Source organism: Mobula birostris, chromosome 26, assembly GCF_030028105.1.
Source record: "Mobula birostris isolate sMobBir1 chromosome 26, sMobBir1.hap1, whole genome shotgun sequence".
Classification (NCBI taxonomy): Eukaryota; Metazoa; Chordata; class Chondrichthyes; order Myliobatiformes; family Myliobatidae; genus Mobula; species Mobula birostris.
The window spans coordinates 24,746,070-24,818,158 of record NC_092395.1 but is presented as its reverse complement, the minus strand read 5'-3'; the positions used below and the strand labels follow the sequence as shown (position 1 = coordinate 24,818,158).

General features: G+C 45.1%; 1 protein-coding gene and 1 long non-coding RNA gene across 2 annotated transcripts; one reads left to right on the top strand and one right to left on the bottom strand.

Annotated features, from left to right (window-relative positions):
* Positions 1-25,479: 25,479 nt before the first annotated feature.
* On the bottom strand, positions 25,480-62,965 carry LOC140188083 (interleukin-31 receptor subunit alpha-like). Its single transcript, XM_072244033.1, has 16 exons — positions 62,885-62,965; positions 58,966-59,025; positions 51,568-51,685; positions 51,136-51,308; positions 48,698-48,840; positions 47,069-47,102; positions 46,414-46,521; positions 45,988-46,073; positions 44,344-44,545; positions 42,703-42,888; positions 41,273-41,416; positions 33,047-33,196; positions 31,286-31,426; positions 28,762-28,858; positions 27,854-27,938; positions 25,480-26,017 (listed from the first exon to the last, which is right to left on the bottom strand). Exons 1-16 carry the CDS (start codon positions 62,928-62,930, stop codon positions 25,610-25,612), a joined length of 2,181 nt encoding a protein of 726 aa, XP_072100134.1. The 5' UTR covers positions 62,931-62,965; the 3' UTR covers positions 25,480-25,609.
* On the top strand, positions 33,966-40,700 carry LOC140188084 (uncharacterized). Its single transcript, XR_011883218.1, has 3 exons — positions 33,966-34,252; positions 36,598-36,784; positions 38,324-40,700. It is a non-coding gene; the product is annotated as an uncharacterized lncRNA (long non-coding RNA).
* Positions 62,966-72,089: the final 9,124 nt, after the last annotated feature.

The following is a 72,089-nucleotide window of genomic DNA, read 5'->3' as shown; positions in this document are numbered from 1 at the left end:
CTGTCCAGGAGTCTCACATCTGGTCCTGTACCCAAGCCTCGAAGAACCCAAGCCTCATCCAGTCCTATAGCCACGTCATGTCCTCACCTAGTTCCAGGGGTCCGAGCCCGAGTCAAGACCCAGGTTCTGGGTCCTTGTCCAGTCTCTGGCTCGGAGTCCAAACCCAGACTGCTAGTTCCCAGTTCCTTGTCCTGGTCCAGCTTTCCCAGCTAAAGTCCTAGCCCAAGTCTGAGTTTCTGTCCCAGCTCCTAGTCTGTGTCCAGTCCTGTCCCTAACTCTAGTCCTGTCCAGTTCCCAGTACGTCAGTGTCTGTGTCTTGCATTTGGGTCCGCCACCAGAGCCCTCCTTATGACAATCACAGGACATAGAGCATTGTTCAACACCGGACACGCCCTTCAGCCCACAATGTTGTACCAATCTTGATGCCAATTTATACTAAATGTCCTCTTGTTTATCATCCACATCCCTCTGTTCCTTTCATATTTATGTGTCTATCTAAAAGCCTCTTGAACTCCATGGTGGCACGGTAGTGTTGTGGTCAGCACAAGGATCTAAAAGCCTCTTGAAATTCACGGCGACCGGGGTTCGATTCCCGCTGCTGTTTGTACGTTCTCCCTGAGACCACGTGTGTTTCCTCCAGGTGCTCCGGTTTCCTCCCACAGTCCGAAGACACAGCAGTTAGTGGATTAGTTGGTCATTGTAAATTGTCCCATGATCAGAGTTAAATCGGGGGTTGCTGGGTGGTGCGGCTCGAAGCTCCGGAAGGGCCAATTCCACGCTGTATCTCAATAAATAACCTGTCTGCTTCCACTACTACTTCTAGTAATCTGTTCCAGGCATTTACCACGCTCTACATAAAAACCTGCCGCACATGGTCCTTTAGATGCTTCCCCTCCCACCCCAGCTCCTTAGGTGTGTGACATTTCTACCCCATCTATGTCTCTCAAAATTTTAGAAACTTCTGTCAGGTTCCTCCTCTGCCTCTGACACTTTAGGAAGAACGACCCAAGTTTGTCCAACTTTTCCTGATAGCTTATAGCTCCTAAGCCAAGCAGCCTCCTGGTAACCTTTCTGCACCCTCTGTGCAGACTCCACATCCTTCCAATAGTGGATCAACCCGAACTACACACAATGCTCCAAGGGTGGTCTGACTGATCTCGAAGGTCCTACCTGCGCCAGGTGCCAGTCCAGGTAAGATGGAGGAGGTTAGAAGATTTAATGCGTGGGCTCGAATCCTTGTGTAGGTCAGAGGGGCATAGGTTAATGGGACATTGGGGCACCTTTTGAGGCTGATGGAGCCTGTACCCCCAGGGTGGGTTGCAGTTGAACCAGAGGGGCACTAGTGTACTGGGCAGGCATACGCTTCAGTAGTTGGGGGTGGGGGGAAGGGCGGAGACCTTAGAACGTGCCAGGCTCAACTGCTTAAACACCTTAGTGCAGAATATCATTACAGGACATAAACCAATTATAGGCTTCAAAAATATAAGAATGGGTCAGAAAAGGATGGAAAACATCAGTAATAGATGAAAGATGGCTTGTATAAACACAAGAAGTACTAAGAATCAAATAATCGAGCTGGAATTATATGCATGTTTTTATAAGAATGATATAATAGCAATAACTGAAATCTGGCTGACCTCAAAGAATGGTGATGAATATAGTATTAAAGGATGTATCTTACTTAGGAAAGACAGGCAAGATGGTAAAGGTGGATTGAATTGAATTGACTTTATTACTTACATCCTTCATATACATGAGGAGTAAAAATCTTTTTACACACCTGTCTTTGCAAATGTCCTGAAAAGGGGGAAGTTCACATCTACAGATGTGCTGGGCTGTCTGCACCACTCTCTGCAGAGTCCTGCGATTGAGGGAGGTACAGTTCCCATACCAGGCAGTGATACAGCCAATCAGGATGCTCTCAATCGTGCCCCTGCAGAAATTTTTAGGATTTGGGGGCCCATACCAAACTTCTTCAACCTTCTGAGGTGAAAGAGGTACTGTAAAGCAACACACATCAAAGTTGCTGGTGAATGCAGCAGGCCAGGCAGCATCTCTAGGAAGAGGTACAGTCGACGTTTCGGGCCGAGACCCTTCGTCAGGACTAACTGAAGGAAGAGCTAGTAAGAGATTTGGAAGTGGGAGGGGGAGGGGGAAATCCAAAATGATAGGAGAAGACAGGAGGGGGAGGGATGGAGCCAAGAGCTGGACAGGTGATTGGCAAAAAGGATATGAGAGGATCATGGGACAGGAGGCCCAGGGAGAAGGAAAGGTGGGGGCGGGGGAAACCCAGAGGATGGGCAAGGGGTATAGTCAGAGGGACAGAGGAGAAAAAGGAGAGAGAGAGAAAGAATGTGTGTATATAAATAAATCCTCGTGTTTACGAAAGGGGTGCTGTTGTGCTTTTTTCACCACATAGCCGGTATGTGCAGACCATGTGAGATCCTCGGTGATGTGTATGCCAATGAACTTAAAGCTGTTCACTCTCTTAACCCTAAATCCATTGATGTCCATAGGAGTTTAGTTTGTCTCCATTCCGCCTGTAGTCCACAACCAGCTCCTTTGCAGGAGTAGCCAGATACATAAGGGAGAATTTAAATCTGAGGCTGTTTACGATAGGAGATGAATCAAGACTGAGTGAAGGTATCTGAGTTGAAAATTGAAAGCTATAATGATAAAGGAATAACATTGAGTATATGTTATAGACCCCCTAATACTCATAGTGATTTTAATAACAACTCTATCAGAATATTTAAAAAAAACAAGTTCTGAGGGTAATGTTACAGTTATGGATGACTTTAATTTACCAAATATTGAGTGGGAGAACCCAGTGCTAATGGATTATAGGAAAGTAAGCTAATTGAATTATTGAATAGTTGTTTTTTGACCCAGTAACTTAATGCACTAACAAGAAGGGAGGTCAGTCTAGATTTGATATTCTCTAACAATCAAGACAGAATTTTGAGTACAGAAGTTGCTGAGCTCTTAGGAACAAGTGATCGTAATTATTAGTCTCAAAGTTTGGAAGAGTATATCAGTAAAAATCAAAGCCATTTAATTGAATTTCAGAAAGGCAAAGTTTGTGCAAATGGGGCAAAGACTTCAGAAGGTAAATTGGAAGGAACTGCTTGACGTTGAATCGGTTGAGGAACAATGGTGTTGATTTAAAGAGGTAATACACGCAGTGCAGGAAATGTTCATACCCAAGGTCAGGAGAAGCAAAAAAACAATAGATCAACTATATGGGATAAATAAACATATACATAAAAAAATTATTGAAGAGAAGACAGCTATACAGAAAAAATAGTAATGATGTAAACCCTAGGGCATATGAAGATATGAGAGCTATTGTCAAGAGGGAAATTCGGATTGCCGAAAGCCAAGTTGAGAAGGGTATTGCTGATAATGAGTTTGACTCTAAGAGATTTTCTCAACTTTTTAGCAGTAAAAAAAAAAGTCAAAAAGGAAATGAAGTGTATTAGGAATAATAGTAGGGTGTTAAATTATGCAGAGGACACCAGATACTCTGAACTCATATTTTGCTAAAAGTATTCACCTACAAAGATGTTAGGAGTATGCCAGTAAGTGTGGAGAAAAATAAGGTTGTTTTAAGTGACTTAGATCTTAGACAGCGAGGTGCTGTTTCAGCTGAAAAGTTTGTAAGTTAATAAATCTCCAGGGCCAGACAACATATATCCACGGGTACTTAAAAAGGTCTGTGATTATATACACAAACCCTTTAAATGTATTTTTTCAAAAGTCATTGAAGACTGGTGAATTCTCTAAGGACTGGAAGTGGGCTAGCATTGTTCTGGTATATAAGACCGACCACACTGACCCACGTAACAGCAGACTAGTAAGCTTAACATGCATTGCAGGTATTTGTAATGGAAACAGTAATAAAGAATGAGATGGAAAAGCAGCTGATAAGAACAGGCATGATAGCAGAAAGCCCACATGGGTTCAGAAAGGGGAAGACGTGTTTTACTAACATGCTGGAGTAGAAATATTAGATATAAATATGCAGTGGGGGGTATTGAGTTAGAAGGTGCACTGTATGAGAAGAATTTGGGCGTCCTGGTAGACTCATCACTGTCTACATCCAGACAATGCACAGAAGCGATTAGGAAGGCTAATAGAATGTTGGCTATATAATGCGCTCAGTGGAGTTCAAGTCTAGAGATGTTCTCCTTGAGTTGTATAATGTGCTTGTGAGGCCATACCATGAGTACTGTGTACAGTTTTGATCTCCATATTGTATGAAGGCACTGGAGAGAGGTTAGAGAAAGTCAACAAGACTCCTTCCTGGTCTGCAGGGTATGAGCTATGAAGAAAGATTGAAAGAATTAACGCATCTCCCCCATTTCACGTACTTCTGCTCTCACTCCATCCCCCCGCCACCCCACTAGGAATAGGGTTCCCCTAGTCCTCACCTACCACCCCACCAGCCTCCGGGTCCAACATATTATTCTCTGTAACTTCCGCCACCTCCAACGAGATCCCACCATTAAGCACATCTTTCCCTCCCCCCCAGCATTCCACAGGGATCGCTCCCTACATGACTCCCTTGTCCATTCGTCCCCCCCATCCCTCCCCATTGATCTCCCTCCTGGCACTTATCCGTGTAAGCAGAACAAGTGCTACACATGCCCTTACACTTCCTCCCTTACCACCATTCAGGGCCCCAAACAGTCTTTCCAGGTGAGGCGACACTTCACCTGTGAGTCGGCTGGGGTGATATACTGCATCTGGTGCTCCCGATGTGGCCTTTTATATATTGGCGAGACCCGACGCAGACTGGGAGACCGCTTTGCTGAACACCTACGCTCTGTCCGCCAGAGAAAGCAGGATCTCCCAGTGGCCACACATTTTAATTCCACATCCCATTCCCATTCTGACATGTCTATCCACGGCCTCCTCTACTGTAAAGATGAAGCCACACTCAGGTTGGAGGAACAACACCTTATATTCCATCTGGGTAGCCTCCAACCTAATGGTATGAACATCAACTTCTCTAACTTCCGCTAATACCCCACCTCCCCCTCGTACCCCATCTGTTACTTATTTTTATACACACGTTCTTTCTCTCACTCTCCTTTTTCTCCCTCTGTCCCTCTCACTATACCCCTTGCCCATCCTCTGGGTTCCCCCCCCGCCTTGTCTTTCTTCCTGGACCTCCTGTCCCATGATCCTCTCGTATCCCCTTTTGCCTATCACCTGTCCAGCTCTTGGCTCCATCCCTCCCCCTCCTGTCTTCTCCTATCATTTTGGATCTCCCCCTCCCCCTCCTACTTTCAAATCTCTTACTAACTCTTCCTTCAGTTAGTCCTGACGAAGGGTCTCGGCCTGAAATGTCGACTGCACCTCTTCCTAGAGATGCTGCCTGGCCTGCTGTGTTCACCAGCAACTTTTATGTGTGTTGCTTGAATTTCCAGCATCTGCAGAATTCCTGTTCTTTGAAAGAATTAAATCATTTTAGCCTAAGTAGGCGTAGAATGAGAGGAGACTTGATGGAAGTGTTCAAGATCATGAAGAGTATTAGTAAGGTGGATGGCAGCTGCTAATTCAAAATTAATCCATCATCAAGGACACAGGGCCATGGGTGGGGACTGGTTAAAGGGAGTTTTCAGACTAACATCAGGAAACATTCCCTTACACAGCGAGTTGTGGGCACATGGAACAAACTACATAGTGTGTAGTTGGGAGTAGTACCATAGAGACTTACAAATCTGAACTTGGTAGTTATTTCAACACACTATATGAATAGGAATTTGGCAAGCTTCGTTGGGCTGAATGGCCCGTTTTACTGTTCTACTGTTTTATATAGCTTCAGCATACCTTCATATTCTTGACTCCTACATTATTCTTTGATATTCATCTACACTGCCCACAGCTCCACCAATCTTGGTGTCACCTATGAATTGTTAATTCACCCATCTACATTTACATCCAAGTCACTGATATAAATCTCAAAATAACAGAGGTTTCAGCACTGAACCTTGCCGAACACCACTGTTCACAGACCTCCAGCCAGAACAATAGCCTTTTAAGTCTGCTCCCAGCTTTCTTTCTCCAGTCCTGCTGAAGGGTTTCAGCTCGAAACGTCGACTGTACTCTTTTCCATAGATGCTGCCTGGCCTGCTGAGTACCTCCAGCTTTTGTGTGTGTTGCTCAGATTTCCAGTATCTGCAGATTCTGTCTTGTTTGTGATTGGAGCCTCCCACCCCTACTCTCTGCCTTCTGTAGTCAAACCAGTTCTAACTCCCGACTTGTACTTCACACTGGATGCCATGCATCATTTCCTAATGAATCAACCTACCTTATCAAATACTTCATAAAAGTCCATATAGATAATGTCCGCTGCCTTACCCTCATCGTTCCTTTGTCACCTCCTCCAAAAACTCAATCAAGTTTGTCAGGCATGTTCTATCCCGCACAGAGCTATGCTGACTGTTCCTAAGCAGATCCTACCTTTCCAGATGTGTCTGTGTCTTACCCCTCGCCACCCGCTCCAATAGCACTAATGTGAGGCTCACTGACCTACGACTATCTAGATTAGCCCTATTTCCCTTCTGGAACAAAAGCACAACATTTGCCACTCTCATATCCTGTAGGATCTCATCTGTTGCCCGTGAAGATATAAAGGTCTCTGTCAAAGCCTTAGCAATCTCTTCGCTTGCTTCTTTCATTATTCTGGAATGTATGTCATCAAGCTTTAAACTTAACCACCTTAATGCTTTGTAAACCCAGCACTACCTCCTAGTGGTAAACCATATATATATATATATATATATATATATGTATGTGTATATGTATATATATATATATATGTTGTAACTGAGTTACCTGTCTGGACACGCCCCTCTGCTGTCTGCTCCTGTGGCTCCTCCCACAGACCCTGAATAAAGGCGATTGTGTCACTGCTCCTCCCTCAGTCCGGGGCAGATACTCAGCATGGTCGAGGTCACATTTTACTGTTAATAAAAGCCTTTCAGTATTTACTCTACTTCCAGTCTTTTGGAGTTATTGATTGTGCATCAATTTTATTAGCAGTAATTCTAAAGCATGGAACACGTCCTGAGACCCGACAAGTTAGACCTCGACCCGCAAACACCTGAAGCTGGAAAGGCTTTCGAACTCTGGCTGGCCTACTTCGAATCATACCTAGAGGAGATTAAGGTGACCGAGTCCACCGTGAAGCGCAGAGTTCTCCTCTTCAGGGTCAGTCCTGGTCTACTCGATCATCAGAGACCAGCCGAGCTACGACAGCGCGATGAGTGCCCTCAAAAGACAATACCTGCGGCCGGTAAACACCATCTATGCACAAAATCGTTTAGCGACGCAGTAGCAGCGGCCCGAAGAGTCGAGTGCTGAGTTTGTCCGGGCCCTACAGACACTCATGCGGACCTGCGATTGCCGAGGGCTGACAACCAGAGAGCATGCGGAGCTCCTAGTAAGAGATGCCTTCATCACGGGGACCAGGTCAGTGTATGTGCGCCAGCGGCTGCTGGAACACACCGATCTTTCCTTACGTTCGGCAATTGAGCTGGCCGACACGCTGGAGGCCACTCTGCACAACTCTGAGGCTCTCCAGACACGCGATCTCCCAACAGCCTTCTGGACGCCGCAGACCCCGCAACCTGCCGGCGAATCGACCACGGCTGCTACCAGTCGCGAATCCATGAAGTGCTACTTCTGCGGACTCGAGAAGCACCCCTGGAAACGCTGCCCAGCCCGAGAAGCTACCTGCTCCAGCTGCGGAAAGAAGGGCCACTTCGCCAAGGCCTGTAAGTCCAAACCGCAAGCGGGATCGAGCAGCGCTGCGTGCGAGGCATGGGGGTCGCCATCTTGCCTGCATGCCATCACCATGTGTGAGACATGGGGATGGCCATCTTGGTCGGCGCCACCTCGCACTGCCTATGACTCACGGGTCCTCACCAGGCACCCCACCGCGCCGGACCAAGACAGCGACTCAACTCTGGCCTCCGTGACCCTCGACCAAAGCGCTCCCCTCCAGCTCGCAAGGTCAATGATGGACATCCTGGTGGAGGGGCACAGGACAAGCTGCCTGTTTGACACAGGCAGCACGGAGAGTTTTATCCACCCGGACACAGTGCAGCATTGCGGACTCGCGTTATGGCCGATAAGTCAGAGGGTCGCCATGGCTTCCGGGTCGCATACAACAGACATCCCGGGGGGTTGTGTAGCAACGCTAGTGGTGCAGGGCACAGAATATCGAAACTTTACATTACTGGTCATACCTCAACTGTGTGCCCCTGTGCTATTGGGGCTCGACTTCCAGAGCCACCTGAAAAGCATGACAATGGAGTATGATGGGCCCCTCCCACCAATCACTGTTGTAAATCCTCAGTTTTGTAGGAATACGTCACATACCCCGTGACTGACCACACACACACACCGACCCGCACATCCCACCCAACACCAAGCCAACAGCCGCACTACGGGCACCACTTGTGGCCTCTCCACCCTCAGGATCCCTCCTCCACCGCTGTTCGCCGACCTGACCCCCGACTGTAAACCCGTGGCAACTAAAAGCAGGAGGTACAGCGCGGGGGACAGAGCTTTCATTAAGTCGGAGGTGCAGCGGCTGCTCAGGGAGGGGGTCATTGAGGCAAGCACAAGTCCTTGGAGGGCCCAGGTGGTCATTGTTAGGAACAGGGAGAAAAATAGAATGGCCGTGGACTATAGCCAGACCATCAATAGGTTCACGCAGCTCGATGCGTACCCTCTACCCCGCATCGCGGATACGGTCAATCAGATAGCACAGTACAAGGTGTACTCGATCATAGACCTAAAATCCGCTTACCACCAGCTCCCCATCCGCCGGGAGGACCGCCCTTACACCACCTTCGAGGCGGACGGCAGGCTTTATCACTTCCTGCGCGTCCCCTTCGGTGTCACAAATGGTGTATCTGTCTTCCAGAGGGCAATGGACCGGATGGTGGACCAGTGCCAACTCAAGGCCATGTTCCCATATCTGGATAACATCACCATCTGCGGTCACAACCAGCAGGATCACGACAACAACCTCCAAAAAATTTTTCCAAGCAGCCAAAGCTTTCAACCTCACCTATAACAAGGACAAGTGTGTGTTGGGAACCACCCGACTTGCTATCCCTGGGTGTGTCGTGGAGGACGGAGTCATTGGCCCTGACCCCGACCGTATGCGCCCTCTGTTGGAACTCCCTCTTCCCAACAGCCTCAGAGCCCCCAAGAGGTGCCTGGGCTTCTTTTCATATTACGCCCAATGGGTCTCTAACTACGCAGACAAGGCCCGTCCCCTGGTCAAGTCCACCACATTTCCCCTCCCAGCCGAGGCCCGCACGGCCTTCAGCTGCATTAAAGGGGACATTGCCAAAGCAGCAATGCATGCGGTGGATGAGGCCATTCCCTTCCAAGTAGAGAGTGATGCCTCCGACTTTGCGCTGGCTGCTACCCTCAACCAGGCAGGAAGACCAGTGGCGTTCTTCTCCAGTACCCTTCAAGGCCCTGAAATTCGGCACTCTGCGGTAGAGAAAGAGGCCCAGGCCATAGTGGAAGCTATTAGGCACTGGAGGCACTATCTCGCCGGCAAAAAGTTCACCCTGCTAACTGACCAGCGCTCAGTCGCATTCATGTTTAATAACCAACAGCAGGGCAAAATCAAAAATGATAAGATTCTGATGTGGAGAATCGAACTCTCCACCTTCAACTATGACATCATGTACAGGCCTGGGAAGCTCAACGAGCTCTCCGATGCCCTATTCTGGGGAACGTGCGCCAGCGCGCAGATTGACCGGCTATACGCCCTACATGTAGACCTTTGCCACCCGGGGGTCACCCGGCTTTTCCACTTCGTGAAAGCCCGGAAGCTGCCTTACTCCCTTGAGGAGATCAGGACGATGACCAGGGACTGCCAAGTCTGCGCAGAGTGCAAATTGCACTTCTACCGACCCAAAAAGGCACCACTCATCACGGCCACCCGCCCCTTTGAGCGACTGAGTGTTGACTTTAAGGGCCCCCTTCCCTCCACCGACCGCAATGTGTACTTTCTTAACTTTATCGACGAGTACTCGCGGTTCCCCTTCGCCATCCCTTGCCCTGACACCACTACCATGTCAGTTATAAAAGCCCTGCGCAAGCTCGTCACTCTGTTCGGATACCCATGCTATATCCACAGTGACAGAGGGTCCTCGTTTATGAGTGACGAGCTGTGCCAGTACCTGCTGGCTAGGGTATTGCAACTAGTAGGACCACGAGCTATAATCCCCGGGGGAATGGACAGGTGGAGAAGGAGAATGGCACGGTGTGGAAGGCCACACTCTTAGCCCTCAGGTCAAAGGGACTGCCAGTCTCTCGCTGGCAGGAGGTCCTTCCCGAGGCACTCCACTCCATTCGCTCCCTGTTATGCACGTCCACCAATGCCACCCCTCATGAGCGGCTCTTTTCTTTTCCCAGGAAGTCGACCACTGGGACCACCCTACCATCTTGGCTGACGTCCCCGGGGCCAGTGCTCCTCTGGAAACATGCGAGGAGCAATAAATACTCCCCGATGGTCGAGAGGGTTCACTTACTTCATGCGAACCCCCAGTATGCCTACGTGGTTTTACCTGATGGGTGGGAGGACACGGTCTCCATCCGCGACCTGGCGCCCGCAAGAGATTCGGGCCCCTACCCTGAACACTCCGTGGTGACTATTGATCCCGTACCCACCAATGTATGTACCTATGAGACACCGTGCACCCCAAACCCTACACAGACACCACACGACACTCCCATACCGGTCGTGACGCACACGCACGAGGGATTACCAATGCCTAACGTGCTGACACCTCAAGTCAGGCCGGAGCCAGCACAACCACCATCGCCGGTGCAATCACCACCGGTGCTACGTAGATCACAGCGACGGACTCGACCGCCTGATAGACTTGACCTGTAAGTATACTTGTTTTAAATACTGTCAGTCACTTCAGCCCACGAAACTCTTTTTTTAAAACGGAGGGGTGAATGTGGTAAACCATATATATATGTTGTAACTGGGTTACCTGTCTGGACTCGACCCTCTGCTGACTGCCCCTGTGGCTCTTCCCACAGACTCTGAATAAAGGTGACTGTGCCATTGCTCCTCCCTCAGTCCAGGGCAGATACTCAGCATGGTCGAGGTCACATTTTACTGCTAATAAAAGCCTTTCAGTATTGACTCTACTTCCAGTCTTTTGGACTAATTGATAGTGCATCAGCCAACACACATCAAAGTTGCTGGTGAACGCAGCAGGCCAGGCAGCATCTGTAGGAAGAGGTGCAGTCGACGTTTCAGGCTGAGACCCTTTGTCAGGACTAACTGAAGGAAGAGTGAGTAAGGGTCTCGGCCTGAAACGTCGACTGCACCTCTTCCTACAGATGCTGCCTGGCCTGCTGCGTTCACCAGCAACTTTGATGTGTGTTGCTTGAATTTCCAGCATCTGCAGAATTCCTGTTGTGTGCATCACTCCTCTTTGACCTCAAAGTGTACCAGCACACTATCAGGCCCTCATTGTGTTCTGCCTTCACTATACTCCAAATCTTTCCTCTCACTAAATACTGACACAAAGTACTCATTTAGTACCTCAGCTACTTGATCTGACTCCAAGCACAAATTCCCTCCTTTATCCTTGATTTGAACCTCCTCTCTCCTTAGTTATCCTCTTTTTCTAAATTTAAGTATAAAATGCCTTGGAATTCCCCTTGATTCTACTCTCCAGGTACATTCCTTGGCCACTTTTGACCTCCTTAATCATTTGCTTAAACTCTTTTCTGCTATCCTGATATTCTACGAGGGCACAGTCTGATTTTGGCTTCCAAAACCTTACACATGCTTCCTTTTCCTTCTTGACTAAATTTAGGACCTCTTGCGTCATCCACGGTTACCTTGCCTTACCATCCTTGTCCCTACTCCTTACTGGAACATGCTGATCCTGAACTCTGATCAACTGATCTTTAAGCAACTCTCATGTATCAAACGTGGACTTGCCTGACTGCAGCTGCTCTGAATCAACATTCCTTGGCTCCCGTTTCATCCTGTCATAATCAACCCTCCCCCAATTTGATAGCTTCCCGCAAGATTTGATTTTATCCTTACACATAGGGTGGTGTGGTGGCGTAGTAGTTAACACAACGTTCTGCAGAACCAGGGGCCTAGGTTCAATTCCCGTCGCTGTCTGTAAGGAGTTTGCATGGGTCGCCTCCCCAAGTCCAAGGACCTTCCGGTTGGTAAGTTAATTGGTCATTGTAAATCGTCCCGTGATTAGGGTTAAAACAGGGGTTGCTGGGTGGTGTGGCTCGAAGGGCCGGAAGAGAGCATTCCACAATGTATCTCAATAAATAAATAACCAAACAAATGAATGAATAAACTTAACTATCTTATAATGTAACGAGTTGTGATTGCTATTCCCAAAATTTTCATCAACTATCAGATGTGTCACCTGGCCAGGCTCATTTCCCAAAACCAGTTCCAGTATTTTTTGTCCTCTTATTGGACTCTGTACTATTTCAAGAACCCCCCTTGGATGCACTGAAGAAATCCCATCCCATCTAAACTCTTGTATTCAGGAACTTCCAATCCATACTGGGGAACTTAAAGTCACCCACTATGACAACACTGTTGTTCCTGCACCATTCCATAATCTATCTGCAAATCTGTTCTTCCCCATCTCGGTGGCTGTTGGGGGGTTTATACATTAATACCATCAAAGTAATTGCACCACTCTTATTTTGGAGCTTCATCCAAATTGCTTCTGTGGGCAAGCCCTCCAGTGTGTCAAATCTCCTGGTGACCGTCTTTGCACCGTGGAAATCAACCCCAATTCCTGCTGAAGGGTCTCGGCCCGAAACATCGACTGTACTCTTTTCCATAGATGCTGCCTGGCCTGCTGAGTTCCTCCAGCCCCTCCTGTCTCACCTTGTAGCTGTGAACCGTCCAACCCGGAACCATTCTATTTCATCTTTCCTGTGCCTCTGTGACCTTCTCATCCTTCTTAAAGGGTGGTGACCCAAATTGGACGCCACTCTCTAGTTGTGGTTTCATCAGTGTTTTGAGCAGGTTTAACATAACTTCTGCTTTTATATGTTACACGTCTGCTTATTAATCCTACAGTATTCTCCACTAATCATTCACTAAACCTGCTCTTCACTTTCGAGGATTTATGTAATGTTACTGGATCCCGTGTCCCTACACATGCTTTAAATATGAACCAATTAGTCGATTTTGTCTCAACTTACTTTTGGTCTGATTGTTATCACTTTACACTTTCCTGTGTCAGATTTCATCTGTGTCTGCCCATTCAGCCGACTGAACTATAATTTTGTGCAATCCTCCCTCATCGCATTTCCAAGCCTTGTGGCATTTACATTCCACGGGCTTTGATTCTTTCAACAAATGTATTGTGTTTGGTTTTAACAAGTACTTTTTGAAGCACTTTAATAGCAATACTTTGTCAGCTCTCTCTGATAAATCCTCAAAGTATTTAATCAAATTACTCAAGACATAATTTCCTTTCAATAGATTCAGTGCTGTTGGATAAGGATGTAGCATTACAATTTTTCTTGTCGTTTAACATTCCTATGCTTGTTTATAATCTTTTACATAATCACCTATATACATGTAATTCAGTGAATTTTCTAGTATAGTCATCCAATCGCAAACAAGAGAAAATCTGCAGATGCTGGAAGTCCGAGCAACACACACAAAGTGCTGGAGGAACTCAGCAGGCCAGGCAGCATCTATGGAAAAGAGTACAGTCGACGTTTCTGGCCGAAACCCTTCGGCAGTACTGAATTTTCTTGTAATGGTAGTATTGCTGATTCTATACTTTCTAGAGGCTTCTTTGTTTTTCTGCAATGGGTATCATGCCACATGAATCTGGCTATTTCATAGGTTACGTCTTATCAATGGAATGTGCTTATCTCTAGTCTGAGTGTGAGACAACCACAACTTTTTCTTTGTTCTTGTACAGTAGCACTTAATATAATGACAGTAAGCACCAAGTTTTATGTCTCATTCTTGACTTCCAAAGAACCTCTGGATCAAAATCACCACTTCCAACAGTGCCTTTTTTTCCTCTCATGATCTTGCAAGCACTGATTAATAAGTCTAGAAGTTCCCTGATGCTAAGTGTACCTGAGCTGTAACTGTGGAGTTTATTTCATTCCTTTAATTTTTTTGAACGGCTGACTATGTTTGAAACCTTCCATTTGCCTAACACCACACCTGTACCTAATAGTCACTGCAGACTGTGGCCAGAATCCGGCAGTATCCCAGCTCATATCCTGCAGATTACCCATGGAGTGATTGAACGGTGCAACGAGTCTCTGAGGCTTAATTGCTTGTACTCATGTACTAGATGATGGGCTGAATGGCCTGCTGTTGTTCTTCTGTCACAACTTTGGTAGGAACAGGAGTGGTCTTTATGGCCATTTGACACTATGGCAGTTTCTCAACACTGCATTCCCACACTCTGGTCATTCCCCTTGATGTCCTTTGCCTCAAGAAATGTATCCATCTCTTTCTTGACAGATTCAGTGTCTTGGCCTTCACAGCTCTCCGTGGTAGCAGTTTACACAAGTTCATCATCCATTCGGTAAATAGATTTCATGATGCCATGACCCCTTATTCCAAACCCCTCCACCAATCTGTCTAGCCCCTTTGGAACTTAGTAATTTTCCATTCTATGCCCCCTCTCACCTTCCTGAAGACGATGCAGACTTAGTCAATGTAGTCTCTCCCCATGTGTCGGTCCTGTGGTCCCATGTATATCCGGTGATTGAGGTGCTGAATGGCCTCCCGACATCCCCATTCAACAGGTTCAGGGTGTTGGCTGACTTCCTCCTGGTCGTGCTTAGCAGGTTCATGGGACTGAATGGCCTCCACCTGGTCCTGCCCAATGGACTTGTGTGTTTGTAAACTGCCTGACAAACCCGTAGACTGTGGTGTATGTGGCTGCCTCACTTGAGACATTGGCTGGCATCAGACCATGAGAATTTATTTCAAAGCAATGCTGTTCAGGATTCATGGTGCAACTATCTCACCCTTCCCGTGCATTTGTCCCGCAGTGATTAGCTGGTCCCAGGCAAAGTGCCAGCGGCAGAGCAGCCAGTCTCGTTCCAAAGCTCTGAAGTGGTTTCACTCTCAGGTGTTTAATGGAAGGTGATTGAGAATAACTCACTGAGAGTCTGCTCTGACAATGCAAGTCACCGTGAGTCTGCAGTGGAGCCTTCAAGCATTCCGTTAGGGCAGCTGTGTGCGAATGACGTGACTCAGGTTGTGCTTGCGTAAAGGAGGAACAATCGAACATTGGCTGCCACACAAAGCATTCAACTGTCAGGAACTGAAGGGTGTGCCCCACGGAATTATCTCACATACAAGCGTCAGAGATAGAGATAAAAACGGAAACAGCAAGATAAGGAGACGGGGTAGAGACAGAGAAGGAGTGTAGGAGAGAGGGAGAGAAAAAATGGGAGAGAAAGAGTGTGAAACAGAGAAGTCAAATTATAAAGAGAAACAGATAGAATTCACACACACAATGCTGGAGGAACTCAGCAGATCAGGCAGCACCTATGGAGGAGTCAGGACTCTACCCGAAATACCACTGTTTATTTCCCTCCACCTGACCCACTGAGTTCCTCCAACATTTTGTGCTTGTTCTTCTGGATCTCCAGCATCTGCAGAATCCCTTGTGTTTATGACAGATAGAATTCCTCAAATCCCCTTCAGACTATTTCCCCTTACCCTAACCTATCCCATCTAGTCTCGACATCTCTGCTATGGATAATAGTTTCCTATTACCTACTCTAGTTATGTCCCGAGACCATCGCAGCCCCAGGGTATCACGTCAGACATCTGGGGGAAAAGAAGCAACTTCACCTTGAGAGTGGTTGCTGTTTGGTACACCCTACCTGAGTGGCTCAAATGTCCCAAAACTAGGGTTTTATGTCCTTAGTTTGGGATGACCCCGAACTGGGCTCTGCTTGAAACAGCATGCTCCAGACCACAGTCTGAGTCTCAGGAACTACCAAGGCAGAGAGGTTATATGTTTCTAAATGAGATTAGTATAAATGAGGCAACAAACAGTGCTGGAAGAACTCTGCAGGTCAAGCAGCATCTGTGGAAGAAAATGAATTTTCAAAATTTCAGGTTGAAATTGTTGTCAGAATTACCTCTTATAACAATGATCAACGAGGCACGGAGAAATCCATATTTACTGACAAATACTTTTATTGTTTAAACTAACAAGTACGTGAATTCATACCTTGTGTGCACACCCGCTAAGTATCCCTGACTCTCCTGAATAGTCAAAGAATACCAAAGGTTTTACCTGGGCAAAGGGAGTCTTCGCTGGCCAGACGTTCCTCGTAGTCCCGATTCACTCTCCATGTCTTTCACACAGGGTTGCTCACGCTTGTAACTGCGACGGTTGTTCTTCGAAGTTACCGCTGCCAGCACACACGAAGCGTCCACTTTCATATCCATTCCTTATCAATTCAAATATTGTATTCCAGTTTCATTGGCCACAGGTCATGTGTCTGACCTTTAACACCTTGTTATTGGCTCTGCTCCAAGCCAGCATCCATTTGTTGCCCTCTTGTCAGCAAGTGACAATCGGTAATTTATGGCTCTTTGTTCTCTTCAGTAACTGGCTCAAATCACTCCAGGCAGGCACAAACCCCAATATTCACAAACCTGCACATTATGTCCAACCAAAGAACTTCTCACAAATAACTTCTTATTTGGAAATGATCTCCAGTCCAGCAGGTTACCTGAAGTGCCATTGTGTCTTCTTTAAAACATTGATCAAGCCCAGCATGTCGAGCTCACAAAATGGAGAATAGAGTGTCTTCACAAAATGGCAGCCTCCATCCCCAAGCATGCGGCAAGAACAAAGACAATTACTCTATCTGCTTCCACTGTCCTTGATTCATTCGAATTCACTGATTTATAGAATATAGATCTTTCTGACCAACAAAATCCTGCATCAGGACTTGATTCCTTCCCTCCCATAGATGCTATTTGACCTGCTTATTTCTTCCAGCAAATTATTTGTTGCTCCAGATTCCAGCATCTGTAACCTCTTGGGTCTCTCTTCAGTATAAGTGGGGAGGCATGGTGTTACTGTGCTCTCTGACTCCCTGACTCTTGAGGATCAAAAGTGTCCCAGACTACAAGATTTCCTGTGGTCACTGCTTATGTGCTATGGCCAGGGTAGCCCAGAATGCCGATGTGCTAGAATTGGTGTATCCCGGAGTTGAGATGTGTCAGAATGTGGTGGCCCAGTGAGTACACTTTCCAGATGACTTGTTCCTAAGACAGAATGTTCCAGATTCGAAAGGAGGGAGGAGAAGATGGCGGCGCAACGCAGTGTGCATGGCCGTTCCGAATGATATCGATATTCTCCGTGCACAATCCTGATTTGATGGAGACAGCCATAAGAAGCACGGAGGAACACCTGGAGAAACTTCTGAAATGCCCGCTTTGCTGCCGCTGCTACTGTGCAATCGAGAATCTCCGGAGGGGAAGGCCCCAAATCCTCCGCTTTGCCTATTGCCTGCTGTCGGGGTCGAAGCGCTCGGCAGAGATGGTGCTCGGTGCTCGCTGTCGGAGAGCTGGTTGGAGGCTCGGAGTTTTCAGACGGACTTGGGGTCGGACTGTGGTTGGATTCTTCCAGGATGCTGCATCGGCAAGTTTGCGGCGCTGGAGGTTCACCGTCTGCGTGAGATGATGGGACTTTCAAGAGACTTTGAGACTTTTACCGTGCCCATGGTCTGTTCTTTATCAAATTATGGTATTGCTTTGCACAGTTGTAACTATATGTTATAGTTATGTGGCTTTTGTCAGTTTTTAAGTCGGTTTGTCACGTGTTTCTGTGATATCATTCTGGAAAAACATTGTATCATTTCTTAATGCATACATTACTAAATGACAATAAAAGAGGACTGCATGTCCTCATAATCTAATCTAATCCTTCGGTCAGCTTGTCCTTGATTCAAGGTTTTCCAGAGTCAAGAGTATCCTCAAATGCCCGAGAACTGGGGCTTATGTAGTAAATGTTTTTGTGTCAGGATGTCGCAGATTTGGGCTCTGCCTGAGATAGTGTGCTCCAGAGTCGGGGCATCCCAGAATCAAGGAACGAGGGTGGGGACAAGAGTAACATTGACAGGGAATTAAAGATGGAAGAGGGAAAATGAGATGTACATGATGAGGAAGAGGAGAAAAAGGCCAAATGAGTTAAAGAGACAGGGAAAAAGAGGGACAGCACAGTATACAAATCTAGGCGCCTCTACGCGTTTGTCTGCCAGTCACATGGCGAATGCAGAGGTAAAGTCACAGACTTTGTTGAAAGTATGGTAAGTCTCTGATTTGCCTTTAAGATCTTTTCAATTAAACTTTGATTTGCACAGAACCGAAAAAAAAATTGCACAATACCCAATCCAGTTTCAAAACTATTTATTTATCTGTTTGTTTGTTTACTTTATTTATTTAAAGATACAGTACAGTTAACAGGACTTTCAGGTCCAATGAGCCCGTGCCACCCAATTACACCCATGTGAGCAACTAACTTACTAACCTGTACGTCTGGAAGTGTGAGATGAAACTGGAGCACCCGGTAGAAAACCACGCAGACACGGGGAGAACAAACAAACTGCTTACAGGCAGCAGCTGAATTGAACCCAGGCTGCTGGCACTCTAATAGGGCGGGGCACTATGCCACACTTTCTCCCGGCATTCTGCCAATCTGTGAGACATGTCTATAATACACCTTTAATCTTGCATTCTTTTACAGTATGTTATCTGGACACTCTCACATGGAGGTTTATTCTGGAGCTTCCTGGAAGTGCCTGTCAATTAGGATATAAAATTAAAATGCAACCTGAACTCAACACGGAGTTGATTCTCATAGGGTGTAGACTGGGTCCTGTACTCTATTGTAGACTACATCTCGTTTCCCACGACATTAGTATCTTTCTCAATTGCTAGATAACCATCCCCTTTACAAACCAACACAGTCAAAATGTAAAGGGCGGGAAATCATAAACACAAGAGATGTTGCAGATGCTGGCAATCCAGAGTAACATGCACAAGATGCTGGAGGAACTCAGCAGGTCAGGCAGCATCTATGGAGAAGAATAAAGAGTTGACATTTTGGTCTGAGACCCTTCATCAGGCCTCATGAAGGTCTGAAACGTCAGCTCTTCATTCCTCTCCATAGATGCTGCCTGACCAGATGAGTTCCTCCAGCATTTTGCGTGAGCGTTACCCTGGATTTCCAGTACCTGCAGAATCTCGTGTTTATGATTTCCTCTCCTTTACAAATCCAGGTTGACTCTCTCAAATCCCTCAAATCTCTCCAAAGGCAGGGTCACTTCTTACTTAGTTACAGATTGCAAGAACTTCCCCCATAGCATGGGTCAGATCAAAAGGGCTGACTTGCCACATTTTCACGTGGTTATATATAGGAAGGGATGTATTAATTCGAGAGAGATAGAGGGAGGGATCAACAGATTTAGGTGTGAGATAATGCGGGTTAAGAGACCTGCTGATCAGCTGTAGTTGTTAACTAGGCCAAACCACAAACCTTGCCACATTGCTGATTCCATGACTTTAAATGAATACTTCTTCTAAGCTTTTCATTTTTATTTTCTGTTGCAAACTAAATTGATTCATACTTTCCGAGAATTGTGACATTTCTCAAACCATAATTTGCTTCATCATACATAATGTTCAAGTCTTATGGGGAGCTTGATCTAGTTCGAAATAACCCGCAAAACGTTGACTGAAATATCAAATGCAGTGGCATGCAAATACTTAGGTGGTTCACTCACTTCAATAAAAATGATACATGTTAAAATATAATACTTGTATTTATTTCTTTCTTAACTTTCAAAAAAAAAATTAATCCTGAAAATACCAAAAATAGAACAAAAAGTTGGCCTTTTAGATAAAAATATGAAGTTCCGTAATGAGATTGAAATAGGTGGTGGGAATTTCCATGGGAAATGCCCTAACTGTTTCCAGGTCTGTACATTCATAAATACCAGAGACAAAGAGTATGGAACTGTCTACAAGTGAAATATGTCAACCACCATAGAGAAGGTGCGCGACACTTAAAGAAATTGGCAGCACTTTGTGACTTGGGAACATAATCCCATTTACTCCAGTGGAATAAGTGAGCGTTGTGTCTTGTTGACCATGTATGATAGATTAATGTAGGGGAAGATGTATACAGGTAAGCAAACATAAGGAATAGATACATCAAGATAGAGACTGATACAGAAGCTAACAGCATAGAAGTAGATCATTCAGTCCATCATAGCTGGGCTCGTTGAAAGGGCTATCCAACCTTATCCTTCTTCACTGCTTTGGTCTGTACTCTCTAGGTGAGGGCTTTTCAGGTGCTCATTCTCATACCTTTCAAAGGCGATGAGGGTTTCTACCCCACCATGCTTTCAGGAGAAGAATCCCAGAGCCCTACCATTTTGAACATTATTTTTCCTCCAGTCCCATCAAATCCTTTGACTAAAAGCTTTATATTTATGTCCCTGGCCGTTCTCATTTCTCCTATAAGGACACATCACACCATCCACACATATCATGATTTTATACTCCTCAATTAACTCTTTCCTGATCCCTCTTCAGCGTAACATACACAACCCCAATCCAGTTAACCTTGGCTCATAACAATTCTTCAACGTCCTTGCAAATCATCTGCGTGCCCTCTCTAGCGCTGGCACATTCACCTATAGTGTGGTGGCCAGAATTGCATATGACTCTTCAGCTGGGGTTGTTCCCCACAGCTCCTCTACGCTATCACTCTGCTATTATAGGATAGGATCCCAATACCTTCTAATGATCCTATTTACCTATGCCATTGCATCACCGTCTATATACAAGCCCTCGTCTACCTTTCTCAGTACCATACCGTCTACTGTGTATTGCCTTGCCCTGACTGTCCTCCCCATCATGGATGAGTTCTGCTCCCTGCTGAATGCTACGACTGAATCTGCTTCCACACTGACCCCCCTGCTCCGCCCTCCATTCTCTGAACACTTACTGTCAAAACACTTAAACCACTACTGCTTCTTTTGCTGATCACTTTGCAACCAACAGTAGCATTTCCTCTCTATCTACACAATGATTTTAAATACTTGTCATAAATCTACTCAAAGCTTCCTCTGTCCTCAAGAGAACAGCCCCAGCTTCTATCCAACTAAAGCCCCTGGCCATTGAAATCATTCTAGTAAACTTCCTCTGCACATTCTCTAAAGCTGGGATTCCCAAACTTCCTTATGCCACGGACCAACACCATTAAGCAAGGTGTCCGTGGACCTCAGGTTGGGAACCCCTGCTCTAAAGGCTCCTTAAGTGAGTTGTAGAAACGTAGAGCACTCCAGCACAGAAACGGGCCCTTCAGCCCATTGTGTTATGCCTAGTCCCACTGATCTGCAGCTCAATGGCAACCCTCCCATCCATGTACCTGTCGAAACTTCTCTTAAAAGCTGCAATCGAACCCACATCCACCGCTTCTGCTGGTAGCATTCCAGTATTTCCACAGTTTTATGAGAAAGGTTTATCATGACTCCCTTCTTCTGCATTCTGTGCCTCCGCTTACAAAGCCAAGGACCCCACTTGTTTTTTTTAACCTCTATCCCAATCAGCCTTTTTATTTCCACTGAGCCATGCACATCTACACCTTGATCACTCTAGTCTTGTACCCCTGTTAGAATTGTGCTCTCCGGTTTTTTTTGTCTCTGTCAAAATATAATATTTCACAATATACAGCATCAAAATTCAGGTGCCACTTATCAGCCCATTAGACAGCCTAAGTACATCTAGTTAAAGTCGATTACCATCCCCTTCACCATTCACTATGCCCCCGAGTTTTACGTCATTAGTAGATTTGGAAAGTGTGCCCTAACCACTCAGTTTCAAACCCTTAAAATATACGTATTAGGAAAAATTTCTATTTTTTTTATTCCGTCCCATCTCTGAGGATCTAACCTGGACCCAACATATTGATGCAGCTACAGAGAAGGCACGACAGCGGCTACATTTCATTAGGAGCTTGAGAAGATTTGGAATGTTACCAAAAGCAGTCGAAAATTTCTACATTTGGTATGTTACCAAAAACACTCGAAAATTCTAACCGGCTGCATCACCAGCTGGTACGGGGGGGGGGGGGGAGTGCAGGGAGAAAGGGGAGCACTACACAGGATTGAAGTAAGCTGCAGAGTTGTAAACTTAGTCAGCTCCATCATGAGCACCAGCCTCTGTAGTGTCCAGGACATCTTCAAGGTATGAAGCCTCAAAAGGCAGCATCCATCATTAACGACCCCCGTCACCCAGGAATGCCCTCATCTCATTGCTACCACTAGGAAAGAGGTACAGGAGCCTGAAGGCACCATTCAACGATTTAGGAACAGCTTTAATACTTTAATACTCTGCCATCTGATTTCTGAATGGACATTGAACCCATGAACACTACCTCACTACCTTTTTATTTCTATTTTTGCACAACTTATTTAATTTAACAATTTAATATACTTATTAGATATAACTGCAATTCAGTTTTTCTCTGTATTTATTAATTGTGTTTTACTGCTGTTGCACGGTCAACAAATTTCATGACAAATGCCAGTGATATTAAACCTGATTCTGATTCTGATTTGAAAAACAACCTTTCTCTACTCTGTCTCCTGCTACTTTGCCAATTTTCTTTCCATGCTCCTGTGTTCCATTTTGATCTATGGCCTTGACACTCAATGAAAAGTCTTTTATGTGGCAGTCTATCAAATGACTTTTGGAAGTCCATAAATACCACATCAACTACATTTCCTTTATTGACTCTCTCCATCAGTTATTTAAAAAAAGAGTCAAGCCAGCTGGACATGATTTGCTCATAAAAAGTTCCATGCTGGCTTCTTCATTTATCCAATGGCTTATTCCGTCTCTGAAGATTCTTTCTGGAACTTTTTTCACCACCAAGCTTAAACTGAGTGGCCTGTAATTAGAGTCATAGAGAGACAGAGCACAGAAACAAGCTCTTCAGCCCATTGAGTCCTTGCCAATGAGCAGACACCCATTTTTAATTAATCTTAGTAATAATCTCATTTTTTAAAATTCTCCCACGTTCTCATCAAATCCTTTAGATTCTTCCACCTCACTGGCACACCCGGGGTAATTTATAATTAACCTACCAAGTGATAACGCTGTTGGGATGTGGGAAGAAACTGGAGCACCATGAGGTTAACAAGGAGTACGTGCAGACTCCACTAAGACAGCATGGAAGTTCAGGGCTGAACTCACGTCCCCGGAGTTTTGAGCAGCAATTCTACTGGCTGTGCCGCTGTGCTCCTCTAGTTATTGAATATATCTCTATGTCTTGTGCTTGAAATGTTAAGGTCTTCAGACATCTGTATATGTTTGGTTAGACTATGCACATAGCACCTCTTACTTCCTACATGAACCCTGGATACATTTATTGACTTTAATTGCAATTAGCCTTTCTAGATAAAGATTTGATGTTCTTCATTAAGCTTAGTTTGTCTCAATTTCAATTACATAAATGTGGGTAGGATAACAAATGGGATTAGAGTAGGATTAGGTGGGTGGATGTTAGTCTGCATGGATTTGATGAGCAAAAGCTCCCATTTCCATACTGCATCTATCCATCTTCCTTTGTTGAGACCCCAGCAACACCTTCCTGAGGAACTTCTCTCTAAATCTCAAGTCTCTTCCCAAACAACATTGTATCAAATTGGCATTGGGTTGGGTTTGAGATTGATCTAATGAGGGTAAGGAATTTGATGTGTTTTTGTTTGTAGATACAGAGGGTTAACTGGGCATCTCCTCCTCAAAGGAAACTGTCTCCACACCCATAATCTCAAGTGCCTGACACTCAGCACAACCTCAACAGGACCTGGGAGCTCCTCTCAAAAGAACATCTTTGGGAAGAGTGCATAAACTATGGATGCGCTAATTTTCAACTTTATCCCAAAGGCGAGTAGGTTGATAGATCAGCTGACTGCTCTAAATTGCCTAGGTTACTGGAAGAATCTGGATGGAGCTGATGGGAATGCTTGAAAAAGAAAAATGGGTTTAGTGTAAATTGTTACTAGATTGCTATATTTGGTGGACTGAAGAGTCTTCCAAATTGCTCTATCATTCCAGATACAAAGCAAGATTGGACAGAATTAGTTTATACCAATAATGATTTAAAATCCTTCTTTTGCTGATTACAGGAACCCTTGGGCTGCACTGTAGCACAGCAGTGAGTGTAACACTTCACAGCGGTAGTGACCCGGATTCATTTTCCGCCGCTGTCTTTATACGTTCTCCCCATGCACCCACATTCCAAAGACGTCGGGGTTAGTAGGTTGTGGGTGTGCTATACTGGGGCTGGAAGCATGGTGGCACTTGGGGGCTGCTCCCAGCACATCCTTAGACTGTGTTCATTGTTGACAGAAAAGAACACTTCCATCATGTTTCGATGTACATGTGACAAATAAAACTCATCTCTTTCTTTTCTTGGATGATGTTCTTGACCTTGTCTATTGAATTGGTTAAATGGCCACTGTAAATTAACCCTTACTGTGCGGGTTCCCAGCCAGGCGGCCATGAACCCCTTGCTTAATGGTATTGGTCCACGGTATAAAATAGATTGGGAACCCCTGCCTTGGTGTAAGCAAGAAGCAAATACGTGAAAGTGAGGTTACACACAAGATGATGGAGAAAGTCAGTGCGTTAGGCGTCATCTTTGGGGAGAAGTGGACGGTCGGCATTTTGCGTCATATCCCTTGTCCAGACTGGAAGACGGAGGGGAGATAGCTGGTACAAGAAGGTCGAAGTGAAGCTGAGGGGCAAGCAGGAGAGGATATGCCACAGGCCTACAGAGAGATGGGACGGATAGGATTGCACTGCCAAGATTGAACAGGTTGAATGGCCTCCTACTCTATCACAGAGAGTAAGGGAGATAACCTATACCAAAAAAAAAAATCAAAGGAGGGCCACTTGTATAGGACAGTCACTGATAAATTCAATCAGATGAAGAGTAGAGTGAGAAGCTGGATAAACATACAAAGGAGAAAGGAACGGAAGGAAATGATGATTGGGAGAGATGGAGTGAGGTAGGTGGAAGCTCTTGTGAGATGAAAAAACTCTAGCACAGAGCCGATAGCCCAAATGGCCCGTTTCTACATTGTAAGCATCTTGTAATGCCGATACAGTACTCCAGTCACAATAACCCCTACAGTAATAAGCCTCGGACTGTTGCTAAGACAAATTCAGACAATGCTCAGGAAGACTTCACAAACTGGATGTCACAATGCAGCCCAGGCAAATAAATAAACCCTTTGTTATTGGCTGGTGAGGATCCAGATGTGAAGATAATCTCCATTTGTAGCTCTGGATGCTCTCACCTCTGGCCACATCTGGGCAAGGCCAGACCTTCCGCAGTTCGACCACAGGAGCTGCCTTCAGGAGGACTCAATGGCAGAGGAGGGCAGGCGCTGGTCACCACGTCTGCTGATGGAAGCTGTACGCCCTGCAGTCCTGGTTAGGTGGAGTAAGTGAGTGCTCAGTGCACTAAGAGTCAACACTGCTCCTTGCTGACTCCTCTTCCACGAGTGTCTGATTGTAAATGGACAGCAGAGAAATCATGTTCCCACTAAGGTTCAGCCCAGAGCCCGAGTGAAAACGGGCAAGTGGACAAACGCGACAGGTTTTCAGCGCTGGGCTCTGCACATCCACACCAGCCTCGCTGCTGCAGTCCTCCTCCAGGCCCAAAGGACAGCCCATCTGCCGCCTGTACTCAAACGCAGAATCGCTCCCAAAGCCCAGCGAGTCGCTGTCGCCTGCAGACTCACCATCCTCTGTCATGGGCACCGTATCACCTGTAGCTGGCTCAGCGGGTGAGATTGTGTCATTCTGCAGGCTGATTACAGCGAGGAGAACATCTGTCACGTCCTCTTCAGCAGAGCATGCCTCCCATTGCTGTCGGGATAACCACATGTTGGAATTACGTTGAGCGGCAGAGTGCTGTACTGTCAAACATACCAAGGGCAGGAATATCACTAGCTAAGTTTCACCTGCAATTGCTCTGCCCTTATAGAAGAAGAAAACTTTAAATACTCTATAATGAGGTTGGTGGCCTTCTGCAGGAACACTGTTGGTTCCTATCATTCAGACAAGGCCATCAGCCAGACTCCATATGGAGGTTGTGGTGTGTCTTGTTCCTACACCCATGAACTGATCGAGGTCATAGACAAGAAAAGGTTACCTTTATACCTTGAACTTCAGCAGTGGCCATGACACCCTCTCTGGTAGAAGGGCCTTCTCACAGTAAGTGACCAATGCAGCCACTCCTGTGACCCTGGCACCGTCAAGCTCACAGAAAGCAGTTGAGTTCCACCAATGAGATCTCTGTCCTCCAGGCAGACCACAACCTTGTCATGGACACGGCTTGGAGGCTCGTCTGCGTCAATGACCTGGAGAGCTACTCTGGCTGGAGTCGGGGCTTTACGCTTTGGCTCTTGGTAGGGTCGCCCATACCGAACAGGTCAAAGGTCAGAGGCCAGTCCAAGAGTGGTCCACTGGTCCTCCAGATTTGGCGGGGCGGGGCTCAGTTCAGGGCTAACATCCCTGACTGGTCAAACAAAACCGTTAAGGAAAGGACAGTGAAGAATCCTCCTACATCTGAGTGGCCAAGGACAGGCCGAGATGGAGGACCGTCATTGCTGCCCTAAGCACCAGCACCATAACCGGTAGGAAGTAGGGAAGTAACGAGGCCATCGCCGGTGATTATCCCACCCTCCAACTGTGCCACCCTCCAACTGTGCCAGCCTCCAACTGTGCCAGCCTCCAACTGTGCCACCCTCCAACTGTGCCAGCCTCCAACTGTGCCAGCCTCCAACTGTGCCAGCCTCCAATTTAAGGGTGTAGCTTTTCTGAGTGCCATCAGGTGTGACCCTTGTCCTGGCATCGACAGCAGGCACAGTGCATCCCTTCCGAGACCAGTTCCAGGGGAGGACCAACCACATCTTCTGGACAATGCACGGGATGTGGAGTCACTGTTGTAAGAAGATGCTGCTACCCATCTCCATTGTCATTCACTAGAAGCAGTGGGTGTGGGGGGAGGGAGGGACGAACCACATGGCAAGGCCAAGAGGAGCACCATTAAAAATTTAGCCAGGAACTGAGCTCAGGAATGAAGGAAACAGGGAGAAGGACTTACAGGCATAGATCTGTCCTGAAGGAGGTTTCCAAGACTTTATGCACCTTGAAGGAAAATAGGAGGTAAGGCTCAGATCCTTAGAAATAGTGCAGGGTGCAGAGGGGTGGGCACATCTCCTGGTGGGGAGCTGATTCCATCATGTGATCACAGGCCTCCCTCCATCACTAGCATTGAGACCAAGAGTCCCAGGGCGAGGCTGTCCAATCCTTCAGATAGGAGGGAGGATGGGGAAGGGGTGGATTACCAGGTGAAGTGGAGGGAATGGAAAAGCCTCTATGGTGGGGGTGGGGGCTATTGATTTACCCCCATGTGTTTCCCCTGTGGGATGGGGCACCCTGGGTAAGGAGGATGCCATGGCCATCAAAGATTAGATCTCCATCCTAAGGCCAGAAGTTTGGAAATTACCTGATCTTGTGGGAAGTATTATAAACAACGTGAACTTTATACATTTTTCCTCAACCACAGGATGGTGTGATTGAAGACATGGTGTGGCTAACAGAGACAACTCAGTGTGGACCGCTGTGAAGATTACTGCACATTAGGAAGATTACTGCATGATCTTCATTCCCTATGAATGAACAAACCATAAAACTTACACTGATGTGGTCAGATGTGTGTATGGATTTGACAGCAAGGCTGTTGACTGGATCCGGGACAGTGGGACAAACCATTCGTTCAGTTCTAGAAAAGTGATCAAAGAAATGTGTCAGTATCAGGGCTTCTGGTTTGCCTGCTGTTTGTGGCATGGTTGGGGATGATGTTCCAGTATGGTGTTTCTGGTTAGCATTGGTGTTTGTTAAGGAGTCGGTCATTCTGGTTAGTGCTGGGTTTGGTGCTAGTGTCTATATTTCTGGCCTGTGTTGCCATTGGCATTTCTGGTCAGTGCTGTAGTCGACTGTTCTGGCCGGTGTTTCTGTTCTCTTCTCCAGGGTGGCAATGATGTTGGTGCTTCTAGTCAATGTTGGGTTTAGTGTCGTGATCAGCGTCTCGGCCCAGCGTTGAGGTTGATCTTTTTTTAGCCTGGGCTTACTTGTGTTACCTGTCAGTGTTTCTGGTTGGGACTGGTAGTCTGATCACTGTTTCCGGGTGATGTTGAGGGTTGGTACTTCAGGTTTGTGTTTCTGCATGACGATCGTGTGGGTGTTAGGGCTATCATTGAGTCTGTGTTGGAGTTGGTACTCCTGGTCAGTTCTTCTGGTTGGCATTGATATTGGTGTTGGGACTGGTGCAGGGTTGGTGTTTTAGTTTGGCGTTGGGGTTGGGGTTGGCGTTACTGGCCAGCATTGAGGTTAGAGGTCAGTGTTTCTGGCTGGCATTGGAGTTAGGGTCAGTGTTTCTGGCGCATTAGAGTTGGGGTCAGTATTTCTGCTGGCATTAGATTTGGAGGTGAGTGTTTCTGGCTGGCATTAGAGTTGGGGTCAGTGTTTCTGACTGGCATTAGAGTTGGGGGTGAGTGTTTCTGGCTGGCATTTCCAAAGTGTTCTCGGCCCCGTGGCCAACGTACCTCTTGTAGCTGAAGTAACAGAGAGAAACCACAGCGAAGACAGCAAGCATGACGCAGAAGGACGTTGCCACGATGATCGCTATGAACTCACTGTGATCTACATTTCAGCAAAAGACTGAGTTAGTGAGGTGCTGTGGCTGGCTGATCTGCATCTCTAATACCCAAGACCAACAGGGTCTGATCAGCCTTTGCTTTGCAACGTTTAAATACCGCAACCTCATTTCCTAGTTTCCCAGGAGCTGGGGGTGGGTTACCAAAATTTCCACTCTCCTCTGTGTCAGCAAGCCTTTCCTGATGTCCAGTGCTCCAGTGGTCATGTTCTAACTCCCTGTTCTGGACTCCCTCTGTCACAGGATGTAGCTTCTGTCTCTATCAATCTTATGTAGCCAACTTAAATACTTTGGTCAGGTCTCCTTTCATTCCTCAGAACTCAGTAGAATCTATGCTCAGTCTGTACTTTCACCTCTGCTATTATTCTGGGAGAGTTTGGCTGGCATGGTAGCGTAGTGGTTAGCGCAGCAGTTTTCAGTACCAGTGACCCAGGTTCAATTCCCGGCGCTGCCTGTGAGGAGTTCATAGGTTCGCCCCGTGACTGCGTGGGCTTCCTCCGGGAGCCCTGGTTTCCTCCCACAGTCCAAAGACATGGCAGTTTGTAGATTCATAGGTCACTGTAAATTGCCCCATGATTAGGCTAGGGTCAAATTGGGGGTTGTCAGCGCGGCTCGAAGGACCAGAAGGGGCCATTCCAAGCTATACTGCAATAAATAAAGAAATGAAATAAATATGTCTTCCTGAAACTCCACTCCCCTCTCAGGACCAACCTATTCTCCAGACTCTATACCCCCTTCATCTGTGGTCATTCATCTATGGGTGTATGGAGATCTGGGTGGATATATGACAACAAGACCATAAGGTGATTCTGTATAGGAGCAGAATTAGGCCATTCAGCCCATCAAGACTACTCCACCCTTCAATCATGGCTGATTTGATTTTTTTTCTCAACCCTGTTGTCCCATAACCCTTAGTCTCTTTACCAAGCAAGAACATATCAATCTTTGCCTTAAATACACCCAATGACTTGACTTCCACAGCTGTCCTCACCCTAGTTTTAAAAGAACTTCCCTGTATTCTGAGGTGGTGCCTTCAGATTCTATGTCCACATTACTAACAGAAATACCCTCTCCATATCCAGGCCTTCGAGTTGGTGGTAGCTTTCAATGCAATCCTTCTGAACTGCATCGCTGACAAGCCCAGAGCCATCAAATGCTCCTTGGAAGTTATAGAACATAGAACATAGAAGAGTACAGCTCAGGAACAGGCTGTTCAGCCCACAATGTTGTGCTGAACCAGCTAGAAAGCAAATCAAAAACACCCAAACACTAACCCCTCCTACCTACATCATGTCCATATCCTTCCATCTTCCTCACATCCTGTGCCTATCCAAACGTCTCTTAACAGTATCTAGTATATTTACCTCTACCACCATACCAGTCAGCGCATTCCGGGCATCCAAGACTCACTGAGTAAAAAACTTACCCCTCAAATCCCCATTGAACCTACCCCCTCTCACCTTCAATGCATGCCCCCTGGTATTAGACATTATAAACTTCTCATTCCTGATATCATTCTTGTGGGTCTCTACTGGACCCTCTCCAGGGACAGCAGAACTTTCATTGGATACAGGGCCCAAAATTGGTCACAGTTATGCTAAACACGTGCACAATTTATTGGAAATGGTAGAGTTTGTTGACCCCGATCCAGGGCACTGGACAGAAATGGCACGAGGAGATCTCCTGAATATGAATGGGCTCAAAAGACCAGAGCTAGGTCACGGTGCTACCTAGCTGGATAGAGGAGGAGAGGTGATATGTTCATGGGGTCAACAGAGGCAGTCAGATCAGGAGTGATGTCAAGAGACAGACTATATCTCTCACAATCGCACAGGGTGTCATCATAATCTTGATCAAAGCAGTTTCGCATCTCTGACAGAGGTTGCAACTCAATGGAACAACTAAAAGCAGGAGCATACATAGGAAGTGCCCTGATTTGGGAGGCTGCAACACAACCTTGGGTGTTGACTGAGGAAGAGAAGCAGGAAATGGGGTGATAGTTCACAAGGGCAGCAGGCTTGTGGATTACGGAGAGGGCAGGGATGACCGATTTCCCAGATGGGAATCCCAGAGATATCAGCTACAGTGCAGGTGGGACAGGAGTCTGTGTGATCAGTAGTTTCATGGGAACGGATCCAATAATTAGGAGGTAAGACTTGGAAAGAGTTTAGAGAGGGGATGAGGAGTGAAACAAAAGGAAAATGTGAAAATAAAAAAGGTGGGATGTGTTGGAGAGGCTTGGCGCAGCGATTTTGTGGTTCTACCCTCTAACTTACGTGGGTGACAGAGGGCATCTAAAGGGGTTCACAAAACACATGGAGGACATTCATAGTGTGTGTGTGTACTTGTGCAAGGAACCTCTTGCAGACTTTGGCCAATCAGTCAGAGTTAATCTCAGCATCCAGTCACATTACCAAAGTCCCTGGTTTGGAAGGTTCGGATGGTCTTTGCTCCTTGTCCGGCCGTGGTGACACCACAGATCTGCACGGTGTACAGGGTGGAGGCATTCAAATTGACCAGAGTGTAGTTCAGCTTCGAAGCACTAACAGAAGCAGCTGGGAATAAGCAGAGGTAGTGACTGAGAGGAGGCACAAGTAACTGACAGAATCTCTCGCACAACCATTAGTATGCTCCTTCGCACAACAGACTCAAGCCCCACACAAATATCGACACCAACGTCCACACAAGCAGCAACGCTGTCTCCCACACCAACACCAACACGATTCCCCAAACATCAACACCATTCCCCACGATACTGTTTCCCACACAAACACTAGCACTGCCCCCAACACCAACACCATCTCCAGAACACTGACACTGTCCCTGACACAAACACCAACATCATTACCCACACAAACAGCTACACTGTTCCCCACACCATCCCTTACATAAACGTCGACACCACCCCTCACACATCATCCTCCGTACAAACACTGACACCACCGCCCACACAACCACTGGCACGGTCACAACTGACTTAATACCTGCTACGATCAGACATTCTCCTTCCCATTCCCTTATGCAAATAGTAGCATAATCCTTCACAGCACCACAAATACAGTCTCTCACACCGGCACAGTACAGGGCCCCTCACTGCAATTGGCACAGTCTGTGCACACAGCGGCTACATCGTCCAGGCCAAAGTCTGATTGTGCCCTCAGGTGCTGTACACGTGGAGTTTGGATGTTCTCCCTGTGACTCCTGTGCTTCCCCCACGTTGCAAAGAAGTGCTGGCTTGTCGCTTGATTGGCCACTGTCAATTTCCCTAGCGAAGGTTGAGAATTAATGGTGTCGGGGAATTAAAGGGATGGATTACAGGGAGATAAACGAGGCATGGAACTGATGGAACTGCTTCGAGACCAGGTATAGACTTGTTTGGCTCAATAGGCTGCTTCCGTGTCATAAGGATCTCCTGCAACACCTCAGTCACATTCCTCACGCCACCTGTGACACCACTGCTCACTTGTCCAATATAATCAATCGCACACTCTCTCACATTTGGGCTCTTCACAACCAGACTGTGTAACAGTTTCTTCCCCCAAGCCATTAGACTCCTCAATTCCCAGAGTCTAGTCTGACACCAACGCACACACATGCACATACACGCACATACACGCACACACACACACATCTGAACACCACTCTACTCCCTTTGCAATTTTTGCTCATTTCTTTCTCAATTCCTGCTAAGGCATTGTTTACATTTACATTTACATCATTTATTATTATATTGTAATTTGTCATTTACTGTGCCTATTGTCTTGTTTATTAATTATTGTACTGTCTTGCACTGTTTTGTGCATTTTATGTAGTCCTGTGTAGGCCTGAAGTCGAATGTAGTTTTGCGTTGTTTCACATAGTCTAGTGTAGCTTTGCGTTGTTTCATGTAGCACCATGGTCCTGGAGGAACGTTGTTTCGTTTTTACTGTGTACTGTACCAGCAGTTATGGTTGAAATGACAATAAAAGCGACTTGACTTGACTTGATCTGACCCGTGGTGCAGGACTGTGAATGGGAGGAGGACCGTGTTCTTGGGTCTGGCCCGGTGGGCCGCACAATGGTGGGATGTGCCATACTGTGGCAAGTGTGTTCAGGTCTGGTTCTGTGGGCCCTCCCAGTGGGGGACACTGTAGTCATTTGAGCTATCATGCAGCCAGGGCTGTTCCAGTGCTTACTGTGTGTGTGATTCCAGCTGTTTGTGTAGAGGATGAGGTACTTCTCCAGGCTGCCCTGGCACTCTTCCAGTGAGAGCCCCTTCCACGTGAGGAACACTGAGCTTTTCATGATGTTGGTTACGTTGACCATCATGGGCCCATGGGTTGGTGCTGAAAATAAAAAGCATCTTAAAGTCAGTATGAGACCATTCTGCCTATTATACCCTTCCTAGCCCTTTGACAGAAATACCCTTTAAGGCCTTAAAACGGTATTGGAATAAAAACTCTTACCAGCAGTTTGATCAAAGAGCAGCTTCTGCTCAGACTGATAGGGCAACACTTGGAATCAGGAACACAACGCAAATTAAATACGGGCACAGCGTTCAAAGTCAGATGCAGGTCGAAGTTTTTTGTTAACCTTGAGAAAATGCCCCATGAAAGGTCCAGTGACCTTCGTGCTGAAACCATTCCCATTTGCAGTGCCTGGCACTGTCTATCACCAGTTCAAAGGTGATCACTGGTGCCCAATAGCTGTGACAGCAACAGTACCACATGGGGTGGGGGGTGGAGATGCTCAATAACACTTGCACAATGTTTAACTCCATTCACAACGCCACATCAAAAGCAGCAGGCCAAAGACAAGATTCAAGATGTGTTAATAAGTGACAAATTGCAGTTGTAATGTTGGATTGGGGTTTATAATTGTTATTTTTCTTCTAGTTTAATTTTCCCGTGCTTTCTTGCATTTATATAATTATATAATTTTTCACTGGGTTTTCCAGTAACTACAATACAGTTACTTCAGTATTTTTCTAGAAACTTCTTAGTCTGTAGCAGGTGTCACTCCAATTGAGTCTGGCTATTTTATAGGTTTATCAATGAAATTTTTGTTTTCTCTAGTCAGAGTATGAGACGATCTGATTAATTTTTAGTCTGCTCTTTCCTTTGATCTGTCGGTTACTTTTTCTTGTACACTTTCCACTCTTGTAACTCTGTAAAAGAATGATTGGAAGCAACAAGGTTTATGTTTTGTCCTTGACTTCCAAATAACCTTCAGATCGCAAAAGGATCCAAAAGTACCACCCTGGGTCTCCCGACGTCAACATCCTGAGAGTCACCATTGACCAGAAACTCACTGGACTAATCTCATAAACAGCGGCTACAAGAGCAGTCCAGGGACTGGATATTCTGTGATGAGTGACACACTTCCTGACGCCTTCCCACATGGTAAGTCTGGTACACCAATTCAAATGCACAGGTAGGTAAGAGGTAGTACAGAGTAGTACATTGTGCCCAGTGCATCACGGCACATCCCTCCCGACCCTCAGTAATATCTATGCCTCAATAAGGCAGCATCCATCATCAAAAATACCCACTATCCAGATCACGCCATCTTCTCACAGCTACCATTGCTCAGGAGGTATAGAAGCACCATCAGGTTTAAGAACAGCTACTTGCCTTCAACCATTCGGTTCTTGAATCAAATCGCAAAACCCTAGTCACTACAGATTAGCAACGGCATGACCACTTTGATTACTTTGTACTAAAATAGACTTTGATTTTTCAAATTTTCTCTTTCTTGTAGAAATTAGTATAATTCAAGTTTAATTTTTGTTTTTTCTTGTGAATGCTGCTTACCCATGTGCCTGTGGTGCTGCTGCAACCAAGTTTGTCATTGTGCCTATGCAAAGATAAACTTGTTCAGATGACAATAAACTTTTCTTGGGCTTCCAGCCAGCTACGGGTATCGACTATAACCAATGTCTCGATGACAGACTTGTGCTATCTTCTTCAGGAACGATGCCTGGGTATGTGTAGTCCGGTGGTATTTATACCCCCGTAGTCCCCCAGGAGAAAGCAGCCCATTGATTGGTACCCTACCCACCACTTCTCCCATTCCCTGTACGGCATGGCTGCGGTGTGCACCGTCTACATGTAACACGCTGTAAGGTTTCACTGCTCATGTAATGGTTTCTCTGTAGCAGCAATGTTTGGGTTATGACTAGAGATAACAGGGCTTTGGAATGTGGGGTTATCCAATGAGAGGGATGTTTGTCTTCCTTGTGGGTCTGGGAGCAAGGTTTTCACAGTCTTTTGCCAGGGAGGGATGAGGAGAGAAGACGTGAATGGAGAGAGTTGGTAGACCGCCAGATGGAGTGGACTAGGAGTGAGGGTCCGAAGCTCCGCGACGATTGGAGGAGGTCGATGGTGGACAAACGGCCGTATCCATGAGCTCCAACGTTGCACATTAGTCTATTTCATGAAACTGGGCCCTTTTCTTTTTTTTGTTTCTTTACTAACCATACATTCAAATTAAGAATTATAAAGCTCAATCGTTTAATCGCACATTGTGTACTATTTGTTATTTCGGGGTACTGATTTGTAACAGGGGACACACCGCGCAGTATCCACCTAAACGAGATCTCTGAAGTTTGGCCGGGCCGCTAGCTGAACCGAGAGTTACAGACAAAACGCACCTGCAGTCACTCACCTTGCTTACTCCATCACCAGTGCCAAAACACACAACCTTATCACATAACAGCAAAAGAGAGCTCGTGTCATCGCCCTCGTTCATCAATCACACCCTATTTACTTGAGCACAAAGACACAGCTCAGCCCATGTCACTGAACTGCTCTGAAGTTTCCATTCAAAATTATCCATTTTTATGATCCGACAGAAACTTTGTGAACTTTTGAATCCTATCGTTTGCATATTTCATTACCAATTGTAATGCATATTACAGGCGTTAATAACCAATAATGTCTACATAAAGGGGCAGAGCCTCAAGATACGGGGGAGTAGATTTTGGACGGAGATGAGGAGGAACTGCTTTTCCCAGAGGGTGGTGAATCTGTGGAATTCTCTGTCCAATGAAGCAGTGGAGGCTACCTCAGTAAATACATTTAAGACAAAATTGGATAGACTTTTGCATAGAAGGGGAATTAAAGGTTATGGGGAGAAGGCAGATAAGTGGAGATGAGTCCATGGTCAGATCAGTCATTAAATGGCGGAGCAGGCTCGACAGGCCAGATGGCCGACTCCTGCTCCTATTTCTTATGTTCTCATGTTCACATTATAGGCCAATAATATTCTAGAATTATTAAGATAACTATCCAATGCAGTGACATCAGCGCCAGACTCCGGAGCGAAGGTTCCCGAGTTTGAAGCCAGTCGGGCCGCACCTGGGCACGCTTTCCATCCGTGCCAGGTTGAGTGTCGAGCTCCCAACTCGGCCTCGTAAAAAAAAGACTGCGCTGTGAGAAGGACGTGGGGGACCACTCACAGAATCTTTCCTCCAAGACAACCACTTGAAAAAGTGGTCACCGAGGCTCTGGCAGAGTATGGCTCACACAAAAAAAATCCAATAATTAGTGTCAACAAGCATTTGTTAGCATCCTTATATAGTCTTGATATGCATAGTGACCTTGTGACCCAGGCTTGAACAGAAAGTCTGTACATAGGGGAGTTGTGCTTTCAAGGGCCACGTTCAGCCTAGGTGACTGGTCTTTGTCTGCACATTGTCCCTGTTCACTTATCATCTTCTCTCTTGCCTTACTGAATTTCCACACAGGTACATGGAATATCACCACACACACTTTTCCTCCAAGTCACAGTCCACCCTGACTTTGAAATATTTTGTCAGCAACACACACAGAATGCTGGAGGAACTCAGCAGGCCAGGCAGCATCAATGGAAAAGAGTGAACAGTTGGCGTTTTGGGACAAGACCCTTCATTGGGACTGGAGGAAAAAAGACGAGTAAGAAGGTGGGGGAGGGGAGGAAGAAGGTGGGGGAGGGGAGGAAGAAGGTGGGAGGAGGGGAGTAAGAAGGTGGGGGAGGGGAGTAAGAAGGTGGGGGGAGTGTAGGAAGAAGTGCAAGGTGGTAGGTGATGGGTGAAATGGGGAGAGGGTGAGGGGTGAAGTAAAGAGCTGGGAAGTCAATTGGTGAACGAGATAAAGGGCTGGAGGAGAGGGAATCTGATGGGAGAGAGCAGAAGGCCATGGAAGAAAAGGAAAGGGGAGGAGCATCAGAGGGAGGTGATGGGCAGGTAAAGAGATAAGGTGAAAAAGGGAAATGGGAATGGGGAATGGTGAAGGTGAGGGGGTGGGGAGGGGGCATTACCGAGAAGTCGACGTTCATGCCATCAGGTTGGAGCCTACCCAGACAGAATATGAGGTGCTGCTCCTCCACCCTGAGCGTGGCCTCATTGCAGCAGTAGAGGACCATGGACTGACGTGTCGGAATGGGAATGGGAAGTAGGATTGAAGTGGGTGGCCACTGGCAGATCCTGCTTTTTCTGGCAGACAGAGCCTAGGTGCTCAGTGAAGCAGTCTCCCAATCTACATCGGGTCTCATCCATATACAGGAGGCCACAGCAGGAGCACTGGATACAGTAGATGACTCCAACAGACTCACAGGTGGAGTGTCGCCTCACCTGGAAGGACTGTTTGGGACCCTGAATGGTAGTGAGGGAAGAGATGTAGGGCAGGTGTAGCACTCGTTCCGCTTGTGAGGACGAGTGCCAGGAGGGAGATCGGTGGGGATGTGGCAGAGGCAGAAGAATTGAGAGAAGGGGATGGCATGTTTACAGGTAACAAGGTGGGAAGATGTGTAGTCCAGGTAGCTATGTGAATCAGTAGGTTTAGAAAAGATGTCAGTAGATAAGCTGTGTCCAGAGATTGAGACTGAGAGATCGAGAAAGGGGAGGGAGGTGTCGGAGAGTCGATGAGGTCCGCATAGGTACAGGAAGCAGGCATTGACGTAGCATAGGAAAAGTTGGGTGATACCAGTGTAGGCTTGGAACATAGACCATTCCACGTAGCGGACAAAAAGGTAGATTCAGCTGGGACCCATGTGAATGTGAGTGTCCCTGGCTACACCTTCTGTTTGAAGGAAGTGGGAAGAGCTGAAGAAGAAATTATTGAGAGTGAGGACCAGTTCCACCAGATAGAGGAGGGTGATGGTGGAAGGGTATTGGTTGGGTCTGGTGTCCAGAAAGAAACGGAAAGCTTTGAAGCCTTCCTGATAGGGGAGGAAAGTGTATAGGGACTGCAAATAGTGAAAATAAGCTGATCGGGGCCAGGGAACTTGAAATCATTGAAAAGATCAAGAGTGTGTGAAGTGTCATGGATGTAGGTAGGAAGGGACTGAACCGGCGGGGATAAAGCTGAGTTGAGGTATGAAGATGTAAGTTCAGTGGGGCAGGAACGAGCAGAAATAAGGCGGGAGGAGAAGATGGCGGCGTGACGCAGCACGTGCAGCCTCTCCGGTGAAATGATATCGTATTTGTTAAATAGGGGCCGTGCACAATTCTGATTTGATGGAGACAGACGTGGGAAGCATGGAGGAACATCTGGAAAATTTCTGAAATGCCCAGTTCGCTGCCGCTGCTAATGTGTGATCGAGAATCTCGGAGGGAAGGCCCCAAAATCCCCGGCTTTGCCTGCTGCTGGTGACTGAGGCTGGGGTCGAAGCGCTCGGCAGAGATGGTGCTTGGTACTTGGTGTCGGAGGCCTGGTTGGAGGCTCGAAGTTTTCGGACAACTCAGAGTTGGACTGTGGTCGGGCATGGCAGGGAGAGTTTTCTTCCTTCTCCCGTCTGTGTGAGATGTGGGACTTTCGAGAGACTTTGAACTTTTTTACAGTGCCCATGGCCTGTTCTTCATCAAGTTACGGTATTGTTGCACTGTTGTAACTATATGTTATAATTACGTGGTTTTTGTTAGTTTTTCAGTCTTGGTCTATCCTGTGTTTCTGTGATATCACACCGGAGGAATATTGTATCATTTCTTAATGCATGCATTACTAAATGACAATAAAAGAGGACTGCGTGTCCTCATGATCTAAAAAAATATTGGGTCCATCTGGACAGACAGGTTTGTGGATCTTGGGTCGGAGGTAGAAACAGGAGGTGCGGGATATGGGAACTATAAGGTTGGTGGCAATGGATGGGAGATTCCCAGAGTTAATAAGGTCAGTGATGGAGTGGGAGACAATGGCCTGGAGCTCCTTAGTGGGTCCTGTTCGAGAGATAAGTAAGAGGAGGCGTCCGAAAATTGTTGCCTGGCCTCAGCCAGGTGGGAGTCAAACCGCCAGACTGCTACAGCGCCCCCCTTATCTGCAGGTTTGATGGTGAAGTTAGGATTAATACAGAATGAGTGGAGAGCACTATCCACTTTCCACTGACAAAGCATTTTGTCAGTCCTTTAATGTCACTGGCTTTCATTCTTGAAATGCCCTGCCGTTCAGCACTTTGAAAGCACCTTCACCAGAGGAGTCACAGAGTTCAAGTAATTCATCATCACCACCTTCAGTCAAATCGGAGATGTCCAGACCCTCCAACAAAGAGCACTACTTAATCAGCCAATGATATTGAAGACTTCTGTTGGATGCAAACTTGCAAGCACTTTTAATTAATGCATGAAATGGCATTCAGAATACAAAGTTAGAATATTCCTAAAAGAATTCACAAGCAGCATAAGTAAAAATACTTTTTATGACCGATTAGTTTCCTAGCAGTAATTATAGTTCAGTAAGCCATTGAAATTCACCCACGCCTCTTGTAACCAGAATATTTCTCTTGTGTCTGTTTCAAAAACACTTGAGGTTCTGTCAGTTCATGTGGTTTCCCTTGATCCTGTTCCTGGCAAGTATACATCATGAACACATTGGGTCAATGACAAAGCTCACCAAGCTATCTTCACAATAAAATTTACTAAACTTACAGGCAGCTTCACAAAGTCAGAACACTCTGTTCATACTGCAAAGTCCAAACAATGCAAAAGAAGAACGTTTGAAATAGCTATCACCCTGGACACATTACTTATGATAGTGCCAGTAGCAGAATTACTGTTGTATATTTAACTCTAGAATGCAAACAAGTACGAGGTTTTGCACTTCAGAAGGACCAACCAGGGTTAGGTCTTACACAGTGAACAGTCGGGCACTGAGGAGTGTGGTGGAACAAAGGGATCTGGGAATACAGGTCCATAATTCCCTGAAAGTGGCATCACAGTTACATAGGGTTGTAAAGAAAGCTTTTGGCACGTTGGCATTCATAAATCAACAGTTTTGGCCACCAGTCTACAGGAAAGTTGTCAATAAGGTTGAAAGAGTACAGAGAAAATTTACAAGGATGTAGCTAGACTGGAGGACCTGAGTTATAAGGAATGATTGAATAGGATAGGATTTTATTCCTTGGAACGTAGAAGATTGAGATAAGATGTGATACAGGTACACAAAATTATGGAACTATGACTAGAGGTAACGGATTAAGGGTGGAGGGTGAAAAGTTTAAGGGGAGCATGAGGGGAAATTTCTTCACTCAGAGGTTTGTGAGAATATAGAACGAGCTGCCAGAACAAGCTCAATTTCAACACTTAAGAGAAGTATGGATGGGTAGGTGGATGGTAGGGGAATGAAGGGCTATGGTACCAGTGCAGGTCGATGGGAGTGGGCAGTTTGAATAGGTTGGCACAGACTAGATGGGCCAAAGGGCCAGTTTCTGTGCTGTAATTTTCTTTGACTCTGGCTCTATATAGTATATGCACTTTATATCTACTTGTACTTCTACAGAATACATTTTTATCTGTTGATATTATTAATATTGTGTAAACATTATTTTATGCTCTGTATGTGATATATGTACTGCATATTGTACCTTGGTTCCTGAGGAATGGCATTTAGTTGTATACAGTTGTTGTACATTTCAGTGACAATAAACTTGAACTCGAACTTGAAATACGAGTATGACAAAGCAATTTGAATAGATTGTTGGCTTCCTGTACAGGGAAAGGTTACATTAAAGGTGACAATTAACAATCATCATATACTGAAGGTCAGACACTGGAGAAGCCAGTTAAGGTTCAAACACCTCCCCTCTCCCAATCTCATATCCTCTAACTCACACATGGCCAAGAATATTTGTTGCAACCATTGTATCCAATTTACAAACCCCCATCTTCAGATTTAGGGAATTATCAGAAGGAAATGTATTTCTGGCCTGTAGACCAGGAGTAATAGCTTGACTGCTTCTCTTTCCTGATTGCTCTCATGATATTAAATGGGATCTGGTTTCCCTGGATCAAAAACATTTAAATCCTAGGCTCACGGGAGTGCAGAATCAGAACCTTCACCTGGCTTTATCCCTGTGAAGATCCAGGGGTTTTGTAGCAAGAGGGGGTGATGTAACCTGCGACCCTTTTATACCAGGTTGAGAACGAGACCATAGGACCAAGCTCGACTTACGGTATTCCTGCGTGCAGGCAGTGGCAGAGCCGATGGTGTAGCCGATCTTGCTGTAGCAATTATAGCAACCATTCTTCTTTGAATCCTTAGCGTGAATGGTGAGGCGGTAATGTCTCTGCGGTTCCAGACCCCCAAACTCCAACTCTGTCAGTACACGAGCAACGTTAGACTCCGTCCCCACAGCCACCCCCCCAAAAAACATCCATACGGACACGCATCCCACCAAGGTGCAACACAGAGCGTCATAGGAAGTCATTCCTGCCTGTGGCCATCAAACATTACAACTCCTTCCTTGGAGGGTCAGACACCCTGAGCCAATAGGCTGGTCCTGGACTTACTTCCTGGCATAATTTACATATTACTATTTAATTATGTATGGTTTTATTACTATTTAATTATTTATGGTGCAACTGTAAGGAAAACCAATTTCCCTCGGGATCAATAAAGTGTGACTATGACTATATGGGTGTTTATCCAAAGGGAACACTGGAATACACATGATCTGCAGAAAAGAGGCACTGTCACATGTTGACCTTGGCAATGGCAATGGTGTGTCCTCCCTAAAGTAGCTCAAGGTCAAATAAAATGCCAAGGTTGTAAATAGTCTGGTTCAGGGTCAGGCAGTTCCCAGAAAGACTGAAGTCCAGGGTGCGAAAACAGAATTCATGACAGCCCTCGAAACAATGTCTCCAGGCTGCCAGCATTTAGTTGAGATAGTGTTTCTGGTCCAGGAACTCACTTGGTTGGAGGAAATTTCGGGACGTCGGGAAAAATGATCTGAGCTTGTGTCAAGGTTGCCAGAGGGGGCTGTGAAGAAGAGTTAGCATCATCAGAGTGCATGTTCAACCTGACACTGTGCGTTCGGACGACGCGGCCAAGGGGGTCCATGTGTGGGGATGAGCAGCTGCAGGGGGACCGGGGGGAGACTGGAAGAGGCACAATTGCACGTGACTCTCTGCTTGTGATCAGATAGGCAAGAAGGAACCAGATGACTGTGTCGCTGTGATGCTGGAAGAGAACGTGGTCACCGCAACAAAGGCTGCAGGCAGATCAAAGCGGGATGAAGAGAGAACCAACCCAAAAGGTCGACAATTCCTTTCTTCTCACAGGTGCTGCCTGATCTGCTGATTTCTTCTGGCAGATTGCTTGCTACCTTCCTCACAGCCGCGTTGGCAGTCATTAATATCTTTCGTTGGATAGGAGCAATTCAAACAAGGCACCATGGAAAAGAGAGTTAAGAAGGAAGGGAAGATAGGGTTGGGTGGGAATTTGCAAGAATGAACGTGGCTGGAAGTTTGTCATGTTATTAGAACAGAGAGAAGGAGATACTAGGGGGTCTGCCCATCCAAATGATGCACGCCTGACGCAGGTCATGAAGAAGCGGGGGTGGAAATGATTGGATATGACTGGGTCAACTGAATGACTACTACCTGTGGACTGATGACGTCCCGTCTTCCTCCTGAATTGCTGGTGCTTCATCAATTGGCATGTTCTGTGCTGTATGGTTTCTGTTGACACCAGCTCTAGAAAGGCACAGTAGAAACTGACGTTGTGAGGAATCCAGGAGGCTTTCAAGGTGTGGTTATCAACAGCCGTAAGGTTTAAGTCCGGGATGCCTATGAGGGAGAGTGAAACGCTTGTCAACACTAACATTAGCTACTGAGTACACGACCAACAGCACAAACCAGGAAGGTATGTAAGCAGCACACACAACACGCTGGAGGAACTCAGCAGGTCGGGTCGTCAGGACAGGTCCTGATGAAGGGCCTCAGCCCAAAACGTTGACTGATTGTTTCCACGGATGCTGCCCGACCTGCTGAGTTCCTCCAGCGTGTTGTGAGTGTTGCTTTGACCCCGGCATCTGCAGAGTATTTTGTGTTTAGGTAAGTAAGCAGCATAGTTCAAAATTACACAAAGGTACAAAAAAGTACAAATGGCGTGTTTACATGATCATGACTGTCTAATAAGTTGAAGTCACCCTCACCACTGCAGCACAGTAGCGTAGTGGTTAGCACAACGCTTTACAGTACCAGCGACCCAGGTTCAATTCCCGCCACTGCCTGTAAGGAGCTTGGGTGTTCTCCTTGTGACTGTGTTTCCTCCCACAGCTCAAAGACTTACCAGTCGGTAGGTTAATTGGTCATTGTAAATTGTTCCACGATTAGGCTAGGATTAAATTGGGGGATTGCTGGGTGGTGTGGCTCGAACGGCCAGAAGGGTCTATTCCGTGCTGTATCTCAATAGATAGATCTGGAATCAAAATTGTGATCTTTTCTAAACTGCCCCTTATGTAAGTCATTGCCTCCTTACAAAAGAGGCCAACACTATCAAGAACTCTTGGTGTGGGCTTAAAAATGCTCTGTACATTGTATCAAGACTTCTCAAGTACACCTCTGCCTTCGCAGAATAGAATTCTATTCGCATTCCTAATTACATGCTGTACCTATATGCTAACCTATTGTGTCTCACACACTAGATCACTTACTCAGATCCCTCTGTGCTGCTCTAAGTTTCTACACTTAAAGAAACATTCTGCTTTCCTGTTCTTCCTACAAGTGCATTTTCCCAATAAATTGTCCAACCACACACTTGTAAACTTTAAGTGAGATGTCAGAGTCTGGCATACCAACTCTGACCAGAGACTGCAGAGTTGTCCAAGCCAAGAAACATCACCTACAAGGAATGGCCAGTGTGGCCTGGGTGATGGTCCCCTTAACCCTGACATTTAGGCATTTGGCATCAATTGCTGTTTGGAGTTGGAAATGTTCCACTTTAGGGGATGTGATGCACATGAGTCTACAGTGAAGCTTCCTCACCAAGTGACATGTCAAAAAAATATAGTGATATCAGATCCTAAGACTTGTTTAACACACACAAAATGCTGGAGGAACTCAGCAAGTCAGGCAGCATCCGTGGCGGGGAATAAACAGTTAATGTTTTGGGCCAAGACCCTCCATAGATGCTGCCTGACTTGCTGAGTTCCTGTAGAATTTTGTTTGTGTTGCTCAAGTGTTCCAGCATCTGCAAAATCTCCTGCGCCTGAGACTGGTTCCACCACTTTGCTTTCATACCTTCGGGCTGAGCAGCTGGAATGAGGATGGTTTCAGTTGGTGAGGTGCTCCCTCTGTTAAAGGCAAAAATGGAAACTTTGCATGCAGCGAGGGAGATCATAGTATGGTATGTCGTGTTTTTCTGTTTGGTGGAATAACCAGTCATGTTGATTGTCCATTCGAAAGTAAGTTTGTAGCCTGCGACTTTGACATCACTCGGGGCCTGAAGAAACAAATTTGTTGTTTTTATTAATTTATGGAGATCCAGTGCGGAGCGGGCCTCTTCGGTCCCTTCGAGCTGCAGCGCCCAGCAAACCCCCAGTTTAACCCCAGCCTAATAATGGGACAATTTACAATGACTAATTAACCTATTGACCACTACATCTTTGTACTGTGGGAGGAAACTGGAGCACCCGGAGGAAACCCACACAGTCACAGGAAGAACATACAGGGAACGGTAGAAATTGAACCCAGGTCGCCTGTACTGTAAAGCATGGTGCTAACCACTACGCTACCATTCTGTCCCAGTACAGTGCAAAGTCACAAAAGTACTATAAATTACAAAATACCACTACGCTGTCGTGCCACGTTGTTCATGGGCAGAAGGTAAAACAAGATGCCAGAAATGAACAACACAGGAAGGATGTGACAGCATTTGAGAGGGCTCAGAGGGAACTTCTAAGGATATCGCTAAGGACAAGTGACAGCTGGAGCTGTGGTTGTTTAGACTCGAAGAAATAAGACAATTAAAGTGTATAGATTATGGGAGACATTGGAGATTATGGAGGGGGGGAAATGAAGGAACGCCCAGGGGGTAGGTAAAGAGGAAGGGTCAGGAACTAAGGGCACTTAGTTCCATCTGTTCATCTGTGAAAAAATTCACTCAATAAGTGACAATAATCTGGAATTCATCTCTGATGGGTTGGAGAGGCAGCAACCCTCACCACATTAGGAAAAGCCTGGAGACCATGAACAGTGCTTACCCGCAAGAATGAGGAACAAGACCCGGTATGTGGGATTTATTTAAAATTTATTTCAGACAGTGGAGACTCAATGGGCAGAGTGGCCTCCTTCTGTGCTGTAAGTATAATGGATTGGATGATATGCATGGGAACATGGAGGAACTCATCCCCAACCCTGGCTCAGCAGTCCAGCACCACATCACCAAGTCCCTGATACTGAGGCGGGTGGCTGAACGGGACATGGGATACTATAGGCTGCACATCTGGACCTTAGGCTGAAAAGGCTGGACTAGAAGACATGGAGTGAGAGTCAAGAGTCAGCAATGGTAAAGGCAGCCCTTATCTGTAGTCACTGCTGTTCACTGTCTGAATCAGAACAACGTCACACTCAACGAACACTCAGCTGCTTAGAAGCATCTTGTTCCCCTTCACCACCTGATCTATGAATGGCTTAGGAACTCATGGACTCTTCTCCACTATTCCTGGTTTTTTTCCACATTGTCTATTTATTTATTTTATTTTTGTTGTAACTTATAGTAAATATTTTTATGACTTGTATTGGGGAGAGACAGCAGGAGGGGAGGGGAGAGGGAGGGAGAAGGGGAGAGGGAGAAAGGGGAGGGAGGGAAGGGGAGGGGAAGATTGGAAGGTGCAGGGGAAGTGGTGGGGGGGAGGAAATGAGGTCTCTGGGTGACACACTCACCTTCCACTTCAAATTGATCATCCGCCTACCCGGGCAGGGCTGCTTTTTGGCAAGTGTCCACTGCAAGTCCAAACTCTCGGTGATTGCTAGGAAATACGTGAAAAGAGCTTTGGAAAATCTTGGCCGGATGAGCAGCAAGAATAATTCACAGAACCAAAGACTCTTCACAAAGCTGAGATGAGTTTGCTGCATCACAACTTTCTGGTGGGTCAGGAGCTTCAGTGGGGTGGGGTATGGAGAGGATCTACTACTGACCCCAACCAAACCCCCTGAACAAGCATCACATACCCCCTCACTGACATTTCATGCTCCCCTTCCTGACCTTACACTGACCCCTCATTAACCCCTCACCATCAGACCCTTTACTTACACCCCTCCCTGTAAATCTGACTGGCAAATCCTCCCCTTATTGTATAGGTTTCTCACCTGCTGGTATAAAAGCAAAGTCACTCCATTCACTCCAGATGTTTTGATGAATCCTGCGAATCTGGAGATAATATGGAGAGGGCTTGTCCAGCAGGATTGTACAGTTCTCTGAGAACAGGAACACCATAAAAAAACAAAATGATCACAAGGAGAAGTACCATTGAAGAGCCACCCCCTCAACAAAATCCATCCCTCAGCCCAAACCCCAGCAAGAGCTTTACACACTACAGTCCTATGGCTCCCATGAATCTGCTCTCTCCGCCTGTTACCCTTTCATCAAACCCACACACTTGTTCATATCTTTCCCATTAGAACACCTCTCTCTAGGTCCCTTACCACCTCACTGAAGCTGCTCCCTCCTGACCCTTACCTCTAACACAAAATACGCTCCCTCTAATCACAAATCTTTCTATTGATGTCCCGTTCTCTTGACTCCTCCCCCTCTCATGAACTTTTCCACAGAAGCCCCTGCCTGCTATCCTTCTTATCAAAGCTTCTCCCTCAGCACATACCCCTCCTAGTGAACCCTCCGTCGAATACCCTTCCTCAGGGCTGAGGTAAGCTTCTTCTCCAGTTTGGCTCCCTTGCAACCCTCCTGTCTGAACTGTAAACAGTCAGTGATGATGTCAACCCATTGACATCGCTCCAGCCTTACCATAAGTCTTCTGTTCACTGGAGCTGCAGTTTATCTGTAAGGAAAGAACAGATTAAACCTACTCACTTCGAAAACGGGATGAAATGATGGAGACACAACATCTTGCAGATGTTGGAATATGGAAAAAACAATCTGCTCGAGGAACTCTGCGAAGTCAGGCAGCATTTCCTGCACCAGGTCTCATAGAAATGTCAGTTATCAGTTGGTGCTTGACCTGCTAAAGTTTGCCTATAGCTCGGTTTGCAATAAACAGATTTAGCCATTAAAACCATTTGAGTTTAACTTCTGAACTATGAATGAAAATAATACCCAAATGAGTATATACAATAGATAGATAGATAATAGAGGGATGGAGAGATGGATAGATAGGTAATAGAGGGATGGAGGGATGGATAAACGGATAGATAGATGGGTGGATAGATAATGGAGGGATGGAGGGATGGAGAGATGGAGAGATGGGGAGAAGGATAGATATATACATACATACATATCTGGAGTCAATGCAATGTAGATCGTGAGATCACTTCCTTGGTTGTGGATTTATCCAGTGATGGAACAGTGAATAGGATTGGCCCTTAGCAAAGAGCATCAAACAGTACAGCACAGTACAGGGCCATCTTCCTCGATTGTCTACCAACCTTTTAACCTACTCTAAGATCAATTTAACCCTTACCTCCTACATAACTTATTATCCACATGCCTTTCCAAAATCCTACACCAACACCCCTGGTAGCACATTCCACACACCGATCATTCTCTGTATAAAAAAAAAACTTACCTCTGACATCCCCCCCGCCTCATACTTCCCTCCAATTGCTTTAAAATTATGCCCACTTGTATTAGCCTTTTTCTGCTTTGGGAGAGAGTCTCTGGCTGTCCAATGGATTTACGCCTCTCATCATCTTGTACACCTCTACTCAGTGGAGTTTAGAAGAGTGAATGGGTTTTCTAGGAGGTTTCCTCAGGCTAGAACCTCAAGGCATATCTCAGGATAAATTTAAGATTGAGATAAGGAATTTCTTTCTTTACTTAGAGGCCGGTGAGCCTCTGGAATTACCCGTGCCAGAGCTGTGGAGCTGTGTTGCTGAATGTAGTCAATGCTGAAATCTGGATACTTTGGAAATTAAAGAAATAAAGGCATTTGGCAGGAATGTGAACATAAGGCACAGGAATTGTCATGATCTAACTGAATAATGAATTCTTGCCCTTTAATCCCAATGTTCTTTTGTCTAAATATAGGCTTTCTAAATGTACCACTCTAATGGCAAGTGTGATGAAATGGGGGCATTGGACCTTTTCTCTCCATTGACGATGTTCCTAAGCTCACATTGCAAATAGTTGTAAACCCAAAGATATAAAGTCACAGAGATGTTAATGCCAGGGCATTTCATGGGTCATTGCCCTGGGCGCCTAACCCTACAGCTAATCCTTGCTGTTCCTGCTTTGGGAGTAAGTTTTAATCATGAGCTTCCAGGTTTGGGAGGGGTGGATATCTCCGAGACACAAAGAGATGCTGCAAGTGCTGGATGTCAGTATCTCCAACTACATCCAAGAGATGCTGCCATGCTGACTTTGCTTTAGGGTACGTCTGAAAGGTGGTCAGTCCAGGACAGAGGAGCCCATTCCTACCTGTTTCCACTCCGTAGTGCCCTTGATTTGATAGCGAATCTCATTGAAAATCCTCTTCACTCTTGGTTTTGCCCAACTCAGTATGAGTAGCCCTGCCGACCTTCTCAGGTTTACTTCCTTGATTGACAGAGTCTTTAACTTAACTGAAACAAGAGCGAGGGTTAGCACAGATAAAGTCCATCGATAAAGGCCACATTCTTTATGATGAAACTTCTTACTTTCCAGATCCAAGCTCCCTCCGCTCATTAATTTAGAAATTTAGGAGATAATTTGGCCCTTTGATTCCTTGTGTTAGAAGCTGCAGCAGCAGGGGAGGTGGGTCAGGTTGGGCCACCTAATGCAGCACAGACCATTCCTGAGACTTCCATGGATCAAAGAACAATTTGTCATGGAGACTAAAGAGGCTGCAGACGCTGGAATATGGATCAAAAGCAAACTGCTGGAGAATTCAGGGTCAAGCAACATCTGTGGAGGCAAAGAGTTGGTTGGTCTTTTGGGCCAACAGGCAGCACAAGGAGTCTCAAGACCTAAATCCTTGACCATCCTTCTGCCTCCATAGAGCCGCTGACTTCCTCCAGCAGCTTGCTTTCTTTTTCAGCAACAATTTTCTGGAGACATTCAGCTGATCGGGTATCACCTGTGGGGAAAAAGGAACTGTTGATGTTTCAGGCCTAAGCCCCGCACCAGGACTGGTATTTGACAATGGCATACCATCATTCCAACAATCCTGATTGAGAAGCTGAAGAACCTGGACCTCTGTACCTCCCCCTGCAATTAGATCCTCAACTTCCTATCCGGAAGACCACAATCTGTGCAGATTGATGATAACATATCCTTCTCGCTGATCATCAACACTGGCGCACCTCAGGGATGTGTGCTTAGCCTACTGCTCTACTCTCTTTTTACACATGACTGTGTGGCTAGGCATAGCTCAAATACCAACTATAAATTTGCTGACGATACAACCATTGTTGGTAGAATCTCAGATGGTGACGAAAGGGTGTAGAGGAGTGAGATATGCCAACTAGTGGAGTGGATTCACAGCAACAGACTGGCACTCAAAGTTAGTAAGATGAAAGAGCTGATTGTGGACTTCAGGAAGGGTAAGACGAAGGAACACATACCAATCCTCATAGAGGGATCAAAAGTGGAGAGAGTGAGCTGCTTCAAGTTCCTGGGTGTCAAGATCTCTGAGGATCTAACCTGGTCCCAACATATTGATGTAGTCATAAAGAAGGCAAGACAGCGACTATACCTTATTAGGAGTTTGAAGAGATTTGGCATGTCAACAAATACACTCAAAAACTTGTAGAGTTGTACCGTGGACAGCATTCTGACAGGCTGCATCACTGTCTGGTATGGGAGCTACTGCACAGGACCAAAAGAAGCTGCAGAAGGTTGTAAATCTAGTCAGCTCCATCTTGGGCACTAGCCTACAAAGTACCCAGGACATCTTTAAGGAGCGATGTCTCAGAACAGCAGCGTCCATTATTAAGTACCTCCAGCACCCAGGTCATGCCTTTTTCTCACTGTTGCCATCAGGAAGGAGGTACAGAAGCCTAAAGGCACACATTCAGTGATTCAGGAACAGTTTCTTCCCCCCTGCCATCCGATTCCTAAATGGACATTGAACCCTTGGACACTACTAATATACAGTATTTCTGTTTTTTACACTTTTTTTAATCTATCCAATATACATATACTGTTATTTGTTTATCTATTCATTTATTTATTTATTATTACTTTTTTTCTCTTCTATATTATGCATTGAATTGAACTGCTGCTGCTGTTAACAAATGTCATGTCACTTGCCGCTGATTCTGATTCTGAGTAGTCCTGAAACATTGACCGTTCCTTTCTCCCTACCGACGCTGCTCGAGCCGTTGAATTCCTCCAACAGATTGCTTGTTGCATCGGATTCCAGCATCTGCGGTCTGCCATGCCTCTACCTTCTGCAGCAGTCTGCCACTCTAGCAGTGACTGCAGAGCTTTGTGGCAATTGCTAAGCAGAATTGTTACATGCCATAAGGCTGACCAGACCTGAGACTCTTAGATATTGACTCATGAATTTCTGAGGCACAAACAGTATCTTCCCAAAAAGATGTTACCTGTCCCCTTCAGCCTCTGCCCCACTGGACCCAGACATCCTTCCCCTGTCGTCCAGTCTGAGCTATACAGATTAATGTTGGCCAGACGTTCATATGCCAGTGCTGGACACTGCCCACAGGTGCAGAATCTCAGTGCAATAGAGTAGAGCTGATTTATGAACTAGGCAAAAATCTCTTGGATATAGGGAATATACAGATCTCTCCAACTATTAAGGACAACAAATTCATCACTAGGATCCAGCCCAGGGATCTGGAGGTCAGAGTCAAAGAGAAGAAGAGACCAGTCTCTCCAAATATCAGAAGCGCATTTGCCAGAAAAGAGAAACTCACTTTCAGCCTGCTCTGGCACCACATACAGCTTTTCTGACTTCATCTTGGTGTTACCATTTACTGTCTCGACCCAGAAGGTCAGGTTCTTGTTCATATAGAGATTGTCACGCTCCACAATGTAGGAGGTTTTATTTCCCACCTCAAATGACCTGCATGTCTTGCACGTGTCACAGCTGTGGGAAAAAAAAACACACAAAGAAACGGCAAGGTTAAAAAAAAAACACAGGAAGAAATGAATCAACACATGTCGTTAGCAACCGGTAACCATTAATGGCTTTTACTGAGTCACAAATCTCACTTCTCAACCGGCTGGGCAGATTACTCCAGACTTACCAACCTGTAGGAACCACAATCACGTAAATTCCTGTGAAATGGGGGTGACTGGGAACTGGCTGAGTCAGCACAGACTTTGGGGTGGTGGGACTCACTCACCAGTAGCACAGCCGGTACCCTGACAGATCCTTCCCTCTCTTCCATGTGCAGTTGAATGGCTTATTCTCCTCGCTCCACTCTCTGAAACAGATCAGACCCGAAGGTGCATATGGGCTCCCTGTAAAATCAGCGACAAAGAATTAGTGCAGAGACATAGAACTAGCATCTGCTTTTAACCTTCACTGCATGTGGGATCGGACACACAATAGTTGTGGAAGGCTGTAAAACCAGACAGCTCCATCATGGCACAAGCATGCAATGTCTCAAGAAGGTGGTATCCACCATTAAGAACCCGCACCGTCCGGGCCATGCACTATTCTCATTACTACCAGCAGACACTACCTCCCCAAAAAGATGTTACCTGTCCCCTTCACCCTCTGCCCCACTGGACCCAGACATCCTTCCCCTGTCGCCCAGTCTGAGCTAAACAGATTGATGTTGGCTGGAGGTTCATATGGGGTGTCAGGGAGGGGTAGCTACTCTGGTGGGGGATCATGTCATGTCCTTTTCAAGGCAGTTAGTCCACCCTTGGTCCCCACCTGGCACTCAGCTCTCACCTGTGGCTCCCTGTAGCCGTTTACATGCAACAGCGGACACACCCCGGGCAACGGCTTCGACAAGCCGGCTAAACCAGGTGAGGGTAGCCGACGGGTCTCAAACCCTCGGTGAGATAGGGAGTTGTCTATCCCAGCATGTGAAGACAGACTCCGGCGGATTGAGCGGACGAGACCAATGGAAGCTCCAACGGTCAAGAAGGCGGTCTCTGCAAGCGTCGTGGAACGTGTAGGGCAGGACAAGACACAGAAGACGTCCTGGTCATCCACTGCGCCTAGTCCCATCTCCAGCCGTCTCGACTCTGTCTTGCCATTGGTTCCAGATGGGAATTGGGAAGAGAGAGTGAGGCTGACGCTGCGCAACTCTCCCCCACTTAAATCCAAATCACGCGCTAGTCTCGACACCATCATAATGGTGTCGAGGTCCTCATCGACGTTGACGATGGACAAACACACATACCAGCAGAGAGGAGCTACAGGAGACTGAAGACACACACTCAATGCTTTAGGAACAGCTTCCTCCCCTCCGTCATCAGATTTCTGAACGGACCACGAACCCATGAACGTTACCTCAATATATTGCTCCCTTTTTGCACTGCTGATTATTTTTTTGTGTTTCTTAATGCAACCTATAGTAATATTTTTATTATTGTGTCTTGTACTGTACCGGCATCGCAAAGCAACAAATTTCACAACATACGTCAGTGGTAACGTGGAAGAAAATGAAGCCCGAGAATTAACAAAATCACGACAATAGCAGGGAAAGAAGCAGATGGGGTCTGTCTGCTCGTACTAATTAGCATTAAGTCCCGTAAGAAATGAAGAGCTGATAACACACGGATGTTGTGTGTCAGGAGGACCCCTAAGCCCTTAAGGCTACATGACTAATGACTTGGTTTCTTATAATCATTGAGGAGGAACTATTGGCCTTCAAGGCTACAGGACCCATGCGGTCATGGGGAGTACAAACGGTGAAGGTTGAAAGCCTCCAGAACCTTGTCAATAAGGTCTAAGCAGAAACTCGACCCCTGAAAACTACCTTACTGCATGTACTGTAAGATATAGAAGACCATGCTTGTGCTTGCTTTAGCAGAGTCAAAAATCAGAGACCATGCTCACGCAATAACATAGTTCAACCCAATACCAGGATTTGTGTCTTTATTTAAGTCTAATTGGCAACAATAAATTTCTCAGACAGATAATAAACCTGATACTGATTTGGATATGACCACCTCTGGCCAGATATGCATGGGAAAACTCCATCCAAATCATTTGCTGCTTCCAAGTTCATTTCATACCCAGAGATTAAGATTTGAGATTGTCGCCGTCAGACTGGTGGTGTTGAGGTAGGGCTGAACTGTTGGGAGGATGACTGGATTGCCGGGGGAAGGTGGTATTGGTCACACTGCTGACGCATTGATATTGGTACTGGTTTTTTATTGCCATGTGTGCCAACATACAGCGAAAAGCTCGCCTTATACAGATCAATTCATTGCACAATGCGGTGAGCTGGAGTAAGTCAAACCAATGACAATAAAGAATGAAGTGTAAAAGCTACTGAGAAAGTTCAGTGCAGGCAAACGATGAAGTGCGAGGTAGATTGTGAGGTCAAGAGTCCATCTTGTCCGTTCAGGAGTCTGATAACAGTGGGAAGTAATCTGTTCTTGAGCCAAGCGCAACGTGTTTTGTACCTTCTTCCTGATAGGAGGGGGAAAAGAGAGAGTGTCTGAGGTGGATGGGGGGGGGGGGGGTCACTGCTTTACTGAGGCAGTGAGAAGCACAGACAGAACCCATGGAGGAGAGGCTGGTTCTTGTGATGTGTAGAGCTGTGTCCACAACTCCCTGCCCTTTCTTGCGGTCGCGTGCAGAGCAGTTGCCACGGGAACTGGTATTCCTACTGAAGAACTAAAAGTTAGCAGAGGGGAAATGCACAGCCTCAGCTCCCTAAAGTGGCCGCCGTATTTCTAAGAAGTAGGTAAATACAGTTGTGATAACCTGCTCCTCCTCATCCTCCTCTTCTTCCCAGTGGTTGGACGTACACTGAGAAATTATCCACCCAGAGGCACAATGGACATGACCATCAACGCATGAGAACTCCATAAGACATATGTGGAGCCACGGTATCCACTATATGTTATCACTATAAGGAAAAGGTTCGCCCATCGTCATCGATGAAGACCTGGACACCATTATTACTTTTTACGAGGTCGAGTTGCGAGCTCGACACTCAACCCAGCACGGATGGAAAGCGTGCCCGGGAGCGTCCCGACTGGATTTGAACTCAGGAACCTTGGCTCTGGAGTCCGGCGCTGATGTCACTGTGCCACCAGCCGGCTTGATGGTGCCGAGACTGGCGCGTGATTTGGATTCAAGTGAGGGAGAGTTGCGCAGCGTCAGCCTCACTCTCTCTTCCCAATTCCCATCTGGATCCAGTGGCAAGACAGAGTCTAGACGGCTGGAGATGGGACTAGGCGCAGTGGATGACCAGGACATCTTCTGTGTCTTGTCCTGCCCTACACGTTCCATGACGCTTGCAGAGACCGCCTTCTTGACCGTTGGACCTTCCATAGGTCTCGTCCACCCAATCCGCCTGAGTCTGTCTTCACATGCTGGGATAGACAACTCCCTATCTCACTGAGGGTTTGAGACCCGTCGGCTACCCTCACCTGGTTTAGCCGGCTTGTCGAAGCCGTTGCCCGGGGTGTGGCCGCTGTTGCATGTAAACAGCTACAGGGAGCCACAGGTGAGAGCTGAGTGCCAGGTGGGGACCAAAGGTGGACAAACCACCTTGAAAAGGACGCAACCTGTTCCCCCACCAGAGGTGCTACCCCTCCCTGACTATAGTAACTATTTAACCAAGAAATTCTTTTAACCCCATCAATTGACAGGGAGATTGGAGCAAATTTGCTAGACAAAGATTAAGACCCTCACTGATGCTTGGGAATCCCTGGACAACGACAGCTCAAAATGGAGAAGGAACATTCAAGGTGGCACAGGGAATCTGCCCATTTATCAGGAGCTCGTGGAAACCGAGTGTGAACAGCAAAATGACCTTGGCATTGGCTGAGGTGCCCTATCACCTATCCAAAAGCACTTCCTGCCGCGCGGGTGACGGAATCTGCAGACCCCAGGGTGGCCTCATCAACCACCTCACGATCCACAGAACTGGAGTAGAAGAAGTCATCTTCAACTCTGGGAAGCAGTACATTGTTGTGCTTCCTACCACATTTTCAATGTGCACATGAGAAAGTTCTTAAATCTCCTTGGAACATCATACTTCAAAAACATGAAGACTGAGGGGCTGTGGCTGGGGTGAGCCTGACATCTTATCACAGGAAGGTCTTGGTAATACCAGACTGGGGTTGGACTGAGGTCAGACGTGAGTTGCTATGAAGCCGTGGTGATCAACGAATGCTGTTGGCAAAGACTTCAAGGAGTGCAGCAAGTTTTTGGAGTGGCGGGGAAAGATTTGGGAACAGCTTCTTTCCAACTGTGATAAGACTGCTGAACGGATCCTGACCCGGATCTGGGCCGTACCCGCCAAATATCTGGACCTGCCTCTCGGCTTTTTTGCACTACCTTACTTCCCATTTTTCTATTTTCTATTTATGATTTATAATTTAAATTTTTAATATTTACAAATTTTTACTATTTTTAATATTTAATATTTGTAAACCAGGGAGCGGGAAGCACAGAATCAAATATCGTTGTGATGATTGTACGTTCTAGTATCAATTGTTTGGCGACAATAAAGCATAAAGTAAAGCACAGACTCTATCTGGAGTCATAGAGTCGTTTGCTTATTTATTTATTTATTGAAATACATTGCAAAGTAGCCCCTTCCAGGTGCTGAATCCACTGTTATTTGTCATCTATATCAACGACCTGGATGATAATGTGGTTAACTGGATCAGCAAGTTTGCAGATGACACCAAGATTGGGGTGTAGTGGACAGCGAGGAAGATTATCATGGCTTGCAGCAGGATCTGGACCAGCTGGAAATTATTGGCTGAGAAATGGCAGATGCAATTTAATGCAGACAAGTGCGAAGAGTTGCACTTCAGCAGGACCTACCAGGGTAGGTCTTACACAGTGAATGATAGTGCACTGAGAAGTGTGGTAGAACAAAGGGATCTGGGAATACAGGTCCATAGTTTGTTGAGGGTGGCGTCACAGGTAGATAGGGTCATTAAGAGAGCTTTTGGCACATTGGCCTCCATAACTTAAAGTATTGAGTACCAGAAATGGGATGTTATGTTGAAGTTGTATAAAACATTGGTGAGGTCTAATTTGGAGTATTGCGTGCAGTTTTGGTCACCTATCTACAAGAAAGATGTCAATAAGGTTGAAAGAGTACAGCGAAAATTTACAAGGATGTAGCCAAACTGGAGGACCTGAGTTATAAGGAAAGATTGAATAGGTTAGGACTTTATTCCTTGGAATGTAGAAGATTGAGAGGAGATGTGATAGAAGTCTACAAAATTATGATGGGTATAGATAGGGTAAAAGCAAGCAGGCTTCTTTCACTGAGGTTGGGTGGGTCTACAACCAGAGGTCATGGATTAAGGGTGAAAAGAGAAAAGTTTAAGGGAACATGAGGGGAAATTTCTTTACTCAGAGAGCTGTGAGAGTGTGGAACATGCTGCCAGCACAAGCGGTGCATGCAAGCTCGGTTTCGATGTTTAAGAGAAGTTTGGATAGGTACATGAATGGTAGGAATATGGAGGACTACGGTCCTGGTGCGAGTCCATGGGAGTGGGCAGTTTAAATGGTTTCAGTGTGGACTAGATGGGCCAAGGGACCTGTTTCTGAGTTGTACTCCTCTATGACTCTAAGAAGACAATTAGAGAGTCACTGTAGATCTACAATATGAGGGACAACACCAGGAGAGAGGGGAACTGAAGCCTCGTGTGGGTGCAGAAAATCTGCTCTCCTGGTTTACACCTTAAATAAAAGGACCGGTTTCAAGAATAAACTTCATGAATGGTAAGATGTTCAGAAGTAAGGGAACATGGTCTTCGTTGGAATAAAGCCAACAGCATTGACAGAGCTCAACAGCTGAAAGTGTTACTCACGGTTATCATTACTCAGATCACAGAGACCACAGACTGCACAGATCAGCGGAAAACGCGACCTGGAGCACTTTAAAGCAAATAGGTGCATCCGTTTCTCAGAGTGAGTAATCCCTCTCTGCAGCTCCTGCACTGTAGCTCAATGATCTGTAAATCCCCCGACCCCAAATTTGAACAACAGCAAATGCTCCATTACCACGCAGTGATGCGAAGTGGATCCGTGCGGAGGTGCCCACGTGTTGCCTCACCCTGAGCTACACAACACCCACGCCTCATTCACAGCTTTCATGCCCAAAGTCGGTGGCAGAACCATTAAACAGGCCACCACCAGCAGACGTTTGCACCAACACTGGCAGGTGACTTTGCACCAATGTGTGGCTCAGAGAAACATGCAAAACACATAGGCAGACGCATACTAAAACATGACCACACTGACATCTGATCCATGTCAATACATGATTCTCACAGACACAGGACTCATATCAACATACAACACACACACACACCCTCCATCACTCTATCACCTCACACTCATTGACATGTAACTCAAGGTCACAAATAATCCAGACTAACATATCACTTATACTGTCACACAACTCACCAATACGTGCACTGACACACCACTCATACGGTATACAGTGCACACTTACACAACTCAGATCAAAATACTCACATCACATAACTCATGTCCGCACATGACTCTCATAACAGACTCGGGGCACACGCTTCACATTACAAACACACACACACACACGCACACACACTGACGCATGCTTCTCACTGACACAAAACACATCGAGACATGACTCGGATTGACTCACAGCTGACTCCACACGTATCTCATACCAACGCATCAACTGGACGAACACATATTACCACAAATCACGAGTCTAGCTGACATGAGTCTCGCCAATTCACAGGCCACTAACCTATAACACATGCAACACAACTTCATCAACACACAACGCACACCAATATATGATTCACAGCAACACACAAATCTCTTCAGTGTAAAATTGACACCAACGGATAATCTGCATCAATGCACGGGTCTCTCACTGACATACAACCTCCTCCAATGTACAACCAGCTCTCCAACGCACAATCCCCAGCAGTTCCTGAGTTTCCCGGAATTACCTCGGCTGGTGGTCTCGGTGGGAAAAGGTTCAAAGGTTCCTCCGCAACAAAAAGCAAATACAGACCAAAAAGGCCATCGCCAGCGATTACTCCAACTCAGAAAGGTGACTTCCACCAACGTAGAACATACACCGATGCATGGCTCAGAACAACACACAAAACACATAGACAGACACACAAACATGACCCCTACTGTATGAGAGCCGGACAAGGACAGCAAGAACAACACACAATCTGCTGGAGGAAGTCAGCGAGCCAAGCAGAATCTGTGGGAGGAAAGGAAATGCCAAGGCTTCAGGTCGAAACCATGCATCAGAACAAAGATGATGCAGTCCCATCCTGATGCAGAGTTTTGACCCGAAACATCGACTGTCCCTTTCCTCCCACAGATCCTGTTCAACTCATCCAGTTCCTCCAGGAGATTATTTGACGCTCCAGTAGCCACCATCTGCAGCTTCTTGTGTTTCAAGGGCTGCAAGAGGTTCTGACGTACATTCGGTCATACTCAATTGGAGGTCACCAAGCCCCAACTCCTAAGTGAACAGTTTCCTCAAGGCAAGCAGGAGTTATGTAGCCGGGGCTATTTAGCCCCAAGGACAGGCTCACCATGCACCAATTGTTCACTCTCTTCCTACCTGTTGTGACATTGCTGGATTCCTCATCTTCCTGACAGCGCTGACTAATCCCGAGAGTATCTGCAGAGTAAACATCGACACAGGTAACTTTTATCTCTTACTTTCACACTTTTTAGGGACCTGCATGTTTCTGGCAGGACCAGCAATTACTCAACCCTTCTCGCCCTTGAGAAGACGGTTGTGAATGGTTCAACTGTGTGGCTTGTTGTTTTAAGAGTCAGGAATCTCACAAAAACAGACTAGGAAAGGACGGTGGATTTCCTCTCCTGGAGACTTCAGTGTAGCATTCAGCAATACGTTATTATAGCACCAGCGACCCAGGTTCAATTCCACAGCTATCAGTAGGAGGTCAAGACAGTAGGTTCTCCCTGTGACTGTGTGTGTTTCCTCCGAGTGCACTGGTTTCCTCCCACATTCCAAATATGAAAGGGTAAGCATAGATTAGTAGGTTAATTGGTCACATGGTGCGGGCTCGTTGAGTCAGAAGGGCCTGTTACCATGCTGTATCTCTAAGTAAAATAAATTAATGTTTATTTTTGTGACAATCTGTCATTTGTCTCTTCATTGCTATTCAAAGGTTCATAGGTTCATTCTCCAGATAGCCATGAAACCAAGAAAGAAAAGAACACCAGCACCGTCATCAACCCGGAAATTGCCCTCCAGCTCACACAAAAAAACAAGAAAGATCGGGCAAAAACCACAGAATATGAAAAAAACTATAAGACTAAAATAAAAAGTCTATGGTCCAAGTCCACATCCAAAACACAGAAAACCTGGATATTCCATGAGACAGTTAAAACTAATTGTTGTTCCAGCTGTACAAATGTATTTAAATTTACAGTTGCCAGGGTGGGATTTGTACAAAGGTCTCTGGCTTGTTAATCCATGTATCTGGATTACTAATTCGATAATTTGACTGCTGCCCAACTGCTGTACCCACTATATCATTACCACCACGCTCCACAGGAGCAAGAAGAGCATCAAGCTGCAACCGTTCACAAAGTTAGCTCTCTCCCACCTTCTCAGATGCAATTAGATACAGGTACTAAGTGTTGACCGTGCTGGCAAGGACTGTGTCCCTAACAGAGATATCATCAGATACCCACAGACTCATTACTGAGACGTGAATTGGTAAATCCATCCACTCAACACTCATAACCTTCATTGCATTCTGACACCCAATGCCACTTAATGATTCCAGCCTGGAGCTCAACTGCAGATATCTATTATTCTGTATATAAAATAACTTGTATCATATTCCATTCTTTAACTCAAACCAAATATTTATTATTCTGTATACACACCCTACAGACCCACTGTTATTCTGTATGTAAACAATCTGAAACCTTCAAATATATTATGGCATGCAGCTCACACCCTGGTATCTGTTACTCTGTATATAATCCCCCTGAAGCTTTCAATCATATACCATGTAGTAAATTGTAACTCATTCCTGTGTACAGGTTATACTGCATATAAACCCCAATAATTCACAATTCCTTTATGTGGGCTTTCCATCTCACAACACCAGCAGCTGATTATTAGAGACCGAGTGAAAGTTTCGGGCAAAGAGAGGAAAATTAAAATGAAGGAAAAGGTGATGAAGATTAGCAAGGAGGTGAGAACTTTTATATGCACACTTCGCAGCCCAAGAGCAACATTAAAAAGTAAAATAACAACAAAGTGTTTAATAATTATTAGTGAGTTCTTAGTGTTGAATTAATATCGGTTGATGCAAAAGAGTTAGAGTCTGAATTTTATCATCCCCTTCGGGCAATCTGTATGAACTTTAACCTCCTCCTAAATTATGGAAGAACAAGTACAACATTGTGTGTTCAGAGATGCTTTTCTGCACTCCTCTGTTCTAATGCAGGGTTATTTGAGTTACTGTCGCATTCCTGTCAGCTTGGAACAGTCTGGCCACTTTTCTGCGACCTCTCTCCTGAACGAGGCATTTCCACTCACAGAACTGCCACTCACCGGATGTTGTTTGCTTCTCACAGCATCCTTTGTGAACTCTACAGAACTGTCGTGCGTGAAAATCCCAGATCAAAACACCCCATCTGGCACCAACAATCATTCCAAGGTCAAAATCACTTAGTTCACATTTATTCCCCGTTCTGATGTTTGGTCTGAACAACAACTGAGCCACTTGACCATGTCTGCATGCTTGCATGCATTGAGTTGCTGACCTGTGATTGGCCGATTAGATATTTGTATTAACGAACAGGTGTACAGGTGTACCCTATAATGTTGCCATTTAGTGTATATTGTGGGATTAAACGATTAAGGGAGAGCCTCTGCGTTCTAACAGCCCAGGTCCCAGCAAGAGACCACCTTGTGTGCTGATTCCAATCCTTGATCCCTGTGAAAGCTTCAGCTTATATATACAGCCAGTCACAGAGCCCAGGATAGATCCAGCCTCAGTTTATTATGAAACCCTAAATCCCAGCAACAAATTCTGCCTATGGATCAACATGCCTCCATTCATCAGTAACAATTATTCAATTTCAAGGTTATTATCCTTTCAATAATAATTTGCAAAATGATATCATCCATTTTCAAAAATCCTTCGCACTTCCTGGTGTCTTCATTCCAAATTTCACTGTACTTCTCTTTCAAGTATCTCTTTAACCTTGCAACTCATCCTGGATTAATTGCTTCCTTGCTATCTGGATATTTAATTGATATTTTATCCACCCTCAGATCCAAATAGTCCTGCTTGGCTGGCTGTTAATTTAGACATCATCCGTTCAGCACTGAGTGCCACCTCTCACCAGTCAGGCTTCCTAAATTCCAACAATAGCTTCTTGCACTGTCCCCGCTCTTTTCCAAATCTTGCCCGCAGTCTCGTCAGTTTACAGTCCACTTCCTCTTCTCGTTGAAATAGGGAGCCACCCTGGTCATGTTTAAACCTCCCGAAGTATCTTTCCTGGAGTTTTCATGGGAATGTTGAATGAACCAATATTATTACCCCGTTATTATTTATGTACGTTCTCTTAAGATATTACAGACTCTGCAAGCTGTCTCTTCCCTCCTCCCCACTGCCAATGTTCCAGTTTCCTCTTCTAGTCATCCTAATGTTCTTGTAATCATAACTTTGATTCCACTCCTCCATCTCTAAGATCACTGTGAAATATGGACATGGGCTTTAAACATACAACTTTTAGGAACACCCTTGAAAGAAGCACTTCCATACAGAACAGTACATTCAACAATATGAGCACCAGACAAACAAGGGAAATGTAGCAGAATATTGGTTAAGTTACTGAACTACAGTTCAGCAACTGCAAAGGTGAGAGTCAAATTTACATCTTATTTAAGAATCATCAGATTAATTCCCATTAAAAATGTAATATTAGTACAAATGACATAAAATTAACAGATGAGAGTTAAAGAACATAATGTCCCTCCAGGGGAGGAAATCTCCCATCCTTACTTGGTCTGGCCTGCTTGTGACTTCAGGCTGCAGTACTGAATGATGAACAGCCTCTAGAATGGCCCAGTGAGCAATCAGCTTAAAGCACAAATAGAGACGTACAAGATATGCTGGTCGTCCTGGTAAAAACCACAACTAGCAATTGTATTTTAATAACCTGTACAAAGCACACTGATACTAGGAGAGCGATGTGATGCTAACAATCTCCTAAACGTATTCTTAATCAAGCTATTAATGGGGTCCTTCCATGGGTGAAACAATCCTAACACACCATTCAAGAGCTTGTGGATTGCCTGAACACAGATTTGAAAAAGAACTCATCTATAAAATCTTGTGGTTATTTGATAAACTCTAAGTCTCTGCCTATATAAACCTCTTAACGTATTTTCTAATCTGATAATCCTCCACAGCTCTTGCTTTCACTTCTGGTGTGTGAGATACAAGACCACATGGCGATAGCAGCACATAGCACCCGGTTACCTTTGAAAAGCAGCATGGAGAAAGATATCAGCAGAAACAAGACCATTTCTTCAGTGTTGATGCAGGTTCTGGCAGTAATGAGGAGAGTGGTGTCAATGCTGTGCTTTTATCATTGCTGTCTTTGATGTTACTTCCTGAGCATTACTGACGTGAGCCTCAGTTCAGCCGTCCCCAATGGTCACGACTGAGAACGTAATGCGCAAGGTTATGAGATCTGCAAGGAAGGACAGGAGGGTAGGACTGGCCTGAAACAGACCAGGTCGGTGAGAATGGAGAAATAAAATAAATGGAAAGTGTGGAGAACTTTTGACGAGAAATTCTGATTTCTTCTGTATTGTTAAAATTGAGAATTATTGAGGAAGGCATGATCATGAGCTTTGTTTTGTGTCCCTTTGGAAATGCTACATGGAGCAAATTACCCTTGCCTGTTAGACGGGGGCCCTGTGCTCTTCCCAGGGCCACGCAGGTTGTGAGTTAGACCAAGCTGGAAGTGCTGTTCACTGACCCTTTAGGGACAAGTGGCTTAAATACCGCGGGGTCAGATTGTGACTCCTGCACGTAACTTCAGATACCTCCCCTCACACCGTGTACTGTGTACTGATGGCTGATACCCCTGGTGGTCCCAACCTCAACAATTGTCCCAATGTTCTAAGCCCCAAGGTCCAAGCCAATCATTTTAAATTCTATCGCTAAATATATCTGCAATTAAGGCTTTTCACAGTAATGTTAACCATGAAAATACAATAGTTTTAACAACCTAAAGCAACACACACAAAGCACTGGAGGAACTCAGCAGGTCAGGCAGCATCAACGGGAAAGAGTAAACAGTTGACATTTTGGGCCGAGACCCTTCTTTGGGACTGAGACAAGAAGGGAAATGCCTGAATAAAAAGCTGCGGGAGGGGAGGGAGGCTCGCTGGGAGGTGATAGGTGAAGCCAGGTGGGTGGGAAAGGTCAAGGGCTGGAGAGGAAAGAGTCGGAGAAGAGATAATCATAGGAAAGGAGAGTGGACAATAGGAGGAAGGGAAGGAGGAGTGGATTCAGGGGGAAGTAATAGGCAGATGCAAAGAAATGGAAGGGGCTGTTTGTGAATAAATATTATGAATGGTACATCTTAAGATCCATGGCTACATGCTGATGGTTGCTTTGAAACTTGGTGTGACTGCTACAAAGGATCAATGGAGAAAGGTCCAGCCCCCACTGCACCTTGAAGGGATGAAACTTGCGTAAAAATAATGCTGCAGCAGATATGATTTAAATGTTTGAGAGACACTTGAAGACAGCACTGAGCAGACAGGTAATCAAGGAATATGGACTGCATGCAGGCAGACGCGTCGTTTAAATTAGCACAGTGGCTGGCAGAATCATCATGGGCCGAACGACCTGTTCCTGCTCTATGCTCTATAAAGCTCAAGTGATGCATGCAAAGGAAAGCTGATGCCATGACTCTGCTGTAAATGGAACCACATGACTTGTACCGAGAACGGTGACAGGTGAGTGAACAATCTTAAGTGTTTCCAAAAATCATGAATAGAATAATATTTTTGAAAAGTAATGGATCAGAAACACACTGTTGTTGAAATAAAACCTGGTCAATATTGGAACTGTGGATATAGTGTAGCAGGCCACATACCAAGACCTTCCAGCAGGACAGTGGCGCACGCAGTTGCAGTGGCTTCTATGAGGCCAACCAAAGGAGTTATTGTCTTTTTTAAACGTAATTTTTACAATCACAAGATCCTGCTGAACGTTAAGAACTTGAAGTACTGCATGTCTACCCTATCCGCAGGTTGCTTGTTGGCGGAGTATCTGAAGGAGCTGGGCTTGGGTGCAGATTGTGTTGCTGCCCCTATCAGAGAGGCGGCAGAGGAGCTGGCGTGTAGTCCAGCAGTGAGTCACCATCTTAGTCGGTTTTCTTGCGATCGCAAGATTCATGTTGGACATTGTTAATGTGGAATGCTGCAAGTCTGGTTCACTGATTTATTGGCAGACAGCAGGGGCGGTTGGTGGGGAGAACTACATGGCCTCGGTCGTTGCGAGGACAAGGCCTTCAGCCCCCATGTCACCTGCTTACAGCTGCCTAGGAGAGAGGCATTGGAGTCAGTGCTCTCCACCAGAATGCCGGGGACAGTGTGGCGTGACTTCCAAGCTGGAGTAAGTGCTGCCCCCCAGTGTTCATTCGGCAGAAGACAAGTTCAACTGCAGACTGCTACAATATTCATGGACTCAGGGTTTTGTTCTACATATTTTATTTGTGTGACTGTACTTTACTGGGCCAGCTGGTGGTGTAGTGGCATGAGCACCGGACTTCAGAGCGAAGGCTCCTGAGTTTGAATCCAGCCGGCTCCCTTGCACGTTTTCCATCCATCAAGCTAGCAACTCGGCCTCATAAAAATAAGAAAGCCTGCTAAAAAAACAGCGTCTCAATGACTCCAGTCGGAGTTAAGGGCTTTCTTCTACTTCTTTTTTTTGTAATTTATTTTTTATTGAAGTTCATCATCAAACAAAACTTTACATAAGATGTATCATCATCAGATACTGTACATATATATCATATAGCCATATTTGTCACAAATGTCCACATAATATTTATCTGAGGTATACACTTATAGAAAGGAGAGGAAAGAAAGAACAATCAAAAGGAGAAAACTATGTACAAGGAGGGAGCGATCTTTATTTTTACAACATATTCATTGACTTATAAGAATAAAATTAGGCCTATGAGGTGCTATGTAGTTAAACCACTTTTCCCAGTGTGAATCAAATTGTTCCAACTTATGATTAACAGATGCTGTTATCTTCTCCATTTTGTAAATGTCCATTGTAATTTCTATCCGTACACGTAAAGTTGGGCTCTCCTGAGATAACCATTTCCTGGTAAGGATCTTTTTACCGGCCACCAGCAGTATATTCATTAAATATTTATCTCTTACTTTCTAAGGGTACTTCACACTTAAAGATACCTTGTAAGGCATTATATATCCAACTCCAATAGTCTTTGATAACGGGGCATTCTCAGAAAATACGATAATGGTTTGCATTTTGATTTCCACAATTTCTCCAGCAAACAGGGAGGTTACAATCATAATGGGATTTCTGAGAGGGTGTAATAAAATATCTTATCAAGTTTTTCCACCCGAACTTCCTCCATTTCTGTGAACTGGTACACTTCCATTGATACCTCCATATTATTGTCCATTCTTCCTCAGATATTATTATCCCTCCTTCCTTCTCCCATTTTGTTTTAATGTATGAAGTCAAATGTGTTTTAAGATTTGACAAAACCTTATACACGCTTGAAATTATTCTACTACCGTTGTCTGAATTATATGCTTTTCTAAATAGCTCTGTCAAACATGTACTTGCCTTGGTTACATTTTTAACCGTCCTATTAACATACTGTCGCATCTGTAAATATCGGTAGAAGTCTTGTTTTTCTAACAAGTGTTTCCCTTTGAGCATTTCAAAACTGAACAGTGTTCCTTCTTTCATTGTATTGCAAATAGCTATTATTCCTTTAGCTGTCCAGTCCTTAAATCTAGCATCCAGTTTGTTCAGCATAAAATCCGAGTTATATACACACCATTTAAAAATTGCAATGTCTCCCTCCAGTTTATATTCTTTCATAATAGTTTTCCATATTTTAAGAGTCCATTTCACCCACGGGTTATCAATAGTATTTATGTAACTTTGTAGGTTGTTATCAGCTAAAATTGCCTGTATGGGGATGGAAAGTATCCTCTCCTCAATGTTCTTCCATTGAGCGTCATATGATGGGTTGCACCAGCATATCACAGCTCTCAACTGTGCTGCAAAATAGTAATCTCCAAGAGAAGGTAGGCCTCATCCCCTGCTTTTCCTTGGCTAATTGTAAAGTTTTGAGACGAACTGTAGGCCTTTTACCTTGCCATATATATCTTGATAGCATCTTGTTCCATTCATTGAATTGATTTTGGTTAATCTCTATTGGTAGGGTCTGAAAGAGATATAGCAGTCTGGGCTGTATATTCATTTTAATAGATTCAATCCTTGAACTGAGACCAAGAAAAGGAATTAGGTTCCATCTTGTTATATCTTCCTTAATTTTTTATATATAGGCTGATAATTACATTCTGATAATTTTGCCAAACCTTTTGGCATAATGACACCCAAATATTTGACAGACTCTGTTTGCCATGCCCGAGGATATCACATTTCAATTTCTCTTGGTGGGTTATACTTTACTTTATTGTCGCCAAACAATTGATACTAGAACGTACAATCATCATAGCAATATTTGATTCTGCGCTTCTCGCTCCCTGGATTACAAATTGATAGTAAATATTAAAAATTTAAATTATAAATCATAAATAGAAAATATAAAAATGGAAAGTAAGGTAGTGCAAAAAAACGGAGATGCAGGTCCGGGTATTTAGAGGGTACGGCCCAGATCCGGGTCAGGATCCGTTCAGCAGTCTTACCACAGTTGGAAAGAAGCTGTTCCCAAATCTGGCCGTACGAGTCTCCAAGCTCCTGAGCTTTATAGTTATATGAAAGGACTTGGGTTTTATCTATGTTGATCTTGTATCCTGATAATTGGCTATATTGTTCAAAGGATTGCATCAATTTAGGTAAAGAGTATGTTGGTTGCCCTAGATAGATCAAAGTGTCATCCACGTAACAGGCCAATTTATGCTCTGTCCCCTTAATAGTAATTCCCCTGATATTTTCATTTTGTCTGATGTATTGAGCTAATGGTTCCAGATATAATGCGAAGAGTAGCGGTGACCATGCACAACCCTGTCTCGTGCCCCTTTCTAGGGTAAAACTATTAGATAAATATCCACTGATTTTAATCCTATCAGTAGGATTGTCATATAGTGCCTGTATAGTTTTAATAATTGTGTCATGTAGACCAAACCTATCTAAAACTCTGTAAAGAAAATTCCAATTAACTGAATCAAATGCCTTTTCAGCGTCCACGCTTATCACTATTGCTTCAATTTCATTCTTTTAAATAATGTGAAGTGTCCTTCGTATATTGTCTTGTGTTTGGCGTTGTTGTATAAAACCTGTCTGATCATTATGTATCAGTGTGAGAAGAAACTCTTCTAATCGTTTGGCCACGATGGTGGTAACTATTCTATAATCCACATTAAGAACAGATATTGGTCTAAATGACCCACATTCCATTTTATCCTTGCCTTCTTTCGGTATAGCTGAGATTATCGCCTCATTCCAGCTGGGTGGCATTTGCGCCTTTCTTAGAGCCCAGATCAGTGTGGGGAGTAAAACAGGAATTAACTCACTTCTAAATTCCTTATACCGCTCTGCTGTATATCCATCTGATCCTGGTGACTTGCTTAATTTAAGCCTACTAATTGCAGTTTTTAGTTCAGCTTCAGTTATGTCAGCAGTCATCGCTCTATTTTGTTCTTTGCTTCAGGTGGGTAACTCTAAAGAGTTCAGGAAGGTGTCAATCTGGGCTATGCTTCCCCCTGGAGCTTTGGAATATAGAGTTTTGTAAAACATTTCAAAAGCTTCTTGAATTTCACTTAGCTTATTTTTTATCACTTTTGTTCTTGGATCCCTAATTCTATGAATTGTATTTTCTGTTATCTTTTTTTTCAGTTTCCATGCCAGTATTTTCATAGATTTAGATCCACTTTCATAGTGTCTCTGTTTCAGAAACATTAAATTTTTTCTAATTTCCTGTGTAGCCAAACTATTAATTTCATTCCTAGCTTTTTAAATTTCCTCTAGTGTATTCTGTGCCAAACACAATCTGTGTTTTTTTCTCTAGTTCCTTCAGCTCATTTTGTAATTCCTTTAATGTTTTATTCCTTATTTTTTTCTTATATGAAGATATCGCTATAATTTTCCCTCTTAAGACAGCCATCCCATAGAATGGGAGGTGAAATCTCTCCATTATCATGAATTCTAAGTAAAGACCAATTTCTTTTTTTAATTTGTTCCTTAAGATAGGAATCATTGAGTAGACTTGAATTTAGTTTCCAAATAGTATTCTTTGGTTGTAGGTCAAAATCAACAGATAAATATATAGGTGTATGGTCACTTACATCTATTGTCCCAATTCCACAGGTGTTTATTCTGTCTTTATCTTTTCCAAATGTTACAAAATAGTTTATTCTTGTATATACGGAATGGAGGGCAGAATAATGAGTGTAATCCCTTCTGTCGGGGAAAAGATCCCTCCATATATCAATTAGACAAACATCCTCAAAAAGTCCTTCTTATGTAAGGATTTTGTTTCATAAGTTTTTCTATTGGAAGAGTCTAACTTTGGTTGTGATTGTAAATTTAAGTCTCCCCCACATATCAAGAGACCTTCTGTTTCTGTTACCATAACATCAGTAATTTTCTGGAAGAAACTAATATCCCTTCCTGGGGGTGCGTATATATTCAATAAAATAACTGGATTTCCGTCTCGACTCCCCCTTACCAGAATATATCTGCCCTCCTTATCTCCCATTTTGAATACTTTTTCAAAATTTAGCTTGCTTGAGATGAGAATAGCAACTCCTCTTCTATGTCCTGATTTCTATGAGGAGAAAAACAAATTAGTGAAGCCCATTCCCTCTAACTTTCCATGCTCATTATCACTTAAGTGAGTTTCCTGTAAATATACTACATGGGCTTGCTCTTTTTTCATTTTTGATAGAATTTTACTTTGTTTGATTGGATTTGACATTAAAAGAAATGAATTTTACTTTGTCCTTTGCCATGTGTATTTATCTGTTAGTATATCATTGAAATTTGCAGAATATAACTTAATCAATCTACTCCCTGAACAAATAGGAACCAAGAAACATGAATAATAAAAAAAAGGTAGTGAAGATGTGATTCCAAGGCTGGGGTCTCTAGATGACCCTGGGTTGAGCTAGAAGAAACGTCTAGCCGTGGGGGATAGCCCCTCCTACCTGTGAGTTGAGGGCCCCTGCTGCAGTACTGACAATAGTAAGTAAAAAAATCTATGTCCATTACACAGAAATGATTTTCCCTGTGTATTCCTCCCATATATATATTCTCATTTAAGTGGGGAAAAAGGAGTGAATGAACGAATTTAAAAAATTGAGTAATATAAAATCCACATTATAATATGTATTTCTTGAGATAGGTATATCACCGTCTATTTTTGCTTCCATTTAGTTTATCAGCACTTTTACAATTAGCCAAACCTTATGGCTCTCCTGGAGGAGGTGAGGGCTGTCTTTGGAGAACTCACAGTCTCTTTCTAATATCCTTCTCTCGTCCTGCTCCTGTCCCCTGCTTTCTCGGTTCTCTTACTATTTCCCCAGCAGATCAGGATAACTGTTCAGCCAGATTTTCCCTTGGTTTGACCACGCTAACAGACAATCCTCTGGTGTTCATGTCTGTAGTCGCCTCTTCCACTGTCTGATATAGCTTTATCTCTCCGTAAGATACTCTCAGTTTAGCAGGGTACAGGGTTTGGAATTTACTCTTTTCTTGTTTTAATATTCGTTTTGCTTCAGAATATCCCTTCCGTTTCTGTAGCACCGCCAGGGGGTAATCATGATCGACGTATATTAACTTCCGGTTCCAAAACACCCTCCTCTTACCCCAGGCCCTTCGTAGAATCTCCGCCTTGCTCTTGAATCAAAGGAATCTAAGTACTATTGAGCGCGGCTTACTTTCTCTGTCTCTGGGAGGTCTTGGAACGAACACACGATGCACCCTCTCAATTTCAATCTCCATAGTCGGGGGAATCTCCAGCGCGTCCCGCAGTAGCTTTTCTACAAAGTCTATCATCGACAATACCTCCACTCCTTCGGGAACATTATAAATCCTGGTATTTTTCCATCACGATCTTCCCTCCTGGTCAAGCAATTTACTTTCCTGTTGATTTAATATTTTTATCGTCTTACTTAGTATCCGTTCCACGTTTTGCACGCGGTCTTCCACCTTCTCAATTCGTGTCTCTGCCACCGCTACTTTCTGATTGACATTGGCGAGCTCTGACTTTATATCATTGAGTTGCTGTTTTATATCTTCTTGGACTTCTCTTATCTCTTCCAGAATCCTTATCATATTTGCCACTTCGCCTGCACGAGGCCCAGCGTCAGCCTCGCCATCACGCGCTCGTGTAGGAGAGCTGCGCGTCGCACCCCTCTCTTCCATAGGCACCGCAGTGATGCTTTTTTTATCTCCATTCTTTTTCCCCATTCTTGCCCCCCTTATCAATTCAGATATTTTCGAAAGATCTTATACTTGATGGATTAACAGGGCAAAATATGCGTTTTTCTGGAGGAGCTGTTGATTTAAGCTGCCATTCTGGACGATGACGTCACCGGAACCTCTTCTTCTTCTTCTTTCAGTATTTTGCTGGCATCTTATATGTGGCTGCTAGCATATATGTGCTATATGTGCCTTGTGCTGTGTATGAATGTTGGTTCTGTGTTTCACACCTTGGTCCCAGAGTAACGCTGTTTCATTTGGCCATATTCATGGTACTCATGTACGAATGAATGACAAGTAAACTTGAACTTAAAGTCAGCTTGCAATCTGTTGCTAATTCTCACTGATAAGGCTTCAGTTCTGAAACAAAAATCTGAGCTACATTGGAAGGACCGCAATGAAATGGTCGCAGGCGATGCTTACAATCCATTGGCGTAATTAATAAATCAGTATCAGCTCAGGCTGGAAAGTGCTGAATTCCATTCACTGTGGGATTCTGGCTGTCCATAATGAGCTTCTATTAAAGATCCAGCATAACGGCAGCAATTGCGAGCTGCTGGTGTAGAGGCGTCAGCACCAGACTTCGAAGCAGATGGTCCCACACTCGAATCCGGCACGCTTTCCATCCATACTGGGTTGAGCATCGAGCTAGCAACTCAGCCTCATAAAAACCAGTCAAATGCTACAGAAACAGCAAAAATGCCGCCTGATACGCTGCAAGATGTGAGAAGGAACAATAGATAATGATTGCAAGTTCACTAATTAGATTGCTGTCTAACAGTGACCTGATGGGAGGAAAAATTGTCAGAATTAGTGGAATAGGCCAACCTTCATTGACAAATACCATAGGCTTTAAGCCTCCTAGCAAATGGGTAAAACTTGACTGGGTTTAATCTGTAATCAGTAGCTCGAGTCAGAAACAAAAGACATTAAGTTGGCATCTTCAGGATCTGTCTCCCAATTAATCATTCTGTTCATGAATGGCAGTTGAAAGTATTAATATCTCAGT

Excerpts from the sequence above, each read along its gene's own strand:
- LOC140188083 (XM_072244033.1), bottom strand. The coding sequence starts at position 62,930 with ATGGTCTTGTTTCTGCTGATATCTTTCTCCATGCTGCTTTTCAAAG. Across the intron at positions 51,309-51,567 it reads GGGTACCGGCTGTGCTACTG|CTGTGACACGTGCAAGACAT; the intron begins GTGAGTGAGTCC and ends TTTTTCCCACAG. Across the intron at positions 42,889-44,343 it reads TCCAGCTGCTCAGCCCGAAG|GCATCCCGGACTTAAACCTT; the intron begins GTATGAAAGCAA and ends TCTCCCTCATAG.